Source organism: Pseudophryne corroboree, chromosome 12 (assembly GCF_028390025.1).
Source record: "Pseudophryne corroboree isolate aPseCor3 chromosome 12, aPseCor3.hap2, whole genome shotgun sequence".
NCBI classification, from domain to species: Eukaryota; Metazoa; Chordata; class Amphibia; order Anura; family Myobatrachidae; genus Pseudophryne; species Pseudophryne corroboree.
This window is the reverse complement of record NC_086455.1, coordinates 133,926,763-133,998,851: the sequence shown is the minus strand read 5'-3', so window position 1 is coordinate 133,998,851 and position 72,089 is coordinate 133,926,763. Positions and strand designations below refer to the sequence as shown.

General features: G+C 42.1%; 1 protein-coding gene and 1 long non-coding RNA gene across 2 annotated transcripts; both read right to left on the bottom strand.

The window, feature by feature from the left end:
* Positions 1-13,096: 13,096 nt before the first annotated feature.
* Positions 13,097-27,887, bottom strand: LOC134979946 (AT-rich interactive domain-containing protein 4A-like). Its single transcript, XM_063946553.1, has 7 exons — positions 27,835-27,887; positions 26,298-26,497; positions 17,182-18,207; positions 15,028-15,132; positions 14,677-14,886; positions 13,636-13,782; positions 13,097-13,341 (listed from the first exon to the last, which is right to left on the bottom strand). The coding sequence occupies exons 1-7, from the start codon at positions 27,885-27,887 to the stop codon at positions 13,253-13,255; spliced, it is 1,830 nt and encodes a 609-aa protein (XP_063802623.1). The 3' UTR covers positions 13,097-13,252.
* Positions 27,888-31,562: 3,675 nt separating this feature from the next.
* Positions 31,563-52,887, bottom strand: LOC134980471 (uncharacterized). The gene is made up of 3 exons (XR_010190404.1): positions 52,822-52,887; positions 36,751-36,879; positions 31,563-32,204 (listed from the first exon to the last, which is right to left on the bottom strand). It is a non-coding gene; the product is annotated as an uncharacterized LOC134980471 (long non-coding RNA).
* Positions 52,888-72,089: the final 19,202 nt, after the last annotated feature.

Here is a 72,089-nt window from a genome sequence, read left to right as displayed (position 1 = left end):
CAGCTCCAATATGTAAATTAACAGTTAGGATCTGATTGGCTGGTGCCTTTATCACCTTGCACATATCACTTGTTTATCACTTCCTTATGCCTTCTCCAGGTTAATACATCTGCTCCTATGTTTTTATCCTCACTAGATTATAGCAGATTATACCAGTCTATGGGGCAGATATATTAACCTGGAGAAGGCATAAGGAAGTGATAAACCAGTGATAAAGCAGTGTTAAGTGCAAGGTGATAATGCACCAGCCAATCAGCTCCTAACCGTTAATTTACATATTGGAGCTGATTGGCTGGTGTGTTTATCACCTTGCACATATCACTGGTTTATCACTTCCTTATGCCTTCTCCAGGTTAATACATCTGCCCCATTATGAGGCACGAAAATATGGATATGCAGAATCCTATGCAATTTGGGCACATGGGGGTAGATGTATTAACCTGGAGAAGGCATAAGGAAGTGATAAACCAGTGATAAAGCAGTGTTAAGTGCAAGGTGATAATGCACCAGCCAATCAGCTCCTAACTGTTCATTTACATATTGGAGCTGATTGGCTGGTGTGTTTATCACCTTGAACATATCACTGGTTTATCACTTCCTTATGCCTTCTCCAGGTTAATACATCTGCCCTATAGGGTGTATTTCGGATTCCAATGGATCTGAGGCACATAGCTCAAAGTACCAATGTACGGTACTTTGCACTTGTGTGGGGCCTGTACTGCTCATGTGCAATATGGGTCCTGTATCATTGGACCCACTACAGCTGCAGACGTCAAGAGATTGACAGTCAGCTGCCGTTTGGGGACAGGCTTGAGAAGGCGACAGGCTCTTCAGGAGTGCTGAGGTCAGGATCTCCATCGGAAGACAAAGATTCCTCATTCTCTTAGTCAAAGGTGCATCGGCTGGCTATAGTGACCCCATTGGATAATACCTGCATATGCTGCCTATGCAGAGGTGAATGAAACTCATGTTTTTTTTTTTTTTTTTTTTTTTAATAGTAATTTACTTTCATTTCACTTTCAACTCAGCCGCCGTCACCTTCTCACCAGTAGGTTAGAAGTGTGAGAGAGTTCTCTTTAATGTAAAAGAGTTCTTGTATAGAATTAGGGCAAAGGGAAAAAAAGTAAAAACTGCGTTAAGATCTGCATCACTCCACCCATACTGTACAGCGGAATTAATTGGCTATCATTCCTGGACCTCTATTCATCATTTCCAAGACTTGCAAATTTACAGCTACATGTATTAGATCAATATAAAGATGCATTTTGGTGAACTATTGGGGCACTGTGCATGCGTACAGGTTGTGTCCGTGTCTAGCGTTACAAATATCAGAGGATAAGAGGCACAAATGTGAATGTGCAGCACAACAAGGGCAGGCAGGTGCTAAACCAAGAATGGATCTGAAAATGAGATAAAGCATCGTCTTATACGGATAGAATGTCATCTTTCGCTGGTGCTCTGTCTATGTAAAATTACACTTTGTATCGGTACTCACATCAGAACTTGATGGGAAAAACCAAATCAAAACCAATCTGCTCATCTCTGCTTTTAATGAAATGGTTTCTTGAAATACGTACACTGAGTTTTGGAGTTACTGATAACTGTTGCATCTTTGTTCAAAATGCAGCTAGATTTAGTTTGAATGTACAGACTCATTGCTCATACACAAATGGGTCAGTTTTACATTCAGCTCTTATCCAGACCCAATGCCAAATGCCAAAGCAGAACTTCAGCACAGTATCACCTCTCCACTCTGCAGATTGGCTGTTGCGCATGAAACACAATTTGCGCAAAAGTGCACTACCGTCTAATCATGAATTCCCTTCTTCATTTGAGAACAGGAAATTAAAATTAGTCTTATTGAATTGTCCCCTATGCTCTCCTACCCTGACATAGGTCCTAAGCCTTGCCAAAGAGCAGCAGTTTCCCAACACATGTCCATCCCATGTTTGGCTGGATTCAAGATCTTGCACAGCTCATGTCTTTCACTGCCTGTCTCTTTTCCACACTGAAAGCCAGACAGGATGCTGCCAGGAGTAAGCCATCGGTGCTATAGGTGATTATTATAGTGATTGCAGTTATTAAAGTATGCGGCTGGTATCACATTACTGCTGGACTCCATGATAAGAGTCCTGCAGTACCGATACATCGCCGCCTCCACCATCTGGTCTGCACACACCGGGACATAGGCACGCCATGGAGTCTGTCACCTGTGCAGCTGTACGGTAAATCTGCTGTTGGTTTGCTGTCTTATATTCATGGAGGCTAGTTGTGTTGAGTTTCAGAATACTATAAACAATGTTGGTGGAGAGGTGGGGATTGGATGAATTCCCAGATTACTGCCAGGACAAACAAGGTCTCAAAGGCAGACAGATAGTAACCAGGCATTTCTTATTCTCAGAGTTACCCCCTCCCATAGATTGTGGTTACTGGATGTCAGCAACATCCCTGAGTACAGTCTGAACTTCTGCTGTCTCGCAGGAGGTATAATAATATTTGAAGTGGATTTGCAGCAACAATGAACATGTTCAAATTCAATTTTATATACTACACTACCTAAATGTCATACATATGCTCAATTAGATCTGTTCCTTTGCTCCTGTATTAGGGGCTTATTCAGACCTCATGACTGAAGTGCACTGTATGATTGCATGTAGTCCATTTTACCTGTATTTATCATTGCAAAAGCACACCTACTGTGCACTGTCCACATAATAGTAAGGGTACCATTAGGGGCTGTTTTTTTTTTTGGTGCCCAGAAGCCCCCTCCATCCTTTCTCTGGGTTGGTGAGCCAAAACGTGGAGGTGAACGCGTAAGAATTACCCGGTCCTAGGCCAGCTGATGAAGGGAACAAATGTCCCCCATTGCAACATGCATTGCCATGAACGGTGCAGTGTATACTTACCTACTTTGTAGGACTCCCCTCCAGAAGAAGCCCAGAGAGGAGATGCTGCAGACATTAGGTCCTGCCGTTTAGGAGGATGGGGCCTAATGACATGTTAGACCGCCCCTGAAGCACCAAAATTCCACGATTCACAGGTCAGCGAGGAAGGGGCAGGGCTAAATGATGGAATTTTGCTTCATTTGGCCCCACCCTCTTAAAATGGATTCCCATTTTTTCTCCCCATCCTGCCCGCTCCACTAGGAAGTACCACTCTTCCCGGGGTGTACACTGTGTGTGGCGGTTGCCGCTAACTTCACTGCAGGTAAAATGTTATTTTAGAAACATTTTAATTATATATACACACACATATATATATATATATATATATATATATATACACCATTAATCTCACTACAAAAGATTGAGTGTATAGACAATAATTTGAGAGTGAACTGCACATGTTATATATTGCTTTGTCACTGAATGGCTTGATCTAATATTCACCATTAACCAAGATATCTGACCTATAATTAACATTATTACTGCGATCAGTGCAACTCATACTACATCCAAAGTGCACCTAAGACTCTATACGTGAACAAGCTTATAAAGCGCATTTGTCTCTACATGTTGTAGGGTTGTTGACAGAAGGAAACATTTGTACTTTCTGTGCGCTTCTAAAAGCATGATCCTCCTTTGTTGATACATACATGAATCACTGGGATTAGATAGAAAGTAGAGATTTAGGGGTCTATTTATTAATATTATTTTTACTAAAATAATGTGAAAACTTTTCACATTATTTTAGTGTCACCTGAATGTATTAAAGGGTATTTGGAGCAGTTTTCATGAAAAACTGCTCCAAACCCTTTGATTCACTTTTTTTTAGTAAACCACATCGCATTCCACATACTTACATATAATGGGAAATGTGATGTGGCCAAATTTACTTTAAAAAAAATATATGAAAAAATACCGCAGTATGCCCTGTGATAATTTCGCCAGCTCAGACTGGCGAGATCATAAGGCAGCACTGCGATACGGAGGCATTTCACCAGCTTTCTCTGCCCCTGGCAGAGAAAGCTGAACGGTACCCGGCTCCAGTGATCAGATATGTGTGTCCGATGGACACACAAGCTGATCACGGTGTAAAAAAAAAAAAAAAAAAAGGAAAAAACAAACATACCTGTCCAGGTAGCCGGTGTCCACTGCTCCGGGCGCCGGGCTGCCGGGTTCCCCATGTGCTGCAATGTGACCCTGGTGCACTTTACAGCACCGGGGGTCACCGCAGCACACAGCTGACCGGGCGGTGTCGGTAGTGGCGATGCTGGTGGGGGCGGCGCATGCGCAGCAGGACATTGGGGTATTTTTTCAGAAAAATACCCAGATGATGCTGCGGAGTGTCATCGCAGGGACTGCAAGTTCTGTCTCTGTATGCGATAATTGATACATTCCTGCAATGTAATCAATTATCGCAGTGCGAGTTTCGGCGATTTTATCCCCTGTCATCCGCATCCTGGATAAATAGGCCCCTTAAAGTCAAGCAATTTTGGAACAAATTAACGGGGGAATTCAATTGTGCTGAAAAATTTTCGGATGTAAAAAACGGGCTTTACCTTGATTCTTTGCCAATGTTTTTTTCTGGGAGATTCAATTCAAGCCTATTTATTTCACTCGAAAAAAATCCAATAGGATCTGGGGTAAATTCCCAGACCTATGTGTTTTCACGATCGCAAAAAACTGCACTTATCTGGGATTCTGTTTCGGCACCTCAGTGAACCGTAAAACAAAATGCCCCATAAGTGCCGACATCGGGAATAATTGAATAGCCCCCTGGGGATCAATGAACTGCGGGAAATTACCGTAACTAATTCATTTCTCCCCCAAAAGTTTTATCTATAAATTATAGAATTAGTAATTGTTAGTTAATCAGGACAGGGTCAGTCTAAATGTATCTGTGGGAGTAAATGATTTATAACCTGAGATGACAGATGCAGCTAACTACATAACTGAAATGTCTTGCTCATTTTGATACCAACCCTGTCAGTTACCCTCTTCGTACTGTAAAAGTTATTAATATTTAAAAACCAGTGCAATCGTTAATGTAACCGGACACAACTCTGATGAGGAGAAGTGCGACACTATACCTTAAATGACCACATTCCAAGTGTACTGCGCTCCAACCCGCAAAACATTTTATAATGTGAAAAGGGGAAAACAGATACAGAATACAGTAACAATTGATCAAACCATAAACACCAATATGCAGAGAAATGCCAAGTATAGTATAATATATCAATAAGGGCTTACAGGTAACAGACCAAATACATATGCTGCACCACTGGATTCCAGGCCTCAGTCGTCTAGCAAGATGACCTCTGAGAAAAGGTGCCTGCTACCTGGGCCAGGTGCGTGTCCTTTTATGCAATGTTATAAAAACAGTACAATGCAAAATGTAAGATCTTCTTCCATTGGTCCAGGGGCAGGACATATTCAGTACACTGTGGGTCGTTGGTCAGTTTGAACACTGGGCGATGCCTAATCTTGGGATGTGATTACAGTTGTTTACCTCTGGGCTCCCACCCAAAGACCAGTTTTAACCGACCACAGTATCATACAGGAATATACATGAATCCGGTATCGCTAATAACTTGTTGTCGCGATATGTGATAATATCCTCACAACCACCAGATTACTACTTATGTGACCCAGAACAATTTGATTCCACACACAATGTCCTTATGCAGTCCCCTCCCAGTACTACACGTACAGTATGGCTGGATAGCTAATGAAACAATACATACACATATATATATATATATATATATATATATATTTATTTATACATATAAACAGTTGACCAGCAGTGTAAAGGCTATGTGTAACTCAATGTGTAGGGGACAGGTCAGTACTGTGTAAGCCATAAAGCCAGAATACATAATACATAAAACAAATCACTATTAATTTAAGTATCAATATCTGGTCTGTATTTTATTGACTATCACTTAAAATGCACACATAATTCTGGTATGTGCAGAGGTGTGTTTAAGAATGCAGAATTAGGGCACACAATCAGGAATCTGCATTTCATTGGCAATGGTATGGTATCTGACTTCTTGTTGTTATACTGTAGTTCAGAGACAATGACAGCCCAGGTTCAATGGGATCATCACCAAGCCTCAGTTGTTCATGCTAACAATTGAGGCAAACAACGGTATTTACACATTCAATCAGTCAAAGGTCTATCTTCCATGGACACAATGCCTGTTTGGACAAAACAATCTGATATGTTTAGAACACTGGGGGTCATTCCGACCCGATCGCTCGCTGCAGTTTGTCGCAGCGCAGTGATCGGGTCGGAACTGCGCGTACGCCGGCACATGGCAGCCGTTGTTACCTAGCGATTGCCTCTGAGACAGAGGCGGTCGCTAGGCGGGAGGTGGCTGAACGATGGCGTTAAGCCGCCGTTTAGTGGGAGCGGTCCTGCCAACGCAGGCATGGCTGGACCGTTCGGGGGGCGTCCCGCGGTGGCTGCTTGAGGTGTTGCGCAGCCGCTGCAGCCAGCGAGAGCGACAAGTAACTGGCCGGGAGTTACTCCTCAAATACAAAGGCATCGCCTCTGTGCGGTGCTTTTGCATTTGTGCGGGGGGGCCGGCACTGACATGCGGGGCGGACTAGCCCTGTGCTGGGCGTCCCCCCGCATGTCTGAGTTTACGATCGTAGCTGTGCTAAATTTAGCACAGCTACGATCAACTCGGAATGACCCCCACTATTTGATTTGTATTTCTGGATGTAACACATTTAAGTGTATTTAAGAAATATTTGCTAATTTGTTACAGTATGATATTTATTAACAAATGCATCTTCTACCGTAATGTGCACAGTAACTTGCCATTACGGTCATTCGCGCCCTACCGTATATAGCATGCGTATTTGACGCATGCATTGTAGATACATCCATTAGTAAATGCCATAGTGTATTCTAAATATCGAAATATGCAATTTGACAGTACCTACTTTAGTAAATACAGTTAGAAAAGCAGTACTATCACTGGATTGTCAAGATGCATCTATCAGTTGATATAAGAGGCTAATTTATTATTGAATGCGGACCGTCTGTGAAAATTAAGATTTCCTATCGCCACAAATCACCGCCATAAGGAATCCTTTTATTACTGGAATTTATTATGCTCCAGTCGCTGGGACACAAGCTCCTATAAGAGTCCATTTCAGCAATGTGTAATAAGTAAAGTGATCTCTCATGTGGGTTCAGACTACTGCGCAGTTACTTTGCATGTACAGACATCCATCCTCAAGTGTGCAAGCTGAGATTACCAGGAGGGGTGCTTCAGCGCCCTCTTCTGAAAATATTTGCATAAAAGACTACAACGGCTAGCCTCATCTAAAGATGGCGTTCGCTTTCAAGACTATGAAGTGTAGTACATTTAAAATTTTAGCAGCTCCATAGAAATATATTCTATGTGGGCTTCTTTATGTATAAAAATGGAAGATTTGCAGCTGATATCTCTTATGTCCTCATCATGGTCCTCTCTTCTTACATCACAGGGTTTTTTTTGCAAAGTATTGATACTTACCTACATTTTCAGTCTCCTGTCTAGTAGTAGCCTGGAGAGGAGACATTGTTGGGGTGTGGGGCTTGGCTCTGACTTCATTAGGCCCGGCCCCATCTTGGGAAATTGTTATTTGCAGGGCCTCAGGGAGGCACTAAAATGATGCAATTTGCATAATTAAGCCCCACCCTTACATACATCTCCACGATTCTTGTGGTTATCTCTCCATCCATCCAGCTTCACTATGATTATGGGAGAGCCACCTACTCTTGTGGGGTTGCAGGGGATCACCTGAAAAATCAGGAGTCTCCCGCAACTTCAGGGAGAGTAGGCAAGTATGAACTATGCACCTAAATCTCTCATATACTGAATATAAATATAAATGTAATCAGCTATTTTTAGCTTTCTACTGTATTGTGTCCATATACATTCCATAACACCTTTATGCTTGTAGCTAGCCTTTTCTAATTTACAAAGCATATTTTGTTGAGCACGATGACAAAAGCTTCACATTATTCACAGATAATTTATCAGGCATAGCATGCACTGATCAGACATTTGTCAGACTTGACAGATACACTCAACAAACTAGTTCCTAAAATACAGAGACCAATGAAACTCTATTGTCATAAATCATTTGATCTAGATCCAATGGAAATTAGGGAAACAAATAATTTCCTTCCTACGAAGGCCAGTACCATTGTGGAACATATATCCTATTTTTATTTATAAAGATCCAACAGAAGCCTAAGAGAAAACAATTACTTGTAGAAAGGGATCCTGAGAAAGTGAAAGGAAAACAAATTATTCATGTACATGGAATTAACGTAAACACCAGGATTTCCAAAGCTGTGTCTTTTGGCATTTAAACTGCTCTAATATTGCTGTAAGTGCAAAAGAAGCTGAGCTTTGCACTTTATATTGATGCCACTGTAATATTGGAGGTCAAACTCGCATAGAAGATGTGGCTACATGCCTACAAAAGCTGCCACTTAGTAAATATGCCCCTTTTGCTATATGGACTTTAAAGTAAACCTGTTGGGTTATTGTTGTTGGAACAGAAACAAGAGAGCAGGTGCACCATACAACCGTTGGAATTATAATAAACGGAACCAAACATCATATTCCAGGTTCTTTGCCTAAAATTGCCCTAAAATTGAGCCTGCCCACCCATCGTCAAGGTGACTTCATCAGGCAGGTCCCTAAAATAAAAGGGGTTCACCTCTGGGGCACAAGGCACCCCCAAACCCTCCAAGGGCACCACACAAATAAAGGATAGCAGTAAAAAAGCAGTGTTAGGTAAATGAAAGTAGCTGCTGAGTGTTATAAAGAGGACAGCAATAAAGTATCAGTGTTAAAAAGGTGAGATTAGCTGATCAATGGTAAAAGTGTTCAAAAAGTGAAAGATGTGTGAAAAATGTTCCATAAATAAAAAACAAACACAGAGTTATATAGTTGTTAAAAATAAATGTAAGATTGTGATGCGCCAAAGCGGCCCAGCCAGATTAATCCAGGAAGCCCCATGCCCCAAAAGTTCACCCTTCAACTGAACTGATGTTTTACTGCTGTCCTCTTTATAACACTCAGCAGCTACTTTCACTTAACTAACACTCTGAGTTTTTCACTGCTATCATTTATTTGTGTGGTGCCCGGTGGGAGGGGGTGGGGGGAGGAGATGTTGGCAGGGGTGGTTTGGGGGAGCCCTGTGCTCCAGAAGCAATCCCCTATAATGTTAGGGACCCATCTGATCAGGCCACCTTTATGATTGTTGGGCAGGCTCATAATATTGGCCAATTTTATGCCAAGAACCTCAGATATGAATTATGGTTCAGTTTTTTATAATTCCATTGGTTGTATGGTGCAGTCCCAGCTAGGCAGCACATCCCATTATAAGATGCCAGGGTGTGCAGTCCAGGCTCCTTCCCCCAATTTATTGTTGTTGGACCCTTTCTCGCTCTCCGTCTATTGATAGAACTCAGTTCATGTCTGCTTGTTATCAGTGCTCCAATGAAGGACATCCAGTGGTTGCATCACCTGGAGTACACCTCCATGGATGTTCTGGTCTCTGTCTCTACTAACCTCAGATTCAGGGCCGGTTCAAGGGCGCTCTGCGCCCCGGGCAGGAAAAGGGGTGTGGCCTAATACAGGGGGCGTGGTCAGTTACGCCCCCTGTACATTGCTAGCACCGCTTGAATGCTGAGCGGTGCGCGATGACGTCATCGCGCACCGCACAGCAAAAGGTCCTCTCCACAAAGGGAAACTAGACGCTATGCGTCTAGTTCCCTTCGTGGAGAGGACCTTTGCTGTGCGGTGCGCGATGACGTCATCGCGCACCGCTCAGCAAAGTTACTCTCCACGAAGGGAAACTAGACACATAGCGTCTAGTTCCCTTCACAGGAGGCGGACGGGGACGGCAGCGGGCAGCGGAGGCGGACGGGGGACACAGCGGGCAGCAGTGGCGGATCTTGCCACGGTGCGGCGCCCTCCGGATGGCGCCAGCGCCCTCCGGAAGGCGGCGCCCCGGGCAAAAGTCCTGCTTGCCCGTGGCAAGATCCGCTACTGCTCAGATTAGCTGTATTTCACTTGACACTCTGTGAGCAGGAACTTGTATGCACTAGTGAGTCAACTTTGTGATATTACTGGGATACATGAGATGATAAGCATGAAAACTAAAACTTTAAGTTACATTCATTACTGTTTGCTTTTATATTATGTGGATGTTTTCAGCTGCTCAGACAGGTTGAATATATTTTATTTTTCAAATTGCACTAGCTTACCATGCCTTATGCTTATTCTGTTACTGCTGTGGGTGTATAAATCCAAAAATACACAATTTATAAACAAATAATTGCATATTATAGTCTCCAAGACATAGCCCTTTTTGGTTCCTATCCTACCTATGTAATTGCTCCTTTAGTGTCCACTTCTCTGAATCCACCTCCTCTACACTACCTAACCTATCTATACCTAATCTCTTGGTAAACTAATCAACTCTTTTGGATTTCAATATCATCTGTACGCAGATGATTCCAAATCTACCTATCCTCCCCAGATTTGAATTGGTCTGTGTCACTGAATGCCTTTCTGCTGTTTCATTGTGGATGTCATCTCGTCACCTCAAACTTAATAGTTCCAAAACAGAATTTATTATATTTTCACCGGCCAATAGTAGTTACCAACCTGATACCTCTATCACCGTTGAGAACTCAACAATCAATCCTACCACACAAGCTCGCTGCCTAGGTTTCATCCTTGACACTGAACTTTGTTCCCCACATTCAATTTGTCTCAAAATCCTTTTACATGCATCTAAGAAACATATCCAAAATTCAACCATACCTTTCACAATGCTCTCATTATCTCCCGCATTGATTATTGCAATAGTCTTCTTACTGGTCTTACCAAAAAGATACTCTCACCACTACAATCCATTTTGAATGTAGTTGCAAGGCTAATCTTTCTTGCTAGATGTTCATCATCTGCAGATACACTCTGTCAGTCCCTCCATTGGTTACCTGTATTCTACCGTATTTAATATAAAATACATTTACTCACACACAAGGCCATTAACCATACTACACCTCTGTACATCTCTTCGCTTATCTCAAAATATCTCCCAACCCGACCTCTTTCGCTCTTCACAACATCTACGTCTCTCATCCACGCTCATTATTCGCTCCCATGCACAATAAGATTCTCCTTTAGGGGTATATTCAATAAGAGTCGGGTCCATTCTGACACGCAGTTGCCTGAATGGACCCGACAACCCCTATTCAAAGAGCGGTCAAATCTGACTGTCGGATTTGTCCTTTCCCGGTCTCCTGACCTCGGCTGCGGGTGCGCTGACAGTGGCATGGGGGGGAGCTGTTAGCTGCGCCGCTGGAGAAGAAAGATGCCAGCAGCGCCGGGGGGGGGGGGGGGGGAATGTCTGCTGCGCCGGGGGGGGGATGTCTGCAGTGGTGGGGGGAGCAGCGGGGAGATCAGAAGAGGAGACGGAGCGGACGGGGGGAGGAGAGGAGGAGACGGGGGGAGCAGCGGCTGCAGCAGCGTAACCGGAGGAGGCTCGCGGCAGCGTCCACCCAGCTCCAGCAAGCGGGACCTCGCTTGCTGGAGCCAGTGGATGCTGCTGCTGAAGCCGCCGATCAGCATGCATTCCGACAGCATTCCGGCAAGTCGGGTATCCCGACTTGACGGAAAAAATGGGGCCGTAATGAATAGGTCGGAACCCCTTTCACCCTAAAACTGACAGAAGCTGCCGTCTTTCCGACAGTTATTGAATTATTAAATAGACCCCTTAGTCTCCAAACCTTTAAGTGTTCTTTGAAAACTCACCTATTCAGGCTATCTTATTAAATTCTAGAACCACCTTTCATAACTATCATAAGCGTTACTATCCAATTATATCCCCACTGTACAGTCCACACATATCCTCACATATCTTTTCTTCCTTCACTTTCCCTTCCTCCTGACCCCGGTTCATTATTGCTATGTGGTCATATCATGCAGCCTTAGCAATCTGGTGAACAACTATGCAATAGGTAGCACCTATCCTCATGTATCAACGCATATATTACCTATAGATTGTAAGCTTACAAGCAGGACCTTCCTACCTCTATAACTGTTTGTTATTATTACCCAGTTTTATTTTATCATTGTTTCCCATTGTAAAGCACAATGGAATTTGTGGTGCTATATAAGAAATTATTAATAAATAAATAATAAATATTTCTATACTGTAAATCCCCCCAAAAAGTGTGTGACTTGCTTCCATGTCATTTTCAGTCCACTACTTCCCTTTCACACCTGCTTACAGCTATAAAACTGGCCACTGAACACATTGGACTTTGGCCCTCATTCCGAGTTGTTCGCTCGCTAGCCGCTTTTCGCAGCAGTACACACGCTAAGCCGCCGCCCTCTGGGAGTGTATCTTAGCTTAGCAGAATTGCGAACGAAGTATTCGCAATATTGCGAAAATATTTTTCTGTGCAGTTTCTGAGTAGCTCGAGACTTACTCTTCCAGTGCGATCAGTTCAGTGCTTGTCGTTCCTGGTTTGACGTCACAAACACACCCAGCGTTCGCCCAGACACTCCCCCGTTTCTTCAGCCACTCCCGCGTTTTTCCCAGAAACGGCAGCGTTTTTTCACACACTCCCATAAAACGGCCAGTTTCCGCCCAGAAACACCCACTTCCTGTCAATCACACTCCGATCACCAGAACGAAGAAAAAACCTCGTAATGCCGTGAGTAAAATACCAAACTTCTTAGCAAATTTACTTGGCGCAGTCGCAGTGCGAACATTGCGCATGCGCAATTAGCGGAAAATCGCTGCGATGCGAAGAAAATTACCGAGCGGACAACTCGGAATGAGGGCCTTTGTTCTGTATGTTGAAAGTGTGTTTCAGATATGCACATTAAACATCGGACGTTAAAGTGCTATTGTGTGGAAAAGTGCAGCTGCTTTGACATTATTTGGACTAGGGCACCTACCTTTGTTTTATACACGTGCTTTTCGTGTTGGGGCACAAGAGAGCATATTCCATGGGGGGAGCTCCTGAAAATATTATTCACACATCTCAAATTCCTAAAAGTGTCATTCCTGTGTTTGGACAAAACAAGAAGCCACTGCGGCAGACTCACTGCTAGTCTACTAACCCTAATTTTATTATTTAAGAAAAAAAAAAATGTCTTTTATCAAATTAGTTAAGTGCTTCATGTGGTAGGATTAAAGGGATGGAGGGTAAGTGTCCATGGCAGCCGGATGCTGGGAAGTAGGTGACGGCATGTTTTTCCTGCACTCTACAGACAGTGTGCTTTGTGAGAAGAGCATGAGGAACCCATTCCAGCCCATGAAGATGCAGAGGACATTGATGCTCTGGTATTGTACACTGTGGGTAGGATTGAAAAAAGTTAGTTCAACAGCAAAATATACAGAAATTAGCCACAACTATGTTATTATTATTACATAGGAGGGATGTTTGCATCTTGATAACAAATCTCTATGTTTGTGACCACACACATGCAGAGACATTTACTAGCAGTCACAGAAGATCTGTCTATCATGGATGACACACAAAGGAGATTGATCAAAGTGTCACCAGCATCTACATGTTCTTCCCTTATAGCCAGAAAACTCCCGTCCTGTGAGCACAAGAAGGAGAACACAGGACAGTGAGGATCACCTTTTCGGCCTTTGTTTTGTGACTCTATCCGCTTCCTGTCTATTGCAGCTACTTCAGCCTTTAAGGACATGTACTGCTTTCTGATCTCCTGCAGTGTATCCTCGAGGAACTCAATCTTCTCTGTGCCAGACATATTATCCAGTTCATCTAAGAGTTATTACAGAAATAAAGCGTTACATCACCAGGACAGCACCTGCCCTCCACAATAAATATTCCATTATTTAATATTTGCACACGGAGCTCTAATGAAAGTGATAATGATCATCAGAGGTAACGGAATCATCATCTTGTGGCAGGAATGCCACAGGAATGATACAGCTACAAAGTCACCTGCTAATGGCTAGGGCTCAACAGGCCAAGGACAGTGTGAGGCTGATCTCTATTTCCTCAGCTGCTACAGTTGCAATGGTTGCAGATACCAAAAATTAAACTTTTTTGATGTACAACACTAAGGTGGGGTCATTGGGGCTTGGGATGGTAATGTGTGTGACCTTTAGGCTTCTCCCACCCTCAGCCCCACTCCTCTGTCATAATACATCTCGACAGTGGCAAAGGCAACAGGAGGGCATATCAAGCAGTCTTGAGGAGGATATGAATCAGCTGGGCAGTGGTCTTCACACCTGAAACACCTCCCTGGTTTAAGGAAGTATGGGGTAGCCATAGTAGCTCATAGCTGATCACTAAAGAGCATGCATTCATCTCTCATTACAGCACACGCACTGATCTGTGGATGGCTACGTGGCTATAGTGTCCCTGATATCAGTAGATACAAGTCACAGCAATGGTGATCTTTCCACTCACCGGGACAGCAGAGAGTTGCTGGCATCTGTCTTTTCAGTCAGTGTAGCCAAGAAACAAACCCCTCCACAGCGACCTACACACCGGTATCAGCATCCTATGTCTCACACTGCTCTGAGGATTGCAGCACTTTGCTCTCACTAGGGCACTAGTTCTACTTGCTCAGTCTAATTTGCTCAGCCAAATACAGTCTTCCTGCTCCTCCAGCATTGACTAACCATGAATATGAAATGCATCACTTACTGAGCTGCAGTGTCCACGTGTACACCCTAGGTGTAGGGTGCTGGTGCTTCTCTCGATGCTTGACTTTTTTTGTTTGCTTTGTATGCGGAGATGTGACTGTGGTCGGCGATCTCATGATCTCTTGTGGCTTAGGAACACGTATGTGCTTATCAGGAGCACATATACTGGAGGTGTCCAGAGCAGAACGGTCTTCTCTGTCGTAGCTTTGACCTGAAAATATGATAAATCCACAAATAACCAGTTATTGAAGAAACACAATCATTAATAAGTTGTCAGTAAATAAAGATTCCCAATAGTGGCATTACATGTTGATGTCAATACATTAGACTGGCTGGAACGTGAGCGTCTCACCTGTTCCGTTCTTTTCACCCTTAGATGAAGCGCTCATTCGCTTTGGTGCGTGCTTCTGTTTCTTTGCCAGTGTTTCAAGGATGCTCTCACTGATCCGTTTATGGCCTAATAAGGGATGAAACAGAGAAAACCAAGTATTAGAATAAAATACTACCCCAGCTGAGAAAAGTCAAGAGATGGGGACAAAAATGACTCTTATTTCCATATAACAGCGTCATGTTGTACAGAAGAGACTTGTATAGAAATTTCATGCTGAGCATTCTTTGTTACTGAATTCAATATGGATTATACTATACTCTGATCTCATATGAGAGAGCATGTACCGCCTTATGTATGGAATCAGTACGTTTTGCCAGCAGACGGAATGCCAGCTGTCAGTATACCGACAGCGGCATACCGTCTGTGGGAATCCCGTCAGTGAGGAAACAAGTATCCTCGCTGTCTCACTTCACTCGCCACGCTTCAGGCCTGGTGGCTGACTTTACTCGCCACAAGTTATATTCCCACTCGGTTGGTGGCGTGGACCCACCAACCAAGTGGGAATACCCTTCCGAGGTCGGGATGCTGTCCGGCGGTATTTCACCGTCGGTCTCCTGAACGCCGGGATCCTGACAGCCTGTTTTTTAACTGGATCCCTTATGTACTACCTTAAAAGTAAAATTCCCACTCAAACTTTCCTAGGGCTACATGCACAATAAGGACTTAACAAATAATGGTGTCCGGAAACTAAGACAAGTGGGGCCAAGGGAGATGCCCGAATACCAGTATGTAAATGGCACACACTCTTTACTGCTATTGTCATCACCAAAAAGGTAGTCACCACCAGTGCTAGCATGTAGACATCAGACTGACGGCACTTCTATGCCACCCACTGGGCACATCTGCTAAGTGCTAGCTGAAGAACATCAGTACGTGAAAGGACAATGGGAGACACATCTGTATGTGGGGCAAAAATGAAACTATACCTGCCATGTGCGAGTGCTCACAAGTATGTGTGGGTCAAAGTCTGATTACACTGGGTAACTGTGGGAGAACAGAATAACCCTAATCTGTTTACAGAACTGATAACTTTAAAATGATTTCTTATTATGCACAGGCCTAGACAAATGTAAGTATTAGACAATTTAATCACACAGATGCCAATTTGTCCTAAAAGTACTTTAGGAATCTTTACCTGAGGAGCCATAAAAGACAAGAAGAGGTCAGTATCTCTAATAGGTAGTTTTACCATCTGAACAAATACCGGACTAATTGTATGAGATTTTTTTTAAAGATTTTTTTTTTGACTTGAGGAAACCACAAAAAAAAATATATATTCACAAAAAGGAATCTTGTCTGATGGACAAGGGACACAATAGTTGTATGGGAATACAATAATTTAATACAAGCCAATTAACAAAAAAAAAACACCCCAGAGGAAGTTGTTATCTATGAAATATATTGAGTGACATGATTTTGTTGTTCTAAATGAACTGGATCGATTAATACCGATCCCACCAACTTGTGGACACCAACATGAGTGACAATTCTGTTATAGAATGGTAATTTTATATGTACTAAATGAGGAAATGTTTTAAACTTTGTTTGAATTATAAATACATTGTTGCATTACATGTGTTCTCTTGTTGGATCTTGAGATTGTTCTTATTGGGTGTACTTTGGATAATTTGAATAAGAAATAACCATCATACTCACATCACTTAACAAATAGAATTAATAGAATTAATTGAGTTAATTTCCCAGAAGTATGCTTATAGGGTAATTTTATCTATAGTAGGAAAAAAACAATGTGATTCATATATATATATATATATATATATATATAATGTTGTCCGGACCGGCACTCCAATATTATGTATTACAAGTGCTCCGGTGCCCCCAGTGAGGACTGATGCCTTACCTTGAAAGAAAAGTCTTGCGGCACTCGGAGTCTTAAACCATGCAAAAAGTGTATTTAAAAGTGATACACCATACCAATGTTTTGGGGCTGGCACGCCACTTTGTCAAGGTGAGCAGACTTTTCTTTCAAGGTAATATATATATATATATATATATATATATATTTATTTGTTCTACCCATAGGGCAACAGTTAGCTTTAACATGTTTTATTGACCAATAAAAGTCAGTGAAAAGATTTAGAAACATTAACTTACATTTGTCAGGCATCTCTGCTTCCTGCACAGCTATGCCGCCGTTGCTAGAAGTGGTGCTGGCTTCAAAGCCATTAGCCGACTCACTCTCACTTAGGCCTTTTTGTGATTCTTCTACCACACTGTCCACTTCGATGGTTATGTCACTCTCACTCTTTATGCTGTGAGACTCATCGTGCCTGAGTGCAAGGGGAGAAGTCACAGAGTAACTCTGAGGCAGTGTGGGTACAAGTATGGTCTGTGTGTCCATGTCTGCCTTCTCTGTTACCATGTCCTCTATCTTGTCCTGTTCATCACCTTTATTCAAGTCAACTTTATGACAAACCAGAGTTTCCGGTCCAATCATGGGCATTATATGCTCCGTTTCTTCTTTACGGGGTACCCTAGTGATATAATTCAGTGGCAAGTCATATTCGTCAGCTCTAGTGTTCTGCATTTGTTCTAGCTCAGAGGTTAAGGAGGGCATGTCCTCATTTACATTATGCATCTGCTCTTCCTCAACTACGTTGAATGTCTCCGAAGCCTCACTAAACACAACAGGTTTCTCTTCTGCCGTAATGACCGGCAGTTCTAGCTCACACTCTGCACGCAACTCTTTCTTTGGAGAGGTCTCTTCTGCTGGTTTCCTCTTGCGTCCTTTCTTCTTCTTCATTGGTGGAACACTTAGAAGATCCACTTCCATAGGAGCAAAGAGTAACTCCTTAGTCTGTAAAGAAGCAAATGGTTCAAAGTCTAATGCCTCAGGTTCTACTTTAGGTTCCACCAAATTATCTTCCTGAAGTACTGGCAGAATTTTTGTGTTCTCAAGAGTAGATTCTTTTGCTTTTCTTCTCCTTCTCTTAGGCTTTGGCATATTATTGGCCTCTTTTATATCTAAAATTACTTCTGTTTGCATCCCATAAAATGGAACAATTTGTTCACTTTTTTCCACTTCTTGCTGTAAGGTCTGAGCTGGTTTTACCAGGCTGGATTCCTGATCTTTAGGAGCAGAAACAACTTTTGCTGTTTCTTGCTCAGATGTTGCAGAATCTGCAATCAGAAAATGGATCAAAATACAACTAGGACTACTACTGAGACCAGGTGAAACTCAGAAAACTAGAATATCGTGCAAAAGTTCATTTATTTCAGTAATTCAACTTAAAAGGTGAAACTAACATATCATATAGACTCATTTCATGCAAAGTGAGATATTTCAAGCCTTTATTTGTTATAATTTTGATGATTGTGGCTTACAGCTTAAGAAAACCCCAAATCCAAAATCTCAGAGAATTAGAATATCTCATAAAATCAATAAAAAAAGGATTTTAAATACAGAATTGTCGGCCCTCTGAAAAGTATAATCATGCATATGTACTCAGTATTTGGTTTGGGCCCCTTTTGCATGCCAAGAGAAATATGAGAGACATGAGACCAAACAATGCAGAAGAGCTGAAGGCCGCTATTGAAACATACTGGTCTTCCATAACACCTCAGCAGTGCCACAGGCTGATAGAATCCATGCCATGCCACATTGAGGCAGTAATTCATGCAAAAGGTGCCCAAACAAAGTGTTGAGTACATATGCATGATTATACTTTTCAGAGGGCCAACATTTCTGTATTTAAAATCCTTTTTTTTATTGATTTTATGTAATATTCTAATTTTCCGAGATTTTGGATTTGGGGTTTTCTTAAACTGTAAGCCACAATCATCAAAATTATAACAAATAAAGGCTTGAAATATCTCACTTTGCATGTATTGAGTCTATATAATATATTAGTTTCACCTTTTAAGTTGAATTACTGAAATAAATAAACTTTTGCACAATATTCTAATTTTCTGAGTTTTACCTGTATGGCTTTAATAAGATAAAAAGAAACATAAGGCTAAAGATGGAAGTTGTTAGTGCCACACAAAAGAAATAAAGATTTGAACATATATCACAGGATAGATTGGCAATTTCTCATTACCTATTATAAAATCCAGGCTTATTTAAACAGATCAGACCTAAAATGTCAATCCCCTGGGGGTGAGGGACTGAGCATGAAACTAAGCACAGCGGGAACCTGCCATGTTCAGCTGGTTATATAGCTTACAGGTATATTCTGTAAGTGATATCTCCATGGTAGGGGATCATCAAGGCTGTCCCTATATTTGTGTTAGGGTCTCCTGCCCTGTGCTGCCACGTCGTCATGGCAACCGGGAGACAAGTGCTAGCAGAGTAACCTGAGCGCAGCTGATACTCCGGTTCGGGTCTTTTGCTGTGCAGTGGTTACAGGCTCTGTGCACGGTAGGGGATCCGGTGCTGGTTTTTGTGCTCACAGTCTGTGAGGTCTGAGTGGGGCGTGGACAGCACCTGCTTTATAAGGCCTCTTCTTAGGGTAAGCAGATGCTGCTGAATCTTTGTTGGTTAGTCAGTTCCTGAAAGTTAGCCAGTACTGTGTAGCTTTGTATTTGTTTGTTGCTTACTGCAAATAGGCCTGGGGATTTGGTATTACACTCTGCCAATCCAGACCTAGCAGTAAGACTGGAGTCAGTCGTTTAGCTTGCTGGGGTTCTGTTACTACTCTGTGAACTTAGCAAGTTTGCGGCTGTATTCTAAGACTTGCCTGTCTAATCCTGTCTCACTGTGCTAGGTGTCAGGGGTCAGTTTAGTGGCAGTAAGCTGAACCTGTGCACTGCAAGTGAGAATTAGGATTGTGGAGACTCTCCTTGTGTCTATCATTCCATCTCTGACCAAGGAGTTTACTGCCACACCCGTTGGTAACCCTTTAGGGTTTTGCTGTTGCCCTTAGCAACAGCATTTCGGGTTCTCTACGTATTAAAACACAACATCATGCATTTCTCATCTGAGCATTACTAATACAAGGGAGATACCCAGTTCCTTAGCCTCTGGGCTTCTCTGTTCACTTTGTGTGTATTTTGTTACCCTATCACCTTCTGTGTACGTTATGTCATATTCCCCAGTCTGTCTGTGAGTCCATTTGTTTTGCATAACAGTTCAAACACCAGTACATTCCTGCAGGCACTGGTGTGCATAACATATTCAGCAGCCTAATACTCCTGTTGAAATTTTGTGGGAATATGGAGCATACCCCTCAAAATACGTTGCAACAGGTGGTCGATCAGGTGCAGGTCCTGACTCGACAATTTAATGATTTGTCCATTAAAATGCACACCTCCCAGGCTGCTGGCGGAGCTCCCGCAGCAGCAGCACCTGCAGGGGTTAAGGAGCCGAAAGTAAATCTCCCGGATCGTTTTTCTGGAGATCGCTCGCAGTTCTTTTGTTCAAGGAGAGCTGCAAGCTATACTTCCGGCTTAGGCCTCAGTCTTCTGGGTCGGAGATTCAGCGGGTGGGCATAGTGATTTCCTTGCTACAAGGAGACCCACAGGTCTGGGCATATGGGTTGCAGCCTGATTGTCCGTCGCTTAAAAGTGTTGATGCTTTTTTTACGGCACTGGGCATGTTGTATGATGACCCTGACAAGACGGCCTCAGCCGAGGCTCAGATTTCGATCCTTAAGCAAGGGCGAAGGCCAGTTGAGGTTTACTGTACTGAGTTTCGGAGGTTGGCCCATGATACCCAGTGGAATGACCCAGCCCTGAGACACCAGTACCGAAGAGGTCTTTCTAACCAGATAAAGGACCAACTGGTACAATATCCCTTGCCTGATAGCTTGGATCAGCTCATGCAGTTATCCATCCGGGTGGATAGACGGCTGAGAGAGCGTAGGCTTGAAAGGGAGACTGAGATTTCCTTCCTTCCCAAGGGAACCTCAGACTCTGAGGAATTTTCCGAGGAGCCTATGCAGATTGGGGCTACCCGCCTCTCCTCGCGTGAGAAGACGCGGAGGAGACAGCAGGGGTTGTGTTTGTACTGTGGGAATAAAGGTCATGTGGTAGCATCATGCCCAGAAAAGCCGGAAAACTTCAGGGCCTGAGGGTGATGGGAAATATCCTGTCAGGCCAGAAGTCAGAATTTCCCAAGAAGACTTTTATCATTCCGGTGACCTTGAAGATCCTCGGTCAAACTGTCAAGACTGAGGCCTTTGTGGACAGTGGGGCCGACGGGGTTTTTATGGACCGCCAATTCGCCCTGAAACACTCTGTTCCCTTAGTACCCTTGGCATCGGAAATTGAGATTTGTGGGTTAAACGGGGAACCATTATCCCAAGGTAAAATTACCTCTTGCACTAGCCAGATTTCTTTGTTTATTGGAGCCACACACTCTGAAAAATTGTCCTTTTATGTGACTGTCTGTACTTTTGCCCCATTGGTGTTGGGGTTACCCTGGTTAAGGGCCCACAATCCTCAATTTGACTGGGTCTCTGGGGAGATTCTTAGTTGGGGTACTGATTGTTTCAGGAGTTGCTTGAGCCTTCCAGTCAGGCTCTCGCAGCTAAGTTTGCCAGGATTGCCAGGGTGTTATGCAGATTTTGCGGACGTGTTCTCCAAAAAAGTTGCAGAGGTACTACCTCCCCATCGCCCCTATGACTGTGCCATTGATTTGTTGCCAAATGCTAAGCTTCCCAAGAGCAGGTTGTACTCCCTGTCACGTCCTGAGACTCAGGCTATGGCAGAGTACATTCAGGAGAACTTGGCTAAGGGATTTATCAGACCTTCACAGTCTCCAGTTGGGTCGGGGTTCTTCTTCGTGGGTAAAAAGTACGGTTCGTTGCGACCCTGCATCGACTTCAGGGAATTGAACCGTATCACGATTAAAAACTCATACCCACTGCCTCTCATTTCGGTCATGTTTGACCAGCTTCGTACTGCCACCATTTTTTCTAAGATTGACCTACGCGGTGCGTACAATCTAATCCGAATAAGAGAGGGGGATGAATGGAAGACTGCCTTTAATACCCACTCAGGGCATTATGAATATTTGGTGATGCCTTTTGGGCTCTGTAATGCCCCGGCAGTCTTCCAGGATTTCATGAATGATGTGCTCAGGGAATATTTGGATAGATTCTTAGTTGTATACTTAGATGACATCCTAATCTTCTCCCATTCCCTGGAGGAACATCGGAAGCATGTACGCTTAGTCCTCCAGAAACTCAGAGACCACCGGCTTGGGGCGAAGCTGGAGAAGTGCGAATTTGAAGTTCAGCAAATCGCATTTCTAGGATATATTATCTCCCCAGAAGGTTTCCAAATGGAGGGTTCCAAGGTACAGGCAGTCCTGGATTGGGTGCAGCCCACTAGTTTGAAGGCGCTTCAGCGTTTCCTGGGCTTTGCGAATTTTTATAGATGATTTATCGCTGGATTTTCGTCTATAGTGGCGCCCCTGGTGGCACTCACTAAGAAAGGGGCGGATGTTGCTCACTGGTCTTGTGAGGCTAAAGCGGCTTTTGCCCGTCTCAAAAGGGCATTTGTTTCGGCCAAGGTGCTGCGACACCCAGATCCAGAGCGTCCTTTTGTGGTGGAGGTGGATGCCTCTGAGATGGGTATTGGGGCAGTGCTTTCTCAGATGGGAGTGTCTGATAATCGCCTTCATCCCTGTGCTTACTTTTCCCGTAAATTTTCGCCTGCCGAGATGAATTATGACGTGGGTAACCGGGAATTGTTGGCTATTAAGGATGCACTCGAGGAGTGGAGACACTGGCTTGAGGGGGCTAAGTTTGTGGTCTCAATTCTCACTGACCATAAGAATCTGGCATATTTAGAGTCAGCGAAGCGTCTCAATGCCAGGCAGGCACGATGGGCTTTGTTTTTTGCTCGCTTTAATTTTTTGATAACATATCGCCCTGGGTCAAAAAACATCAAGGCTGATGCGCTCTCGCGGAGTTTTGCTCCAATCCAGGAGACCACCGAGGAGCCGTTGCCCATTGTTTCCCCATCATGTATTAAAGTGGGCATTACCCAGGACCTCTTATCATTAGTCCTTAGAGCACAGGAGCAGGCTCCTCCAGACCTTCCGGTAGGTCTTTTGTTTGTGCCTCCTAGGTTAAGACAGCGAGTGTTCCTGGAATTCCATGCCAAGAAGTCGGCAGGTCACCCGGGTATTGCCAGAACTCGGGAGTTGCTATCTAGGGCGGTGTGGTGGCCCTCGGTGGCTAAGGATGTGGATCAGTGGGTTCGGGCATGTGACATCTGAGCCCGAAATAAGACTCCTAGAGGGGTTCCTGTTGGCCCATTACATCCACTCTCTATCCCATCTAAACCATGGACCCACATTTCAATGGATTTTGTGGTGGACTTGCCCAAATCCTCGGGGATGACAGCCATCTGGGTTGTCGTTGACAGGTTTTCGAAGATGGCGCACTTCGTTCCACTGGTTGGGCTGCCATCGGCCAGACGCCTGTCTGAATTATTTATGCTGCATGTTGTGCGTCTCCACGGGTTGCCACTTGATGTGGTCTCTGACCGCGGATCCCAGTTTGTGGCCAAATTCTGGAGGGCATTTTGTTCCGATCTCCAGATTTCTGTCAGCTTGTCGTCAGGCTACCATCCGCAGTCTAATGGGCAGACTGAAAGGGTGAACCAGTCCTTGGAGCAGTTCCTCAGGTGTTATGTCTCCAAGTGTCAGACTGACTGGGTTGCTCATCTGTCCATGGCGGAGTTTGCCTATAACAACGCGGCTCACTCTGCTACAGGGATCTCTCCCTTCCTTTGTGTGTATGGGCATCACCCTAAGGCCAATTCTTTTGACCCCCTGGACTCCACGCCTGGTGGTTCCTCTGTGGTTTCGGTCCTTAGAGGTATTTGGCGGAAAGTGAAGAAAGCCCTTGTGTCTGTGTCATTAGTGACCAAAAGGGTTTTTGATAAGCGGAAAAGACCCTGCAGCTTCAAATTAGGAGACTTCGTCTGGTTGTCTACCAAGAATTTGAAGTTGAGACAGCCATCTCATAAGTTAGGCCCCCGGTTCATCGGCCCTTATAAGATCACCAGGGTTATCAATCCGGTGGCATTTCAGTTAGATCTGCCCCGTTCTTTGGGTATCAATAAAACATTTCATTGTTCCCTTTTAAAACTGGCGATTAGTAATCCTTCTTCCAGTGGAAGACCTTCCCCTCTTCTGATACGTGGCCAGAGGGAGTTTGTTGTTGAAAGGATTCTTGACTCCAAGGTGGTTCGGGGTCGGCTGTCATTTTTGGTGCACTGGAAGGGGTATGGCCCGGAGGAGCGGTCGTGGGTGCGCAGTTGTGATCTTCATGCCCCCAGACTGATACGCTCTTTCTTCTCGCAGTTCCCTGATAAACCCGGTGGTAGGGGTTCTTTGACCCCTCGTCAGAGGGGGGGTACTGTTAGGGTCTCCTGCCCTGTGCTGCCACGTCGTCATGGCAACCGGGAGACAAGTGCTAGCAGAGTAACCTGAGCGCAGCTGATACTCCGGTTCGGGTCTTTTGCTGTGCAGTTGTTACAGGCTCTGTGCACGGTAGGGGATCCGGTGCTGGTTTTTGTGCTCACAGTCTGTGAGGTCTGAGTGGGGCGTGGACAGCACCTGCTTTATAAGGCCTCTTCTTAGGGTAAGCAGATGCTGCTGAATCTTTGTTGGTTAGTCAGTTCCTGAAAGTTAGCCAGTACTGTGTAGCTTTGTATTTGTTTGTTGCTTACTGCAAATAGGCCTGGGGATTTGGTATTACACTCTGCCAATCCAGACCTAGCAGTAAGACTGGAGTCAGTCGTTTAGCTTGCTGGGGTTCTGTTACTACTCTGTGAACTTAGCAAGTTTGCGGCTGTATTCTAAGACTTGCCTGTCTAATCCTGTCTCACTGTGCTAGGTGTCAGGGGTCAGTTTAGTGGCAGTAAGCTGAACCTGTGCACTGCAAGTGAGAATTAGGATTGTGGAGGCTCTCCTTGTGTCTATCATTCCATCTCTGACCAAGGAGTTTACTGCCACACCCGTTGGTAACCCTTTAGGGTTTTGCTGTTGCCCTTAGCAACAGCATTTCGGGTTCTCTACGTATTAAAACACAACATCATGCATTTCTCATCTGAGCATTACTAATACAAGGGAGACACCCAGTTCCTTAGCCTCTGGGCTTCTCTGTTCACTTTGTGTGTATTTTGTTACCCTATCACCTTCTGTGTACGTAATGTCATATTCCCCAGTCTGTCTGTGAGTTCATTTGTTTTGCATAACAGTTCAAACACCAGTACATTCCTGCAGGCACTGGTGTGCATAACAATTTGGTGCCTCTCACATACTTCCTCTGAGTGAGGTACGGGGAGGTAACTGCAATCCCAACAATTTAGAATAACTGGGATAACTTTTCTAAATCCCGTGTGCTGCCTGTTGGCAGGTGACAGATCCCCTTTCTGATGGCACTTGTAATAACAGCTTAGTATGGTTTGGTATCATAATCTCATTTTATTCAAGTTACCATTAGAGCATCTATCAGAATCGTACATTGCTGCACTTCTCCTGGTTCGTCGCCGAAGTGCTCCTAATGGTTACAAAGTAGCATCAGCACAACGTTCCAAAATATTTTTATCGAAAGCCAACAGAAAAGTGTTACTACATACACACTCATGTCAGTAACCTGCATAAACTAGATTAGGAGTACCCAGGTTCATCACTGGTCTATTATGTCACCACATTTACTGTAAGGGACAAAGATCCCTTTACTATAAATAATGCTTATTATAAGGCACCTAAGATTTCAGTGATCTGTATAAAAGGAGTCTGCCTCCAGTCTTCTATGCTTTGATATGGCCATAAAACTCACCGGAGACTTCTAATATCAGTATAATTCAAAGTAGAAGAAAATACACTATTCCATATAAAAATAATGTGTGTACGTGTACGTGTGTGTGTACACATGTAAGTACATATACATGTTTGTGTCTAGTGTCAGAGAACGCACAGTCCAAACTCTAAACAGACTATACACACCTAAGGGGTTTTGTATCCATTTTCCCTTTATTCTCTATCATTGTCATTTATCCTTGGCATTGTTACACCCGGATGGTGTGGACAGGTGTGTACAGTCTGTATAGAGATAACATTCAACTGGTCATACAGGTCATATGGATGCTGCACAAGGGGTCTCCACCAGGACGTGTTTATACACACACATACAGTTATATATTTTACAAAAGGGAAATCAGAAACACCTAGCTAAGGTGCCATTACAGGAGATGCGCTCTCATCACACTGCTGGATGTACTCTTTAAGTATCATTACAATACAGTACCTTTGAATCCATTTGATAAAGCGGCATTATCAGGCATGCTGGATGTCATATGTTTACTAGAGGCCTTACCCTCACTGCTAGGAGTCTTGGATAAGAAACAAGCCTCGTCAGACTGGAGAGTGGACTTTACTTGAGGCCTCAATTTCTGCTTCTCTTTCATCTTCATTTCGCTATCCTTCTTTTTAATTTTTGTCTTTATTCTTAAGAGTACAAGAACTTACATATCAGCATTGAGAGACTGCAACATAAAACTCATTGCTAAGCTCTCTCATATATGTATGGTGCTCCTGCCAAGCAGCTACCAACTGTAATATGTCAAACACATGACAGTTTAGTGCTCCAGCCAATCGGCTCCTTACAGTCAAGGTTTGAAAAATGACAGTTGTGAGCTGATTGGCTGCAGCACCATTTATCATATGCAACAAGTTTTAAATAGCTAACACTCATTAATAAATGGTCCCCAAAATATATTAATTCACTGTGTGGAAAGAGAGGGCACTCATCTGACTTTATAAATCAACAGCAATTTGTTGTCACTACATGTTACAGATCAGTTGACCATTTTGTCTCAAATTAGGACCTATTTTCAAGACCAAATAGCCATATTATCTATCTATCTATCTATCTATCTATCTATCTATCTATCTATATATATAAAATAAAATCCAATGAGTGCCTGAGTGCCGCCTGGTTCCTACACATTGTGGGGGATCGCTTCTATTCTCACCCAGGGGACCCTATCGCCTATATCGTTATTAGGAAGGCACCGTGGTGATTGCTCATACAGGGAGTGCCTATTTATTGTATATATATATATATATATATATATATATATATCAGATAACAAAGTATCCATCAACGGGGAGTATCCAATTACCCACAATAAAACATTGGGTGCAAAAAACTTAAATTTTTAGCGATTTTCCCCAATATATTTTTTTTTTACGGTCCATCCAATTAGAACCCCTGTCTAAAAAAAAAAAAAAAGTCTCACGAACACACACAGGTTCAATGAAACCTGTGCGTTTTTGCCAAGCCGCAGCCTTGTTTTCAAGTGAAAACGGAGCTGCTTTCAGGGATTTGGTTTTACCTGGCTGAGGCAGATAAAACAAAATCCCTGATAATTAGATAGCCTCCTGCGAAGCAGTTACCTACAGGCAATAACCACGGGTAATTGGATGCCCCCCAAAGATTGAAGTTAAAATAAACCTACCAGGTTCTTCTATAAATACCAGCAGCACTCGGTAAGAGCAGTAGCACCTGTCACTGCGATAGACAGACTGTGGAACACACAGGTGACTATTAGGACATCACTTCTGCACATGTGATTTGATTAATTATGTTTTACCATTACACCTTACCTTATCACATGCCATCATACCATACGACATATACATAGACAGACACATAAATTAGAATTTTTTTTTTTAGAAAGGCACAAGAAATTAAAAATCTATAAAAAACAAATATATTTGATAAATATTAGAAATCTTTATATATTAAATATTCAAAATAAACTCAAATAAATTCTGCTTACCTGCCATCCTTAGGACTGACCATGAATATGGCTGTGTTTCTGTTCATCCGCATCACTTCTGGTGGGCAGCCACTTTCCATAGGGGAGAAGGTGTAGATGGGGGATAGGGGCAGAGGCACAGATGGGGAAGGGGTCAGTGGCAAGATAGCTGGTGAAAGGGGCCCAAAATACAGCCAGGGAAGTTCTAAAGAGCCGCGGTTATTTTGCACTGCAGCTGAGCCACTCACACCGGGCCTGGTTCAGAGCTGGATGACACTCGATTTTTCTACAGTTGAGAGATTACTGGTGGTCCACATATGTGCCACAATGGTCTGGGAGACCCAACTTGCCTGCCACTAAGAAATCATTTGGCACTCTGGGCACCAGACATCAGTACTCCCTTTACCCTTCTGATGTCAGCTCTGCTTATTAGTTACCTAAAGTAATTCAAATAAACACGGTAAATGTCATCTTTTGTACAGTATAGCTATTGTGCTAGGTTCCTGGCCTTGGACTGCCATGCTGGTCTATACGCATATACATAGTATATAATAAATTGTTTTTCCATTTCCAAGCAGTCACCAACAAGCACAACGACATCAGACTTTACAATAAATCAGTTTTATCTTGTCAGACTGACATACAGATGTATTTGGTTTTGGTAGATGCCAATAGAATACTTTCTGCAGCCCAGGGCAGTTTGGGATAGTTTGGCCTATACTCCAGTGTCCACTAGCAGATGAAGGAGAAAATAGGATTTTGGTATTTACCAATAAATCCCTTTCTCCGATTCCATAGGGGACACTGGATGCCCTCCCAGCGCTGTTCATGCTGCAGTGTTTTTTGGAGAGCTGTATATAGGTTGTCTACATCATGCCGGTTTCTTGTAGCTTTTGTTGGCTGTTGTCGGTCCTCAGACCTTTTCTTTGTTTGTTCCTCTCCTTCCTCTGTTGTCTCTGCTCTCCGTCTCTGCTTGGGCTTGGTTAATTTTAATTGAATCTGGTGGGGTATAGAGGGGGAGAAGCCAACTTCAATTCTAATCAATTCTTAAAGTGCCAGGCTCCACTCCTCACCCGTCTATACCCCAGTGTATACTCCAGTGTCCCGTAGTGGATGAAGGAGAAAAAAAATATATTGAATCATGTACGGGGTGATGGGAGTTTTTTGTTGTAGCTTTTGTTACGTTGTGCTCTGGTAGATATAGTGTGAAATGTCATAGTATTCATACAGTTTATATCTGATTTACTATTGCACAGTTTTGGCCTCGTGTTGGATGCTTGGCTTGTCATTGAGTCACTTGCAGGGAGGGGATGGCTGGTAGTTTATATGTAATTCTTTGTCCATTGGTATTGGCTTGTCCATTTTGGGCATAATTGATACCTCAGTGAGCTGCTTTTGTAAAACATTTGTGCCTTTATCAGTGAAGTAATATGTACTCTTATATTACATCACATTTACCCTAGACCAGTGGTTTTCAAATTTGGTCCTCGAGGCAATCTTCCAGAGGGGCCACAATAAGGTTATGCTGCTGTAAATAGTACCTTTGAAAGATAAGAGAAATAACTGCTGAAGACCATCAGATGAGAGACATGAAATTCCCAAAAGTATTGGGGGTAAATTCAACTAGGGCTATTATACTTTTTTCTCCAAAGACTATCTCCTTGATGTTTCTGGAGACATGCAGTATAAATAAATGTGTTATATAAAGATTCACTTCAGTACTTGACGGATTTAGATAACCCCTTGTTTATGAACAATTATTGTTCAATCTTCAATTCAAGGTTTGATTAAGAGTTAGGAAGAAAAAAAACCCAAACCATCCTCTAGTGTAGTGCAATTGTATTAGGCATATTAGCTATAGCTGCATCTACATTAGGAACCATATTCCGTTTTTGTACACCCTCATCATAAAACTACTATTTATGATCTTATCTTTTAGCATGACATTAACATTACACTGGCTGTGTCCACACATAAAACTAAATCTAACCATCATATATGTGGGGAAAACCCTAATTTTTTAACATTGTTTTACAAACAGTAATCTAAGATCATTCTTTGTGGTTAATCCAATTATCCTCAAAGTTGCCATTGCAGCGCCATGTAAATGCCTTCTCGCGGCCCAATGTCACAGCCTCGTCCCTATGGGAAACAAATATCTGCGAGTCAACCATACAGCCGCACTTACTCGTTCTGCGATAAAATCGTGGGTGATTGGATTGACCATGTGAATTTAACAACAACAGCCATATCTGAACAGCGTATCCATAAAGGGTCCACACTATCAAAGTCAAACTTGCTATGTTTTTCTTTTGTTTCCCCAGATTCCAAACTAGAGGCATTTCCATCAATAGCTGAAGAATATTCTGAGTAAGAATCTGTATCTATGGCCAGGTTGGTATTTAAGTACCAGCGCTCGGGATCCCAATGTTCACAATGCCAACAGATGCCAGTGAGTACTTTAACCCTAACCCTACATTACCCTTCCCAAAGACTAACCCTAACTGTACCATCCCGCAACCTTACCTTAACCCTCCTCTAGTGCCAAACCCCAACACTAACACTCACCTTTGGCATCCGTCAGCATTGTAAGCGTCAGAATTATGATCATCAGGAACCTGACTACATTCCCTTTGACCAGAGCCGGCCCTAGGCATAGGCAAATAAGGCAAATGCCTAGGGCATTTGAAATGCCAAGGGGCACAAGCAGCTTCTCCTGATTAAAATGATATTCAGCATGCCTATATTCTGTGTGTGACTGCGGCTCTCTCGGCATATGAAATGCATTACTAATGTGCGGCATTATGTGTATAAGGTGTACTACAGTACTTTGTGGCGTAACATATAGAAAGGGCACTACTGTGTGGTCTAATGTGAATAAAGAGCAACATGGTGTGGTGTAATGTGAATAAGGGGCACTACTGTGTGATGTAACGTGGTACTACTGTGTGATGTAACGTGAATAAGAGACACTATTGCATGATATAATGTGAATAAAGTTGCAGTACTGCGTGGCGTAATTTCTACTGGGGGTATTATTGTATGGCCATGCCCCTTCCCAGTACCGCTTTGGGGTGCGCACCGAATGAGCACACTGTTCCTATTTAAAATATAGTGGGTAGGAGCACCAAAATGAGTACTGCTATGGGTGAGGGGTGATGGTGCTGGGAAAGGGGTACAGGGTCAGAGGCAGAAAAAGCGTCTGTGCAAGGGGGCATCAGCCAAAATCTTGCCTATGGCATCATATTGGATAGGGCCAGCTCTGCCTATGACCTCTGAATGTCTTAAATTTCATTTGACCCCTTGATTGGATCTCTGTTTCTAACAAAGGCTAGCTTCATTCAAGTACAACAGTTAGTAGCTCTAGCAGACGTAAACTGGAGCACCATGGTAGCCAGACTGGCAAGCAGTTCAGCAGAATTGGAATAAGGCATTCTTGGGAACTACACACTTTCGACCGAAAATAAAGCACTGCTTGGCACTGGGGAAGAGGATAAACTTCCTTATACACCAAAGTAGATGTCTTGATGGGAAGTTAACTGGCCATGGAGTTTTAAAGAGGAAAATCAATCTTTGAGCATGCATTAGTCTATAACAGTTGTCCAATAGGAAGGGAGAACAATGTCGAATTTTCTTTCAAATAATTTTATTTGTGATTCTGTAGCATATCACAAAGATACTTCCAATGACTTTTGTTACATTAATAATAGTGATGTGTGGAGAAATACAATACAATGCATATGGAATACAAAAAGAATCAACATGCACAATATAGAATATTTAGGTCAGAACAAAAAAATCGATTTTTAACAAATGTTTCTACATATTAATCTTTTCAGATTAAAGTATGTACAATAAGGTAGCATAATTTACTTATACTGTCAATTCAGAAACAGGGAGGAGGGGAAAATAAAAGTCACCAAACCTCAATGATTATCTACCAAATATTTTTTTATGTTATTAAGTTCACCTACAGTTTTATATTTGCAGGATAGTTAATCCAGAATATTTTTTTTTAATCAAATTAAAAACAGGAAATTGGTATTGAGTATCATTGCATAATTCGGCTATTCCTTACTGGTACAAGTGACCAGTTGCACGGTCCATACTTTGTGTTTGCATTTCAGCTGAAACAAAAAACAAAACAAAAACTTCCAACATACGATATTTCCAATATTGATCTAGAACAGTGCCGCTATGGTATGAACAAAACACAAAACCACTATATTACTAAAAAAAAAAAACCTTCCTCTACTGCTTGCTGTACATATGTGCATCACCCACGGCGTTATTTTCCAACTTGCTGAGCCTGCCGACGGAGAAGAACATAAATCTTCTCTTTCATCCAATCTTTGCTGTAGGGCGGATATGTCTGGGTGTCTGCACAATACCTAAAGATAGAAGGGATTTTATTTGTATACAAAATAATTTGACTCGCGGTAAAAAAATACAATTTGGTAATTTGCTAAACTAGCATGAGAATAAAGTATAGTGGTAAGTCTCAGGTGGCAATTAACCAAAGGATGGGCAAGCAAACAGAGTCACTGCAGGGGAGGAGACAAGGGAGCAGAGCACTGGTGACATAGAGTCTGCTAGAGTAGAACATGAGGGATGAGGGCCCTGCCGGTGCGAACTTACATACTAGGGAGAAGATATGAACAGGTAAACTGGAAAGAATACATGATCAAGGGGTGGTACAGAACAGTATCAAGTTAGGAGGAGGACTGGTACACTGTAATAAAAAGGTATGTTTTCAAGCTAGGGAAACAGTGTCTGATTGGGCGAGGGTGTGATTTCAAGAGGATATAGCAAATGATTGAAATCTTAAGAGCATGCTTGAGAGGAAGTTCCTAGAGTGGAGGAGAGGTGTTGGTTGAGAGAATAGGTAGGAAACAACTTCATATCCCACCAAGAGTGCAGATCTTCCATACCCTGTGTCAAAGTTGACTGGTTTAAACCACCTTAGTTTAAACCATAGTTTAAACGATTCTCTAAACCAAATGTTATTTTTAAGACAACCTTTTTATTATGCTGTGACTACAGGCACGGTGCTGTGCCTTCTTAATAAAAGCCTATTATACTAAAAATAATAGTGTTTTTTTACTCAAAATATTTAACATGTGTGCAGTATATTATTCAGTATAACATGTATAAGCCTAGGTAAGTGGTACAGAATTACAGTTACAACAGAAACAGATACAGCCAGTATACATCACCCTATCCCATAGAACCTTCTTCCATGTCTTCCTCACAGCAAGCAACTCCCTCTCTAAGTCCTCCAATGGGTGTGGATTATAAGATCTACACTAAAAAGGCCTACAGTCAATAGGTCGACCACTAATGGTTGACATGCATTAGGTCGACAGGGTCAAAAGGTCCACAGGGTCAAAGGTCAACATGGAATAGGTAGACAATAGAAAAGGTCAACAGGGTCAAAAGGTCGAAGTGTTCAAAAGGTAAACAAAAACAGTCAACACAATTTATTTTTAAAAAAAATTTTGGGGGGCATTTTGTCAATTTTCTGCCACAAAAAAAAGCTTCATTAGTGTACCACATGGCGAGCAAGCTTTGGGCAAGGTTACTATTCCCACGTGGATGGTAACATATAAAAAAGTTGGGGGGGGGGAGTTGAGTTGACCATAGTGTATTGTCCATTGTTATGTCGACTATTTAACATGTCGACATTTTGACCCCGTTGACCTTTTGACCCTGTCAACCTATTGCATGTCAACAATTGTTAGTGACCTTTTTAGTAGAGATCTATAGACCAGATACCGCTCCAATGATGGTTATTAATTTAAAACTGCTCTTTCTTTGTGCACTTTATATTTGTTTGTCCATTAATGCTTATTTTAATTTTGTATTGATGCATGTGTATTACAATTAGCATTAATAAACGTCTTTGTGGATAGCAAGTGGCTTAACTTTATTAGTATATCTAAAATATTCTATATCAAACTGTTAATGTCCACAGAGCCTTTTCGCTTTCTTTCTTATTGATTTCTCAACTGCCTCCCTTCCCTTTGTCTTGCCACCACTTGTTCCACAAGACAGTGAGTAGCACACCCTTGGACCTTGTCATTGTCCTATTAAATCTGTCATTTAATTGTTTGTTGTTCATAGATATGTTAACTTACACACACCACTGCTGCAGCCGGTTGCAGAAGACACCGCTTCGGAAAGGTGTTTAATTACTGACTATTTAATCTAATTGGAAACTTCCAATTGCTTAATTAGTCCTTGATGGGTGGGGGAGGGGTTGCCACAAGGGTGCCAGAGTCCTGCTGATTTGCTCTGGAGGTGCGTGAAAAAAGACTCAATGTCACATCTCATTTTGTCTCCTTTAATTGAATACGAAAACCCAGCGGCTGCAGGAAAAACCGTGCACCGTGGGGTTTTTCAGATTTCTTGCTCTCAGTAGAATCCCCCATAAATTTCACAGACTTGTATCATACATGGGGGGAATGTACATCTTTCTGGAATCTGATTCACAAAATAGATGTTCCCATTTAAATGGTGTGGTTTGCTGTTTATTTATTTGCCAACAGATGTAGGTGACAGCACGGATCATGTAATGGTTAGCCGTACTGCCTCACAGCACTGAGGTCATGGGTTTTATTCCCATCATGGTTTTAACTGTGTGGAGTTTGTATATTCTCCCTGTGCTTGCGCGGCTTTCCTGCAGGTGCTCCGGTTCCTCACATAATCCAAAAATATACTGGTACATTACTTACCTCTCACCAAAATTAACCTTACCATAAACGTGTGTGCATCTACATGTAGTAGGGACTAAAGATCTCTGTAAAGCACTGCAGAATATGTGTGTGCTATATAAATAACTGGTAATAAATGATCAATAATTCTTAGTGTCATTAGGAGCCTTAGTTGGGCCAATAAATTGATTTGAGCAACCTACATTCTGTGTATCATCATATGGGATCAGTAGCTGGAGATATGCTGTTCCTTGTAGTGCCATATTGGAGGATCTTTGGGTGCCTCCAAGTGAATTAGCTCTCAATTGAGAAATACAAAACCCAAAGTGATGATATACAAACATAACCCAAAGTCATGGTATTTTCATGTAGTAGCTGGCACCTTACCATATATTTTCAAATGTATGTAACTGAGATCTCTGCATTACAATTTACATGTAAAATATATATATCTTTGTTGGCTTATTGCAGTGTGCTGTGGGAATTTGTTTTTTCTTGCTCGGAGCCAGTATTGCAAAGTTAGATCTGATTTTTACAACAAATAAAAGGACATTTTATGAAGTTCAGTAAAAACTCACATTTAGGAGCAGATTTATCAATACTTTCTTTACTAAAATAATGTAAAATGGGTGGTTTTTCACACTGTTTTCACATTATTTTAGTATCACCTAAATGTATCAAAGGGCTTTTGGATGAGTTTTCATAAAAACCTCACCCAATATCTTCAAATTTCATTTGTTTAGTAAGCAGATTGTATTTCCTATATTTGTGATGGGAAATGTGATCTATTCAAATTTATTCAAGTTAAATTGTACAAAATACCGGAGGGAGCCTTGCAATTATAACACCATCTTCAGATGGCATTATACAGGCTTCTCCCGATTTCCCCTACCCCTGCTTTACCCTTCCTGCATGCTGACAAGCAGAGCCCGGAGTCAGCTTCTGTGAGCAACCTGTGTGTCTAAACAGACCACAGGCTGATCACAAAGAAAGAATATATGTGTAGAATAGAAAATATATAGAAATAATAAGCTCACCTGCACCCAGAGACTGGTGATCGGTGAGCTCCTTCTGTGTACTTTATGTGTCCTACAAGTCGCATAATTACACTGTAACTCTCACTTGCTATTATGCTGCATAAAAGAGCATAATAAACATTTTCTTCCATGGCACCAGATGTGATTGATCAGAGTCGGGGCTCAGAGGTCAAAGTGTGCTCTGAGTGGGTCTAAAAAATAATTTGCTCTTCTGAAGCTTCACTGGTCAGTGACTATGAAAGTGGGATAGATGTAAAACTGACTGTGCCATCATATTACACTGTGAAGTGAACATTCACATTAAAGAATGCTCATATGTCATTCTGCCAAGGTTTTCTACAAGACATTTTATAACTGCATAGCCCTGTATAATTATTTACTTCTCTAAAGTTTATATGCTGAACTAATGTTAGAGAAATTGCAGTATTATTCAATGGCTTTATTACTCTTGCTGTGGAACAAAACTGTCTTCTTATTTGACTCTAGCATATACCATTATCAATGATGTAATGAACAATAATGAATTTCCCGTGGACTTTTATTTACCTTTTTTTCCTTTCATAAGACAGAATGGCCTTGGGGTGTCTCCCATTGGGGGTTCATTTTCCTCCTCTACAGTAAGCATGTAAAGGGTTTAAATTAATGAATCCCAATTAAATTAATGTGAGGCCGTCTGATCTTCAGACAGAAGAGAAGGAATCATGGCTTGTGTCCTTAGATGTACACTTCTTTACAGGAGACAAACCAGTTACATTATATCCAGCAGTGCGTAGTGTATGTATTTTCTAGCTTGTTTCACCGCAAATTACATTATGTGCTGACACTATTAGCTATTCAGATAACTACTATAGATAGCATTTATGCAGTTTACTGAAGATGGCTTGGCTGCTCCAAAAGAACAAATTGTTTCCAAAACTATACTAAATAGCCTATAGCAAAAAGGATCAACCTACTGTATGGAGGAATTGCCATTTAGAGTAGATCTCTATTAAAGGGTACTACTATCAAATCGTTAGCATTTGCTGTAGTTATTAGCATATAAATAACTTTGTGTGAAACAGCTGGAGAACAAGACCAGGTATTCCACTGAAGGGTTGTGATATACAAAGATGTTGGACAGATTGTCCAAAAAACTGAAAATTCATTGGGTTTTAAAATGCTATGCTGTAATAGTTAATGGTCTTTACCTGGTGTCTGGAATTTGTTCTTATTTGGTTGGTCCTTAATGTTTATAACAGATTTCAAGAAGGCTGCAGATATATTGATGCCACTAGTGCATTTGTCCATTGCCAAAATTATAAACGCTCCCATCATCCCTGGAGAATACAACAAGAAAACAGATATAAAAATATGGTAATACATAAAACTTATGTAATGCAAATTTTCTTTATCCTATACGATAAAAGGCTAACGCTACTCCTGACCTCTATGGGGGGAATTCAAGTGTTTGGCACGCTGTCAGCCACTAGATGGGGCCCAATGGAACAATTCAAGTGTTGTTTCATTCAGGCGCACACAGCTGTCGGCGCTGACAATGTGCTGGTAACTAATTGAGTATAAAGAGCAGATGACTAAGTGCAAAAGAACAATGTGAACAGTAATCATGGCTAAGTTAAGCCAAACATGTGGCAGATGTGAACAAATGCTCAACATACATTAACACAGTAACAACACGGCTGGCTGCACAACAGTAAAGGTGGGCAGGCCATTATGTGATCCACACAACTCCGAGCAGTGCATGAAAGAAGAGCAGAAGGAAAATAATATACCCATAACTGGAGGAGGGGAGGGAGGAGGTGTAGTAAACAAAAGAAGAGGGTGGAGGAAGCAGGTAAGTTGTCTACAGATATGATCCACCAATGGCTAACAACACAGATCACAGGATACGGTAGGATCCTTGGATCCTAGAAGGTGAGCTGTGAAGAACGACATAGTAATAGGAGCCAAGTGACATATACACCATTAATGTACCTGACTTTCAATGACCCAAGAGACACATCTCAACAAGAGAATGAAAACAAAACAAGAAAAGATAATAGGAAAGGAGAGGGAGAAGATGATAGGTTAGGAGGTTAGATTTGAAAGAGGCAAATCTCATAAAGATGAGTCATTGAATTGAGTTCTCAGAATGTCTCATAAGTATTTTGCATAGATGAAATCATGTCCTCCTTATCCATAGAAAGCCAAATTTAGCAACCCAATCTGATATGGCTGGAGGAGACGGAGAGAGATTGCCAGAGGGCCTGCATGACTGCCTGAGCAGCAAGTTCAAATGGTTCAGGGGAGATCCTTGTACCTCAAGCTGTGAGTTGCTGATAAAAGAAGTCAGAACACATTGTGGATGGGACGTTCACCCCAAGTTGAACAGTTTATATTGGGTTACAACTATGCAGGAACTAGGTAAGCTGCCATTGGTCATCTAAAATATCTTCAGTCATTTGCCCTCCCCCAGCTCCTGGCCTTTATCCCATCCCCAAGCAGCAGTAAAGTGTTGGAACTCAAGTCAAGAATCTACCAAAATCATTTTGTATAGCTGTGCAATAGTATATATCATGGTGTGGGAGCTTAATCTCAGTGTCTGGAAGGAAGTTTATTCCTGCCTGAGGGTACTCAAGGCACCTATTGCAAGTAAAAAGTGGCCTACCTACACATACTTCCATTACTGCACAGGGGGGAGTCTTCACCTGTCACTAAAGGATCTATTTTTCCCAACATCCAGTCAGACACCATTACCATACCATGCCCAAGGCATCACACTTATGAATCCACCAACCCTAACTGGCATATTGGCAGGGTACGCAACATTATTGGACCAAAAACAATACTAACAAGAACACTTTTTCACATCTACCTGTTGCGAGAAACCTATACCTACTGTATTAGCTATCTATAGGGAGAGACAGAGTGGAGCCAGTGTAATATCTGACATGGATTCCCACTTCCAACCCTTTTCGGTATTCTTGCTCTTTATCTGTAGTAGACGCACTAGTTATTTTGTATATATAATTCATAGTGCCACCGCTTCTAGGAATATTGAACTTTTTAAGCCAACATTTTAAAATACAGGACCTCCAATGTATGGGCATTAACTGTTTTAAAAGGATCCAGAACAAGAGAGAGTTGGTTCTTGTGAATCTTCCATGTTGTCTTGTCTAGATAATATATGCCACATGGGCGACATAACGCATTAACCACAAAATAGTACATTTGTAGTGTTCTCTAGGTTTTGCAGAATAGCCATATTCAGATGCATAGGAGTAGCAACTTGCCTTTTATTTCATTGTCACATTAGACACACTCCAAAATAATGAAGGTAACATATGGTGACTAGGTTAGCTCTAGCTATCTTGTCACTAGTATTAAGAGCTTGTTTGTATGGAACAAGCATTATGAGTCTGGCAATATCGCTACACAATGCTTTGTACAGTGTTGGAAAATGTGTGTAAATTTGTTGTTTGATTTTTGTCATTTACAAAAGCCCAGTTATGGTTTGTGAGAGCTACAGGGAATGTGACTTGTGGGGGACCTTGTCACAGGTTACACAGACTGATAGAAGGCCACAACTATCTCTGCTTCAGGCTTACTAAGGATCTGCACACTCACCAACCCCACACCTTAAGTCTAACAAAAGATGCTGTTCTGCGTCAGTTATTACAGATAGTTTTTGGTGGCCACTGTTGTACAAGGAACCCTGGAGCAAGCAAGTATCACCCATTGGTCGACCAAGACCTCCTACCATTGTCCAGAGGCAATGGTCATTTAACAGTTGGTAGCTCCTAAAACCACATAAGAATACATTACTCATGAATTGACAAATTTTCTTTTTCCTTAATGAAGGCACCAAAGAATTCTAAAAACTTGCATTATGATTATATTTATTAAACAAAAGAACAATACGGAAGAACGCCATGTTAGGCTTTTGCCTTGTGTGTGCAAGCTGGACAGCATGTCTAATACAGTACAGATGAGTCACTGTTCATCTTTGCCGCTAGTCGTAGCAAACACAACTCGTTTCCCTCGGCTAGCGTGCCTGCGGATGTGCGCGGGAACTGCGTATGTACCCATAATCCATAGGATAGCATGTCATGTGTAACATGGCAATGATTTTTTTTTAACCCTTTCCAGTGTGTATGTCAGCAAAGTGTTAAATGAATGCACTGTACACTGTTAATAGAGAACGAAGACTCTCCAGCTCATATGAAAGAGAATGTCTTCTTATCTCCCTCTTTATACCTCCACTCCCCACCCTTTCATCCCACATTTTAGTGTGCATAAAAGTAGCTGTGATCCTGGAGCCGCTGCTCGGAATGACTGGATGGCTGTCAGCCTTGTGTTCTCCACACGCCGCAAAACTGACAGAAAAATACCGACCGTGACAAGGGAAAAAAAGAACATTATGTCCTTTCACCCGTCACTTCTCCAAATTGCTCAATCTCGGCTGACATATTATTATACATTGTTTCTCCGCGAACGGGAAAAAAGCCAATTTCTTTCCTTTTTACCTTTTTTTATTTTAAACTACAGAACTTTTAAGAACTACAGAGGCGATGGCAGGGAAAAATGAGCTAGTATTTTTTCCCCCCCAGAAACTGGTTATAATTAACCTGTAAACTACCAGACAATGTTCTTCCCAAATGGTGCTTCACTGACTCTAAATGGGTCCAGCATCCAAATAGAGAATGTTGAGTGACTCCATTGCTGGATGTTATCGGCTAGCCAGTAGCTTTATAAAAAATAAGGAGCAGGTGACAATAGTAAGTGTATGGAAGCACCATTGTGTCTAACGAACTTCACAGCCGAAGCATTTCAAATGAAGATTAGTTACAAATAACTTGTTCAATCATGTCCCTACACATCATGTAATACACATTGAACATCATCATGCGGTCAGCAGTAAAACCATGCCATGAATTAATTTTATGCAGAGCTCTAACAAGGTGTGACGTATTTTGCAGTTTAACATATTACTTTTGATCATTTTATCACTTTCAACGTTATGGGACTTTACAGTCCTTTAGGGTGAGGGAAGAGTTAAATTCAATACTGGACAAAAAGAAATAATATGTTTATAAGATGGAGACTATTTGTTGCAGTGGGATAAGCAGTCTGCATATCAGGAGTATTTTTTTAAAAACATATTGTTTGCTAAGGGCATTGTAATGTTTATATGCCCCAGTAGTTGTCTGGAACAAGATAAATAAATTATTTTAATATACCTTTCCCCTGTTCCTTCCTCACTCTTATGCTTCTGTGTGATTTTCATCAGCGGCGAGCATACTATTTTTACAGCACCGTACATGACATTACTTTGAGAAATCTTTACATATGGACTTGAAATGCATTATGCAAAACTTTGAGATTTTTGACACTGCAGAAACTCTAAAGGGAGGCAGTCTGTGCTAACATTTTAAATCCCCATCGCAGCTGCTTAGTTAATAGAATATGTTGAAAAATATTGATGTGTTTTGTGTCTTCTCTGTCAGATTCCATGTCTTTAAAAATCATAGCAAATGGCCAGAATATTCCATATCTTTCCTAGTTTGACTTAAAATTATGCTGCACTGATGGGGGAGAAATCCTCTCTAAAAATGTCTTTTTTGTGCTAGACTCATTTGCATTTATCTTGAAAGCTTTTAGTGTATTGAACACTTCCATTATCAACCTTTAGTTGTGCATTAATATCGCAGCTAAACAAAAAAAAAATTATACCTTCAACCATATAAAAGAATCCTTGAAATTATTTCACTATACACAAACATGCAAAGAGAATATTAAATATAGATACAAATTATTAAAAAAAAATTACAACAATCTAAGCATCGCTAAAAGAAGATAAGGGGAAAAATCGGAAAATAAAAAATATCTTTGATTGTAGAGAAAATCTGTCTCTTGTTCTCCACCCTCCAGCTTGTGAATAAAATACATTTCTTTTCCTTAGCAATCACAGTTATAATCAAATTGTCATTTTTCCCCTCTGAAATGCTTGGATCCATTGTGACTTGTACTTTTTCTAGGTCTATAAATGTGGTTTATGTTTGAAATGTATCAACTGGAAAGTACTTATTACTAGTAAATGCTGTGCTATTTCACGTTCTGCAAAGTGAGCTGTTAACGGATATAATTTGAGCAGAATAGCCAGAGGAAACCTTTTGATATGCAGAAGAGCTGACCCGCGTACTGTGCCTTTAATTAGGTTTTTAATTTTCCAGGCCATCTGACAATATTAAATAGGGTCCCAGACCTTCAAATGTTGATTGGGGGTTAGACAAGATGTTCTGCAACATGGCATTATAGAGAGAAGGTGAGGGCACTACCACAGACGCAGCAAGAGTAAAGAGGACCCTGTCCTTTTAATCTACAGTGGGAATTTACACAGCAGCTATAGATTAGCAATACTGTCTATTGTTTCGTTTTTTCATCATAATGTACTTTCTTTTTACGTTCTTACTTTACCACTATGTTATTCTTTTAAGTTATAAAGTTGACAACATGTGCAATAATAATTAAGAGACTTAATAATTTACTATTTGTTCACTCACAAATATGCTGGCAGAAAACAAATCGCCCTGAATGATTTGGTGACCCTAGTTTTGGTCCCTGTCACATGGTCTCCGTGCCTGTCTGTTTGTCTCTCTGATAGATAAATGCTCTACAATGCTGACATGCAGAGTATTCTTCCACCTCCAAAATTAATATATCGTCTTTTAAAAGCTTAGATCTGTATTTTTAGCACTATACATTTTTTTTAAATGTTAATTGTCCTTCAGGATAAATACCAAACATGATCAAGGCCAGTCATTGTCCCGTCACTATGAACTGTTTAGGTATTGAACGAGTTATGAGATTGATGGATCAAGCTTTGGAGAGAGATAAAATAGAGACGTTTCCAAAAGAGACCTATCAGATTCTAACTCTCATTTATCTAATGCAATCTTTGAAATGGTAAAAGCGGATTGCAACTACTCCACTTTATCTCTCTCCAAGGCTTGATATATCTCCCCTTCTGCATGATAATATCTACATAACATTTAATAATTTGGCTACAAAAATTCCAACAATTGGATAGATCTGATAACAAAAAGAGCTATACAGTTATTCCTATTATTTCCTCAGATTTATTGTAATAGTTCCAGTATTAAAGCTTGTACAATTATCCTTGGACCATTGCATAGTGTATGAGAGAAAATGTATAACTGTATTACTATCACACAACCTCAACATTGTATCCAGCCTTAAAAAACATAAACACAGAAAATACTGAAATAATAGCAATGTCCAGCACTATGTATGCTTTTTAAAGCATACACAAATCTAATTTGAAAAATGATTAAAAATAGAAGTAGTAAAATACAGAATAAAGCAACCATGTATCCAAAATCCAAATCTGCATCTTCCAGGTGGTTGTGCGAGGGGCGGACGGGCGGACGGGCGGACGGGGGGCAGCTCACTTCAGAGAGCGGTGAAGTGAGCGACCCGCTAGATTGAGCCTGGATGCAGGCTCAATCTAGCACCGGCGATAGCGATGCGCGGGGCAACGCATCGCTAGCGCTGGGGGGCATACACACGGCAGATCTGTGCTTAAATCTAAGCAATCTAGTCAGATTGCATAGATTTTAAACACGGATCTCTCCGTGTGTACCCCCCTTTAGGCAGTGGTTCTCAAATTGTGTGCCATGGCACCCTGGGGTGCCTCTGGGAACTTAAAGGGGTACCCTGGATTGGTGGTCCAGGACCAATTCAAATTAATTGTGTCCAATGTAATAAGCAAAACCAGTGCTGGTGGCTGACAATCATAAAATATGTAGACAAAGAGAAGCAAATCTTGTCCTTTACCACACAATTGAACCTAAGGATGACATATAAACACAATTTACTTAATTTAATATTTCTTTCTAAATTTCTCAATAAGAAACGTTTAGCCCAGGGGTGCCGTGAAAGAAATTGTGATACTCTAGGGCGCCATGACTGAATTTGTTTTGGGAACCACTGAATTAAGGGGAACATTTATCAAAGCTTGGAGAGAGATAGAGGAGAAATGTACTAAGCCTTGTATAGTGATAAAGTGGAGAGAGATAAGTCACCAGCCCCTAACAGACATGTTACAAGCTGTGTTTGAAATATCAGTTAGGAGCTGGTTGGTAGGTACTTTATCTCTCCCCAAGTACATCTTCCATACAGTGGAGAGAGGTAAAGTACAGCCAATCAGCTCTTAACTGTCATTTTTCAAACTCAGTTCTCAACATTGCATCGGTGTCTTGTATAAGGGTATAAATTGCATATTTACTGTCAATTTTAAAACCGATTCTAGAAACCGATGTCGATGTTGGTCAATTTTTATTAGTCAGTTTTTCTGTAGCTTTTGGCAGTTTCATTCAAAATCGACTGCAAATACACCTATTAAAAGTAATCAAAAATCAACAAACAAATTTACTAAAAATCTACAAAAAACTGGCAAGCACTTCCTACACATGTTCTATAGGACAAAACATGCAAAAACAGCTGTGGTTCCTCTACTTCTGCCTCCTGGGTCTTTTCAGTCAGGTAGTGATTTGCATACTGCAGGAAAGTGCCCAGCATTGTATATCCCTGAACTACCATAGAGTATCATTCAGAGACATTCGCAAACCCGATATGACAGGCTGCTGATTTTTGGTGGCGGAGAGTGGGCAGAGCTGGGAAGTGTTCCTGAAAACTGGGGCACATTGGCCCCATTTTCTGCAAGTGGCAACTCAGGATCTGTGTCTTCTGACACAAACTTCCTGGACTTGGCTACTGAGCTGTGAAGGCCAATTTCAGTAACTTCAGCATTGCTCAGACTGCCTATGGTCTCGTAGATTGTCCAGTGCTGCACATTAGGACCCAGCATTTGGATCTGCGGTGTCAGCAGGAGAAGTCTTTTTCCCTCAGACATCTCCTGCTGCTTTAGCATATTTTCACATTGTTGCTGTGTCCAAAGATATGCACTGCCAGGGTCGGACTGACCCACAGGGGAAACCACCGGTGGGCCCCACTGCCTGGGGGCCCACTCCTTCCTCTAGGGATCAGGTTCCAGACTGTGCACTTGTATTATACATGGTATGATACGTTGCATACAAGTCTATTGTGTATTTCAAGCCTCTGTGGGGGTTGGTCACACACCTTTTGTAGGTTGACCACACCCCTTAGATGGGCCCCTATCACTGCATTCCCCGGTGGGCCCTTCATGCCCTAGTCCGACACTGTGCACTGCAGCCATCTCTGATTGAGGTCCATAATTTCTAGAGTCGAGGGTGCATCATATGGTTGGCTCCTATTTTATTAGAGATGTGCGTAGACCATCAAGTGTTTTGGTTTGGGATCTGGATTTCTTTAACCACTTAACTGGCATGGGGGGGTCATTCCGAGTTGATCGTAGCTGTGCTAAATTTAGCACAGCTACGATCGTTAACTCAGACATGCGGGGGGACGCCCAGCACAGGGCTAGTCCGCCCCGCATGTCAGTGCCGGCCCCCTCGCACAAATACAAAAGCATTGCACAGAGGCGATGCCTTTGTATTTGAGGAGTAACTCCCGGCCAGCGCAGCTCTTGCGGCTGGCCAGGAGTTGCTCGTCGCTCCCACTGGCTGCAGCGGCTGCGTGATATGTCACGCAGCCGCCGCGGCCCTTCCCCCCAACGGTCCGGCCACGCCTGCGTTGGCCGGACCGCTCCCCCTAAATGGCAGCTTAACGCCGCCGTTCTGCCCCCTCCCGCCCAGCGACCGCCTCTGTCTCAGAGGCGATCGCTAGGTAACGAAAGCTGCAATGCGCCAGCACAGTTCCGACCTGATCACTGCGCTGCGACAATCTGCAGTGAGCGATCGGGACGGAATGACCCCCATCGTCAGATCACATGCGACTGCGCCGCCCCACTGTGTCCCACAGATTTTGACTAGGAGATCCGTTCTGCAGATGTGCATAATACAATATTTAAACATTTAAAAAATATACTTTCTAAACTATATTAAATAAAAATAATTAAAAAAAATGTTGTGAATGGTTTTGAAGGGAAAATAGTCAGTTAAGTGGTTAAAAATTGATAAAATCATCTAAAATCATGTAATGTGGACCTGTTTTTGTTCCTACAGTATTATAACACCAGTAACATGTGTGAAATGGCAGCTGCAATCACAAGGGAGGGTGTTACATGCAATCCAAAACACGCAAGATTTAATTTTAAAACCAAATTTGGCTGGATGGCCCGAGCCGTGACTTGGTTTAAATTGGAACACAAAGTTCTGGTGTGGTTGGTTTTCAGCAAAACCGACCGCTCATCTCTACTTTTTATATTCATAATAATGAAGATTTAACCAAAAGAATGTCTTTCAGAAATGAAATATGCCTGTCACTCATTAGTCTATTATTTTGGTCAATTTTGTTGTTGATTTTCAAACCGGCCCTTTATAAATTTCTGATTTTTAGCATTTTGACCGAAAAGAACAGTGTTATTTTCCCAATGTTAGCTTTTGGGTGGGAATCAATTTTGAGACAGATTTTTTTGGTAGATTTTGCCTTTAGTAAATGTCTGAGTTGTAAAATTGATAGAAAAATCTGGACAAAAACACAAAATTGGGCAAAATCAATTTTTAGTACATCCTAGGGAATCCTACACAATGATCCAAACAGTGCAAACAAGACTCACAGAGGTTTACGCCTTAACAACCAAAATTTGAAGGACTTTATTTCATCCTCCTTCTAGGGACTGGCACTTTATAATCGTAGGTGCTTGCCTAGGGCACCAATAGTTAAGAGGCACCTGAGCTACTGAACTAATATCATGATATCACTCTTCCAGTGTGTTAGAGGCCTTGGGCACAATAACAAGGGGGGTAAATCTGAGTTGATCACAGCAGCAAGTTTGTTAGCAATTGGGCAAAACAATGTGCACTGCAGGGGGGCAGGTATAACATTTGCAGAGAGAGTTAGATTTGGGTGGGTTATTTAGTTTCTGTGCAGGGTAAATACTGGCTGCTTTATTTTTACACTGCAATTTAGATTTCAGTTTGAATACACCCCACCCAAATCTAACTCTCTCCGCACATGTTATATCTGCCCCCCCTGCAGTGCACATGGTTTTGCCCAACTGCTAACAAATTTGCTGCTGCGATCAACTCAGAATTATGCCCATGGTGCGCTGGCCACTGACAATGAGGATTACCTGTGAATCTACCAGCTACTGTTCCTCCATGCCTGTGATGTGCTCAGAGTATGGTGCTGGACTATAATTTCACAGCCAAGTGCCACACTTTCCCTCTTAGGAACAGAAGGTACCGCCCAAGAGTTGGCTAGATTTTTGTTCTATGCTCACACACTGACAAAATCCGAGTTACTGGCAAAATAGATTTATTTATTTATTTTCTATAGGTGTGACTTTATGAGGCTAGAACCATTGAGCAGTACTATAGTACGGTGTACAAGGACAATGGCCTAGAGCTACAGAAATCCAGTATTAATCAAGTGCAACCTGTGCACACTTAATTGCACATCATTAAACATTTACTTTCAGTCTGTTATGAGCGCTGTCCATCCAAAGTAGTAGTGTTAAATATCTTGGGGAGTTGGATGCACCCAGGTACCAGACGATGGTATAAATGTTTTACCATTCATTTGACTGTTAGTTGCATATTAAAGGACATGGAGTTGTCATTGGGGAAAGAGGATGTATTTCATTTATGTATATCAATATTAAATGTTTGTTAGTGTGCACATGTCAGTAACCTTCACATTTCCATGCATTGCTGAACTAATAAACCTCTCTGTAATAGCTTACTGACACCTGTGAATGAGACAAAGTATTACCATGTTTGCCGTCGTGAGGAGCTCTGTGACCATTCATACATGAAAGTAACTCCTCCCAGCCTAGGTAGCTCCAATTCAGCTTTCCCTTTACTTCATTGAACTCTCCCATCTGCCATATTGGTTTAGAAGTTTGTGGTTTTCCAGCTGCACAGCTAGTAATTGCCCCAGTATGCCAATGGTAAGGCCAGTCTCTGTGCCTGAAGGGGCACTTCCTTGGTTACAAACCAGTCACAATGATGAAAACTTCTGGTAATCTCGGTGTTAGCATTATCTGTAGAACTTTACCCCTACACATACTATATTGTTAATTTATATATTTGTACGCATTCAATATCATTGAAGGAATTTACATAGAACAAGGTGGTCCTATAACAGGGCCATGCATGGTGGTAAAGTGGTTAGCATTGCTGCTTCACAGGACCTTATCGGTTGGATGTAATGGTGTCTGAGATCCCAGGAGGTGCGGGATGCCTTGTAAGTGATTGCCCCTATAAAAAAAAGTCTGAGATCATTAGGTATTCCTCACCTCCAGGGATCGCTGACGCCATTACATCCTGCCCTTCCTGTGTAGTGTTTGTATGTTCTTCTGTGTTTTCTTGGATTTCCTACAGGCACTCCGGTTTCCTCCCATAATCCAAAGACATACTGGTAGGTTAGTTTTCTACTTACAAAATTAATCATTGCTTGTGCGTGTTAGGCAGAGAAAACAGTAAGTTCCACTGCAGCAGTGGATAGATATATATGTATATATATATAGAAATAGCAGAAATGGCGGCACTCCACAGACTTCAAGTAGATTAAAACAGCTTTTACTTTATTGCGTCCTACGCCGTTTCGGGTAACAACCCGTCTTCAGGGACAATCATATACAAATGACAGACATTTACAAACAATATATACCCCCCAAAAGACAATCAATCCATCATTTCACATCACCTGTCCACCAGTGCCGCTGACGCCCAACCCTCGTCTCCACACTATAGACGCAGGATAAAGACGTCAGGCTTAGGAGCCGAGGACAGGTGAATCAATTAAGGAGATGCTTCAATCAAGGAAAACATGAAAAACATACATATGTGTCAAACAAAAAACCTCCTACCATGTATAAAAATAAAAAATAAAAAACATATATACCTGGATTATTACAGATACCTGTATAACATTATATATCAACAATCATATTAATGAGCAGCACGGAAAAGCCCCAAAGCAATATCAAATATCTAAAAACATTCATGTAAGTTATAAGAAACACTGGAGCCCCAGTGTTTCATTAAGTCCCTTGGGTGCTAAGGTGTTTAAGATGAAAATCCATCTACTCTCTCGCTGCAATAGAATTTTGTTGCGGTCTCCCCCCCTATGGGACTGTGGGACATGATCAATGATTATGGCACGTAAACTGGAAACATTATGTTTCGCCGCTAAACAATGCCGTGCTAGTGATTGGTCACTGGTTTTTTTCTCATACGCTTGCTTAATGGCACTACGGTGTAGTGCCATTCTTTCACGAAATTGTCTCTGGGTCTTGCCTACATAGGCAAGACCACAGGGACACTTTAACATGTAAACCACATGTGTAGTGGTGCATGTTACACGATGCCTGATGGTGTAAGATTTGCCGGTGTGTGGATGTGAAAACACCGGACCAGTTAGCAGTGTGTTACACGTTGAACACCCAAGGCAGCGGTAACAGCCCAATCTGGGTCTTAGAAAATGTGTTTGTTGTTTTTTGGTTAAAGGATATACATCAAGTTTAACGATCCTGTCAGAAATGCTTTTCCCTCTCGTATAACAAGGGAGCAGTCGAGTATCCTTTAAATTAGGCAAATCACTGTCAGTATTTACTATGGGCCACAGACTTTTAGCTCGTTTTGTGATGGAGTCTGATGTAGTTGTATAGCGATTAACCCATGGAATGCAAGGGGCTGAGTTTTTAACATTACTGACTGTGGAGACTGATGGTGTCAATAAGGAGTCCCTTGACTTCTGTAATACCTTTTGTTTACTCATCATTAGTTCTTTCTTGGGATATCCCCTTTGTATAAACTTATCTATCATACAATCAAGTGCTGGTTCCACCTCCTCCTCATTGGACGTGATCCTTTTGACCCGCAAAAACTGCGAGTACGGAAGACCCCTCCTCAGAGGCAGAGGGTGGAAACTGTCATGACACAGTACTGAATTTCTGTCTGTCGGTTTGACAAAAAGTGTGGTTTTTAAATTACCATCAGAAATTGATATATCCACATCCAAAAAGTGAACCGACAATTCATCCATCACATAAGTGAATTTAATTACACTATTGGTGTCATTATGTGTGTCAATCAATTGTTGTAATGATTGGGGAGAGCCTTGCCAAAAGATCAAGAGATCGTCAATGTACCTTTTGTAAAAAAACAAAGAGGTACCTTTATGACAATCAAACAAATCACCTTCAGTTAAGGACATAAATGCATTAGCGTACGATGGGGCCACCGGGGACCCCATCGCACAGCCAGCTAGCTGTAAATACAGAGAACCATTAAAGGAAAAATAATTGCGTGTGAGAACAAGCCTTAGCAACTGTACAAAAAAGTCTATCGCCGGACCATGGTAGAGCGGATTATTAGTTATTAGTTCTCTAACAGCCTCTACACCTGCATCATGTGGGATACAGGTGTAGAGGCTGGTTACATCAGCACTGCACATCACTAGCCCAGTAGGAATATTTGTCAATTGACCCAAATCATTAAGTAATGCTGTAGTATCCCGTAAATGTGAAGACAAACCCTGAATGCAGGGATTTAAATAAATGTCAAGGAAGACAGATACGGGGTAGTACAGTGAATTTCTGGCTGACACAATTGGTCGGCCAGGCGGCTGTGACAGGGACTTGTGCACCTTCGGAAGTGTATAAAATAAAGGGACCGTGGGACAGTCCACAGTCATAGCCTTCAATTGTGCTTCAGAGATAATACCACTGTTCATAGCTGACAATAATAAACCGTCTAGTTCTAACTTAAATTTAGCAGTTGGATCATACGTTAATGATACATAAGTACTTGCGTCACTGAGTTGTCTTCTGCATTCATTCATTCGGCTAAAGAGGTATGTATCGCTGTATCATACCAATATAATCTTGGAACCATACGGTAATATCATATATGAATAGTATGATGTCCGCTATAACCATCTAGCTTATAAATGATAAATATGATTAGTCCCTATAAGGATATATTATTTTTCTATAGAATCATTAAATGTAATAGCACCATATATCAAATAGGTTGATCTAAACCCTTTAATGTCAAATTATATTTCTCTTAATTTAATGGATTCCTCAACTCCTCCTCTTCGATTGTATTTTCCTCCTTTCGCATGTTACTGTACAAGTATAACTTATGTCATAATTTTACAGATGTTTCATGTGGTGTAATCGAGTTCGATATCACTTTTTAAGTGTTTTTACCTGCCTATTGAAGACACATTAAGTTACTTGTCCATACTGTGATTTTTTGGTATGTATACATTTTAATTAGAATTGATATGAACATATTACTGATCATTGAGAAGATCTATTGATGTAATGTTTGTATATATCTTCTGTTTAGATTGTAAATAAAATACCCCTGATGAAGTCTGTAGGACGAAACGCGTTGGTTTAAGACAGCGATTTTGTCATTTCTTCAAGGAAGATCAATTGTATACTGACATATGATTGAATTGAATTGTTACCAACATCATTATATGTATGGAACATTGATTGTCTTTTTGGATTTAATGTGATACAGCTCATTTCTTACTGAGTTTTATTTAAAAATAAATAAGTCTATTTCTTATGACTATTTTATTATAAGTGATAAATTTGTTGACATACCTAGTAGAATCACTAGCTCCCTGGGGAAACACTCTTTTTTTCTGTTCATAACTATTATACCCCATCTAACAGGGGGTATTTTCCCTAAGGTGTAGCTCCACATAGTGTCAGCGCGAGACAGCTCTTATATATATTTTTCACACATATATATATATATATATATATATTCTTTGTAAAGTGGAGAGTAATATCAATGTGCTATATAACAAGAACAGTTTGGATGGAGCCCACTAATATACCTCTGCTCCGCTTGCATTAGGATCTACAGAGTGACTGCAGTGACACTTACATCTTTGCATGCGACTGAACATACAAAGTTTGTTCCATGCATGCAATTGGCACCCCCTATGTATTTGTAACATATGTATGACTCAAACCATGAAAAATGTATGGATGGATTTGTGCCTGAATCTTCAATACTAGCTTACTCAATACTCAAGCAACAGCCAGCACAAGCATGTATGTGCATTAGATAATCATTATCATCATCATCATCATCATCATCATCATCATCATCCTAAAATCGGCATCAAACCTGATGGCTCTGTGGAAGTACTGTATTATGTCAGTTGCATAAAATGTTTTAGACATCATGAACTAGCTGTATACAGCATGTAATGCCCATTGTAAAACAATAAAGAAGTTGATTATTTTATGAATTCTTGCACGTTTTTCCCTAGGCTGCCATACAAAACCCAATATCATATGTTCCTCAGGATGGTCAGGTGAAGACACCCATTGATAGTCCACTGTACTGCAAGAGACAGCAGTAATGTGCTCACTAACATGCTTCTTCAGCTGCCAGCGTGGGGATTAATTCTGTTGACGTCCTTCCACAACGCAGTATAATTGAATAATCCCTTTTGTTTCATAGAAGGAAGCGTAATGTGACAGATAATCAAAGAATGAGTGTTCTTGTTTGCTTTGTTAGAAATTGATGTTTAGGGGCTAAAGGAATAGGTCCTAAAAATGAAATGAAAGTGGCTGAATGAGGAAAACCTTCTTAATAAAGGCCCGGGGAATTTTTGTTGAAGAAAAACGAGGTAAAAAAAAAAAAGCCTCCTGACAGTTCCATCTCCTAAACGAGAGATGACAGCACCCTCATTAAAAGAATTAATAGCAAGCTCAGAAATGTTAACCTCTTCAGTGCTTGGGGCTGGCAATATGCATTTGGAATATTCGCTGATGCCACTATTTCCAGAAAGATATTCAGAATCAGCTAATAGTAAGAAATACGGCTACATAGATTTTCTGTACAATTGTGGCATCAACTGGAGGTTGCAAAATGGACCCAAAAGCCTAGCAGCCTTCCACTTGCTATAGTGCGGCACAGAGCCTCTGACTATTGATCATCACACATGTTCTTCAGCAAAAAAGACATTGACTGTTCATGGACATTTGAAAACAGCTGTGACAATGTGTCAGGTAAGCAGCTGTATAGCCTGGCAATCATGTGTCGGAGTGTGCATCGTTCATGATTCATACCCTCGGTGTGATTCCTTAGGCATACACTGCTGAGGGAAAAGCTAGACTACACACTAAATGATTGGCCAGGATATATCACATATAAATTGGGGAATATAAATACCTGTTAGTTCTGCCAGGATGCATTCGTCAAGTAGCTCCCCCTCTTATATTCACTTGTCATTTTTCTTTCTACTTAGAAACACTACAGTAAAATTGGACAAACAACCCCTTTCTCTCTAGCCCCCCCTCAATGAAGTGTTTTAGATACTTAGGCTTATGCTAAATCATAAAATCATATAACACCCTCCTTCATATTCATTTTTATCACTTCAAGAAAGCAGACAACGTACTGTACAATGTATTTGTGTCCAGGAGTTATAGTAATGAGGGCTTGTGTCTGAATTACAGGGAAGCCCTGAATACAATGTTTACTTAGCAGGAATTTAATTTCCTCCGTTGTTATAAAACATTGTGCTTCAGGCTAAACTTCACAAGGACGTAATTCAATTGCAAAGATACAGAAAACAGCTTCAGAAATGTCAAAGGCAAAAACAGTAGACACCAAGGAAAGCAGGTTCTGTAACGGAATAGGTTCTAGAAATAATATCACCACTACTACTACTACTACTACTACTACTACTACTGCTGCTACTACTACTACTACTACTACTACTACTACTACTGCTGCTACTACTACTAATAATAATATAGATGCACACACACATTCCTAACTAGATTAAAAAGTGATATAATATCTAGTATAATAAATCCATACTTACCGACATTCTGGCTGCTCTCTGCGGGAGAGAGCAGCCAGGTCGTCTCAACAGGCGGGCCGGGAGCACTTTGACGAATGGAGGGGGTGGGCCGGAGGCAGTACGGGGGCGGAGCAAGGGCGGGACGGGGGCGTGGTTACAGTGATGCTTTCTTTAAGCTACGCCCCCCGCTCTGTAATGCCGCGATCACCGGCATTACAATGCAGGGGGCGTGGCTACGATGACGCGATTCAGCAAGAATCGCGTCATCGTCTGCCCGGACCGCCCACTTTACACACAAAGTGGGCGGACGGGCAGGGGGGATCCCGTCAAATCGGGAGACTTGCCTGCTCTTCCGGGGGGCCGGGAGGGTCACCCGATTTTCGGGAGCCTCCCGGCCATTCCGGGAGAGTAGGCAAGTATGAATAAATCTCAAACAATTTGTTACAGGGACTTAGGGTGGTATTAAATGGAAACAGGAGAGATGGACAACCTAGAGATAGAAGCCTTATTATACTCTTCCAGCCACAAAGTCCAGGTTCCTAAATCTGGGATAAATAAAGTATAGGCATTAAAAAACAAAACAAAAAAACAGTCAAATTGTGAATGAAAATTAAAGATGCATCAAATACATATAATAATATTCTGCCTAAAAAAAAAAAGTTTTAAAGTCTATGTAAAGCTAATGAAGGATAAGGTATTAGACTATAGAAATTGTACATGTGTATATAATAAATTAATTTGACATCGGATAGGGTATGTTTTGTTCTAAGTCATGTCTATAGGCAGCCTGATTACATCTTACTGACTGCATGTATACAACACATGTATAGAGCTGCGTGACTTCAACATGATTGACCAGTATGGTTTGTGCACGTCCTTATTCATTATGCAACATGTCTTTAAGCTGCTTGTCATGTGACTGGCCAGATGGCATCACCATAGTGAGTAATGATACCACAATAATGATACCAAAGGAGTATATTTATCATTGGTGACAGTAGGTACAATTTCTGGCTGAGGAAATTATTTTTCAGTGCTGATTAAGCAAAAAACCCTTGCGGGACAGCAACTCCAAAAGGATTCAGCCCCAGTGAAGAGGTAAAGTGATTACGATCCCCGCACATGCGCTGTATCATTTTGCAACAGCAGGATTGGTTGTTGGAGCATCAAGCCTGCTGAGGCACAGATTGGAGGCATCAAAAGGTCACAGCAGCTAATGCTATCTGAAGATGGCATTATTATCTGGACCAAGCTCTGAAATTAGCCAGACCGCAATGACTTATTGAGAATAGTGGGCACTTGAGTCTGCAACGTTAGTTTGCCTAATGCAGCAGATACCCCTGATATCTTCTGCATTAAGGCCCTCATTCCGAGTTGTTCGCTCGCTAACTGCTTTTAGCAGCAGTGCAGACGCTAAGCCGCCGCCCTCTGGGAGTATATCTTAGCTTAGCAGAAGTGCGAACGAAATGATCGCAGCGCTGCTACAAAAAAAGATTGTGCAGTTTCTGAGTAGCTCGAGACCTACTCCTACCTTGCAATCACTTCAGACTATTTAGTTCCTGTTTTGACGTCACAAACACGCCCTGCGTTCGACCAGCCATGCCTACGTTTCCCCAGCCACTCCTGTGTTTTTGTCTGGCACGCCTGCGTTGTTTCACACACTCCCTGAAAACGGTCAGTTACCTCCCAGAAGCACCCACTTCCTGTCAATCACTCAGTGACTGAAAAGCGTTGCTCGACCTTGTGTGAAACTGCAATGTCTTTTGTGAAAGTACGACGCGCGTGTGCGCACTGCGCCCCATACGCATGCGCAGAATTGCCATTTTTTTACCTAATCGCTGCGCTGCGAACAAAAGCAACTAGCGATCAACTCGGAATGAGGGCCTAAGTTCATCTTAAATACGCAGGATACTTACATCATGTGGAAGCTGACATTTCCACATTATTTCTGAGAGAAATTCCTTTAATGAAAAATGCTCCAAAGTACAGTCTTCGTATTAGATAATTACTGCAATGTTTCAGTCTTCTGCTGAGCATACATTGGCATGGGGATCTTTTTTGAATGCGATATATCCTACCACTTATCCAGTACATACCAGCGTTAATAATGGCAGTATGCACCTTGAATTGCGATTAGAATCACAAAGGACAGCTCTTCCAATAAGAGTTGTCCTTTGCGATACAAGGACTTATGAATTTATGACCTGGTAGTCCTTTCGTGCATGTGCCGAATGGAACGCTCACCTTGGGGGATGCTGAGGGGGATCCCTCACAGGAATATGAAAAGAAGCCCATAGACTTTTATTGGTCAACGCCATTGCCACCACAGGATCCAAGCTCCAGAAAGTATCACATTTCAGAGCTTGGTACATTTAGGGAAAGCGTCCAAGCCTCATTTTCCTTTTACTACATCTCGCCCATTGTCAGATAAAATATCTGACAGACATTGTCTCTGACATGATCCTGACACCATCAGATATGATGTCCATACACTCTGAGATATGTCACAGTGATGGCCACATGATATCTGGGTTACTCCACTGGGGAGGGAAAATTTCCCCGTTTCTCCCTTGTGAAGAAACAAGGGAAATGCTGGACAGTCAGCTGCGCCAGCGCATACTGTACCCAGGGTCGGACTGGCCCACAGGGGTACCAAGGAAACCACCGGTAGGCCCCACTGCCTGAGGGCCCACTCCTTCCTCTAGGGATCAGGTTCCAGACTGTGCACTTGTATTATACATAGTAGATATGTTGCATTACACTGCACTAGACTATTGTGCATTTCAAGCCTCTGTGGAGGCTGGCCACACCCCCTTTGTAGGCTAGTCACACCCCTAAGTATGGGCCCCTATCACTGCATTCCCCCGGTGGGCCCTTCATACCCCAATCCGACACTGACTGTACCTGATGCGGGCGACAAATGCTTAAATCAGTCGGCCATGTTGGAAGATTTCTCATGCCCAGTGGTGCAAGTATGTGGGTACGCACGGGTACGGAGTACCCATAAGAATTTGGTAGCAGGTACTCAGTACCACTTGCCACACACTTTGCCATTACCACAATTATAATGTACCACAAAGCAACAAGACCATGATGGCTCCTCCCACTTTGTCAGGGTTACTGGGAGTGTCACAGTGGCTGTATTTTCCTGTTATAGTGGAGGCATTACTATATATTGTTATTAAATTGGAGGTATTACTATATATTTCTATTATACTGGAGGTATTACTATATATTTTTAGCCTTGCCTCCAGAATACAAAAAAAAAGGGGCTATGTCATATGGCCACGCCGCTAGTGTCATGTAGCCACTCACACTAGCAGCATGTCGCTACGCTCCATCACAAGACGTGACCACGCCCATTTTTCGGCACTCAGTACCCATAAGAAAATATTTCTACTTGCACCACTGCTCATGCCCGACCATCCATCATCATTAATCGGTGGTTGCTATACACTATAATCTGTGGGTCAGAATGATAAATGCATAATGTATCCAAAAAGAACAAGGCTTGTGTGCCACATCTATATATGTAGAGTATTTGCATACACATTGACAACCACATTGCATCACTGTGTTATCATTGTGGGTGACTTTGTTGCATTTCTTGAAAGATACCTTTTGTTACTGAGTCGACAGTTGTACAACTGCTATGTTATATGATACACCATATTCTATAGATACAACTGAATAAGCAACACAAAAACACACGGATGCACCCTTTAGTAAGTAATCACACAAAAGTGAAACAAAAGAATAAACAAAAGAATTTAAAGCATTTCCTAAAATATTTGCTAAGCTGTCACCAAGGTCTCTACAGTACACAAAGAAATGCAATTAGACTTTTATAACAATAAGGCCATAGCCAAATAAAATTAACATATATTATAATTATGGCAGTACTTCCCTTGCAAGGCAAATGTTGATGAGGTCAATCTATCATTATGACATAGTGGGAAATGGAGAAAGCTAGATCATTATATTTGCATCATTTATATCAAAGCCCTTTAACTCTTTGTTTATGGGGTTTGGGATAAAATTGTGTTAGCCTGGATGCAATAGCAAATGCTGAAACACCACTGTTTGATTTAAACAGAGATGACCGGATTGGTTTTATTGAAAACCGAACTTTAGGATTTCGAGTCAAACCGATTCCAGGATTGGGTCACTTTGGTCGGATCTTGGATCTAAAAGATGAATTTTGAGTGTGTTTGATGGCATGTAAGTCCCTCCCTTTTAATTTCAGGTGCCATTCATACAGTTACTGACTGGAAATGAATTTTATTAATGTTATTAGTATTCTAGGAACAACAACAGGTCCAAAAATTATATCGTTTTAGCCAGAAGCATATCAAGAGAAGAGCGGGCCTGTGTGCAGTCTCTGTCCTGCCCCCTTACTCCCTAGCAGACAGCCGCAATGACTCTGAGCACTAGGTGTTGCACAGGTATCCGGAAAAATGGCACCGCAGCCATTTTCCTGATTTTCCTTACTGTGCATGTTAAAAACACTGGGAGAATGTCCGCCACACCAGTTTACCAGAGACCTGTGCACCACCTAGTGCTCAGGGTCACTGCTGTTGCCGCTGGACTCCGGAGAGTTAAGTATTGACAAGATTGGGTGCAGGGTCTGTACCCATTATATATATGCCACTGGTGCACCCATTATATATACGCCACTGGTGCACCCATTATATATACGGCACTGCGGTGAACCCATTATAGATATGTCACTGGTTATAGCTGTTCTTATCAGTTTTAAAGAAATCCAACACCAAAACCAAACTGAATCCAAATCAAAACACTTGAGGGTGGTTTTGTCAAAACCAAAACTAAAACATGGGAGTCAGCAAACATCTTTAGTTTTGAAGGCCGCAGTGTTCAGAAAGTGCCATCTAAACGTCAGATGGTTTTAAACATTCAGAAACCCCTTTTAAACAAATGGATCAGAGTTTCTGAAACATACAACCTTTTGTGTAAACTTTTTGTTTAAACAAAATCGCTTTGTGCAAACAGAGGAGTGACAGCTGTAAATCAATCATAAAAAAATGCAATAAAGTATGACCAACAGCCTCTACAGGTCTGCAATGTGTATAAACGTATTGCACGGAGAGGCAGAAAGGCCATTGTCATTTCTAATACATGACATGTTTGTTAAAGGCTGTGCGTGGAAGGGGGAAATCACAGGGTCTCCTTTTGGCTGAGTAATTTCTCCCTTCTGAAACTGAGCAAAGCAGACAGGGGGTGAAGGGAGGAGATGGAATCTACATAAGGCTCCACAACAAGAACTCATTAAGGGGATATGTGCCAATCTGCCCAGCAAAATATCCGGACAATCAGTGAGGCTAGGAAGGTGGTTGGTTAGTGGGCAGTGGACACGTTAATGCCAGCTCTGTTTGAGCCTGCACACACACTCCTAATTAGATACCTGTTGTCCAACAGCAGAGCAGGCCTGCCGTTTGCATTTTCTACACATCCCATTAGCTGTCTCGTGTCATGTCGAGTTATAGGACATGTGGTGAGCCCCGCTGCTTCTTGTTGAGACATAGGATGAGCAACATCCCAACTGATTTAATCAGAGCAGATGGGTAAAAACAGGAGGGTAAGCTCATTTTTTGACCACAGTGATTTCCATGAGACCCTAGCACTCTGCCAAGCTAATTATGTGAAAAAGAACGAATGGCAGGTGATGGAACAAAACAGGTCATTGGAAAGGAATCTCCGAAGCTGAAGGGGTTCAGACAATGTAAGGAATTTAGACCAGACCAGAATAAGAATGCATAGCAGTCATATATTGCTTAAAATATGGAGGCCACAATGGCAATGATGAGTCACAAAAATAAACATAATCAGCACGGAAAACACTGCCATTACCGCAGTAGCACATATAAGCACAGCAGCTTTGTCAGCTAAACATACAGCCTATGCTTATGGAAGAATCTGCAGGGCTTGAAAGCTCAAAAATATTCTTGAAAAACAAAAAGTTGCCTCGGATTTGGCCTGGAAAGAGGGTCTGATTCAGAGGTGGCTGATGTTTGCGCAGTTGGACGATATTTTTGTCTACTGCAAGTTGCACAGCACATGTGCCGCAAAGGTCTTGTGACGACGGTTGCAGAGGGATTGACAGGCTGTGACCATTTGTGTGAGGTGACTGAGGGTGTGGCTACATACCCAGGTACAGGGGCGGATTGGGAACAAAAAGCGGCCCTGGAAAATTTTGTACTAGTGGCCCCGCATGGGCAGCACCAGAGGTGTAAGGTCTAGCCATGGGCCATGGCAGCAGCACCCTCCCCCCAAGACTTTCCAGATAGTGGGCATGTCCAGCATCAAGGGGAAGATAAAAGGAAATAAAATTAAATTTTATGAGCACATTATATGATACACCTTCAGAATTTAGGAAACTATATAATTCTTTAGAAAGATATATTTTCTTGCTTATTACACCAACCACGTATTCCAATCACTATTCACTCAATCTTATATGTCAGCCAAGCAGGCAGACAGAGCATACACTAGATCATCTGCAATCACAGGCTAAGTGGCAAAGTAATTTTTATATATGCAAATTATTTTGCATCTTATTCATTATGTCTATAAAAAGGACCACATGTCCTCAAACAAAACAGGCCCCACAGGTGCGTCGGCCCACCGGGAATCTTCCCTGTGAACCCTATGGCCAATCCGCCTCTGCCCAGGTTTGTCACGACTGGTTTGTGAGAGTGATGCACCTAGCAGCAGCATTTTCGGACGCAGTATCCGATGGTGCAACCAATGTTCGCTCGATGCTGCTTTTTTGTACGCAAGCAGCAGATTGGAGAGGCCGGCAGTGGGCATCTCTATAGAAAAGACAGCGGCTGCGATATTTACATATCTTCTCAGATTGCTGCATACAAAGATGCAACAGCAATGGTATATACGTCCACCCGTGAATCAGGCACAGAGTCCCTATTTTTCAAAACTGACCAACTTTCTAATACAAATTCTTTTGTTGTCTATGGGCCTACTTCAGCATGGGTTGTAGTTGTGCGACAACATTGCACAACTACAACCCTTTCACGCTAGCGTGCACGGGGATGACCAGCACTGGGCAAGTCCGCCCCGCATACCAGGCCCTCCCCCCTGCTATCACGCGAACGCTTCACTATACAGCGATGTGCTTGCATGATTAGGATTGCCCTCTGCCTACGCAGCCTAGCTGCGAAGGCAGTTGGCGGGCATCCATCTTTTGAGTTGCAGCGGCTGCGTGCGATATCACGCAGCTGCGGTGGCTCGCCCCGCGAACAGTCCGAACATGCCTGCGTTGTTCGGACTGCGCACCTCCAATTGGTGTGTCGACAAAAAAGCGGCGTCGACGCACCATCACCACCAATCCCTCCCCCCCACCAGGTCTTAGACTGCGTTCTAAAGAGAAAGCAGTTTAAGACCTTGCACATGCACGCACCGACATGCGTGCATGTGCACAGGTGCTGAAAATTCTAAATAGTGATTTCAGCACCCTTGCGATTCATGCTAAATCGCCCCCAATGTAAGATGCAGTAATCACTGTTGTTGTTGTTATTCTGTGATTAATATTTATTTAAAAAAAAAGAGGATCTGGAATGTAATATCACTTTGTTTAGTCCACCAAGAACCACTTGGACTATGTTGGGTCTAACACTACTTTTAGCGCCTCCCCTATAGGAGATGTGACTCACATCATCATGTGCGTACCACTCTGACCAATGCATTGATTCATAACACTGTGCAACGGGCAGGGGGCCATAATGATGTTATTCCCACTGAATCAAGTCATTGCGACCCTTGCCTGCAAGTTTCGCTGGCAAAATGCACAGGTTTTTGTTAATGGCCGCAGCACGGCTCGTGGAGACGCAGGGTTGTGTCTATGTTCCATTTGTGATCAGGACCTGGAAGTGACATAACGAGAGAGCAGGAGAGAACTTCCGCCCTTACAGCACCTAAATGTTTTCTCCGTTCTCCGTTCGGTTGATTTTAAATTTTTTCTATGCACCATTGGACCCTCGCGGGCTCGCTTCACTCACCACGTTTCGGGCTCGGTGTCTCGCTCCGCTTCGCTCGCCACAGGTTACTATTCCAAATAGTTTGTGACATGGACCCAGGGGCTTATGGGAAAGGTCCTCTCCATGAAGAGAAACTAGACGCTACCGGAGACGCAGGTCTTGGTCATTGCCAGGCGACCAGGACGCTGCGTCTCTACCGAACGCCGGAGCTTCCGGATCCTTCCCTGCGCCTAGCAACACTGCCGCTATGGTGCCTGGGAGCCGCCGGGTACTTGTCAACGTGGACGCCGGAGGTAGACAACATTCCCCGTTGCTGGGTAATCAGTAGCGCTGTCGTGTAGACTTGCAGCAGGGAAGGTGCACGGTTTTAATTTATCAAGACTCAGTTTGATTGGTACTTCTTGAAAATGCAGGTCCTGTGTACTTCTGTGCTATGAATCTTTGCTAGACCCAGCCCTGTCCAGAACTCTGTCCACCTCAGCATCAGGTTAAGTGTGAGTATTCTTTATTTATCTTGTTTATTACTCCTTGTCTTTCTAACTGTTACCCTACAACAATATTAATCTTTAATCATTAATATTGTTGTTGCACCATTAGTCTGTCCCCTGACCGATTACAGGACTTTAATCTTTCTCTTTCTGTCCTTGTCTTTTTTATTGACGCGTAGCTTTGGTCATCTCGGAGGTAAGCTCGTACTGTCGCCAGTGGCCTAAGTCCTAGTGGCATTCTAGTACCGGTAGGTGTGTCTGGCCTTATGGGAAGGACAGCTGTTATAGGCTATAACACCTGCTGGTATATCTACGAGTTTTACTGCCAGGTGTCCAGGGTTACAGTCCAGAAGACTGTCATCCTTCCAACTCGTTATCCTCAGTCTACCCAGAACTCTCCACGTGAGTCGGCCCAGGTATTTTTCCTTGGACTGTGACAATTTTTCTATCACACAGGTAAACCAGTAAGAATAAAATAAAGCATAATACTATTACAGTTTATTTATTTTATTCTCACTGATGTACCTGTGTCATAGAAAAATGTGTATTTTAATACAATAGTAAGAGAGGGTTTCTGCTGTGTCTAAACAAAATGCATTTTAACGTATGCGTGTATTATTTACTAATTTCTTCAGGGATGGCTTAGGAGAGGGGCTTATGTGTAGTCTACATACCTTCGCTGGTGCAGTTACAATGTAGACTCTGGAAACTCTGTGCCAGAGCCTGCTGTGAACATACAGGTCTCCGGGTACATGGCACCATGCTCCTGATGATTTCTACAGTGCTGGCATTGCACTATGCTCTGGGTGCAGAATGTGGGTCCACTGCACCCTTTATAGATATGCTCATGAATTTCTTACGTATTAGTATGATGAGCATCAGTCCTAGTGATTCCATTCCTGTTATACTGAGACCACTGAGATTGCAACGTCGGGTTCCAAAATAGTATCTCATTACCCCGGTATCCACAGACCAGTAATGTCAGGAAGTCATTGGAAGGTAGCCTTGCTATTTTCATTACGGACCACCATACCCCATAGATGTTCCTGCCCCACTCTCTCCATGGTGGTGCCGCTACAGATTATGTCAGGGAAACCCCAAGCTGCAAGCTTTCGCTGCTATATTTGATTAGCCTGGGCTGAATTATGTTGCTGCTAGTCATAGACTTCTAAAAGAAATTGCACATTTATTTTAACAATAAAATATATAGCAGCCATCATCAACACCTTCCTTCCCACACCATTATAAACAGCTCAGCCAGGGAAAGAAGTTGATGACCCCAGATCCACATAACGGTTTGACTTGATTTTGCAGGCCACCGAGAATCTGGCTGGACCAATTTGCAATATGTAGCTTTCTCCCTATGTATCAAATTTCTATTCCCCTAGAGTTGTTCTCAATTGTAAAGTGCAACCGAATATACTTGTGTTTTATAAATAATATAGTATAATGGACCCAGATCACTTCAGTTTCTACCCAAGTTCCTCTTCATCACTGCTCTGTCTCCATAGCTGTATCCCAAACTCTCCTTTCACTTCAACCCCCTCCACTCCCATACTTTCTCCTTCGACTATTCCTTCTCTCCTAAGCCTGTCCCATCTCCATCAACATGGGAGCTGTTGGGGTGTGCGCCCAGGCTTCCACTGCATGTGCATTGAGTAGATTGGACAGACATTTTGAAATGATTATATAGATGTTAATATATGATGATGATGATGACTGCAACACCTTTGATCTGAACACAACAGAACACTACATTTACAGTGATGATTGGCATGCCTTTGCTCCAAATTAATCCACATTAGGTTGCATGTATCTAAAGATATATTTGACTCTAAATACAGAAAATGCAACATCATTACTTCCACAAAAAAAAAAGTTTAAAAAATGACCAGGATCACCTGAGATACAATATTTCCATGACACTCTAGCAACAAATGTGGTTTCTAAATCCATCATTTATCCGGCCACCACTCTTTTCCCTTTCCCATATTTACATCCACTTAGCCGCTAATGACACACAATACATGAGGCTTGTCTATACTATTACCAGGAGGGTAAGGGCAGCTCTGGTGCCTGGAGGGAGGGATCACTCAGCATCTCATGAACTGTCCGGGTCCCCAGCACAGTAGTTGCCGGGGACTCCTTAAGCCTCCATTTTAGTGACCACTATTCCCAGATGAGAGACTGCGTGAGTTCATATTCCAGTTCTACAATGATATGCACATATGATGTATAGATGAATGCTCTTATAATGTGGTGGAGGGAGGGCTAATGGTTCGGAGGTAAATCTACCACCAGTGGTTGTGAAAAGTTCAGTGGGGACTGTACTGTCAGGGTCTACTGTCCAACATTCTTTAATATAGCTTTAAACACCTTCTTAAGACACTTATTTTGTCCTATAAGACAAAGGTATAATGAGCTCTGCATTGCAGTAGAACAACATTATGACACTTCCAGTCCTGAAAATTGATGTCCTCTGCACCTACATATCCCATTTTCTGAATGGTAGCTTGCAACTGAGCGCACCATGTAGGTCAGTGATGAATTGGTGCAGAAGAGACAAGGGGAAACCCTTTCTCCCTTAACTTTCCTTCCTTTATTTCCCTCCCTCCCTGAGCTTACAATCTACACAGACTACCTCTCACAACAGAGTTATTATTATTATTATTATTATTATATTTTATTTATAAGGCGCCACATGTTTTTCGCAGCGCCGTACAAAGGACAGTACAGGGAGACAAAACATAGCATTACAGTAAATAAATAACAGAAATAGAGTACAGGTAACAGAGCACCACACGTTCTCAAGACATAATACAGCTAAGATGTAAGTATTGATGGAGTGATCATCGTACTACTAGAGGCTGGTGGTGTCAAAGTCGAAAAATATTGTAATGCATATGCCTTGTACTAACACCATGCACATGCCCGCTGCTCGTGCACTCAGTCTGCCGTGCGTGCACATATCCGAAATTTGCGTAGGATCACTCCGGCGATCATGCGCGTGATATGGGTATTTACGGCGGAGTTTGTGAGTGCATAGAGGGTTATCAGAACATTACATATTTAACCCAAATAGTGCACATTGTACACATAGCCCCCTGCACCACATTAGAAAGAAATAGCTGTTTAAAATGGTAACAGAACAAAGGGATTCACCTTTACAGGATAGGAGGGGACAGAACAAGGTTACAAGGTGGTGTTTGGTATCCAGCTGTAGGGTATTTTAAGGGAAACATTCTGGTGTTGGTTTGAGGAAGATCGCATGTTCCTGTGGATAGTTAGATGCAGAAGCAGAATATAGGTTTAAACTGTATTTACTGTATATTATGTATGTGGGGGGAATCCAGAGGAGACCACCCACAAGAGCAGTTGAGAAAGACATAGCCCACCTTTTCAAATCCACCTATGACCTCTTCTGTAATGTAAAGAAAGACACATCCCTGTGTCCAATGGACAATGAGATTACAGTGACCATTGTATTGTGTATGCATGTTGTGTATAAAAAGCCTATTGTTGCCTAGCCGGTCAGAAGACTCTCAACGCTATCTGTATGACCAGCGGAGGACCGGCCGGGTTGCGCTTGCGAACATTCTCACGTATGTACATTTTCTGTAGCCATTATTCTGTTTAGATTTACTTGTTAGCCTGTAGTGTATGATTTGTACTGTTTTACCTTTTGGAATTAATCCACTGTGGCCTTAGAACCCTGTGGTTGCAACTACAAATCAGTGTTACGTCTTCACTTTCCTGCAAGGGCTTTAGAGTGTATTTATCAGTATAAGGTGTATAAGTATTGATAAGGTGTATGCACTGCGGGTACTTTATACCGTCAGCGCTACTTAAGGTTTAAGGTATAACATCGTTGCAGTACTTTGCTGTTAAGGGTTTAAAGTGTAATCATATAATCACATTGTATCATTAACAAGGTTTAAAGGTTATCAATTGTGTGTGCGCACGCTGTGTGTACTCTGTACACTCAGCGTGGCGTGTGTACGCCAAGTACGTACCACGCGCGGGACTCTGTACGCAAATAGCGTACAAAGTGCGTAGCACGTGTATTCAGTTTAGCGGCCATAGCGGCTCCACGGTAATAGTGTATCTAGAGGTATAGCTTTTCGGTCTAAGGTAATATCAACATTATCAGTGGCCATAGATGGAGATGAGCCTTTACTAGCAGGATAAAGATGGTCGTTGAGTAGGGGAGAGCTGCGAGTGAAATGTGTCGAGATGATGGCTTAGATAACAAGAGGAAAGAGGGCCCTGCTCTGAAGAGCTAACAATCTAGTGGGGAGGGGCGACAGACAGATGACAAGAGGTGCAGGCAAGTGGGAGGTAGCCTGATGGCAGTATGCAAGCAAAGCTGAGATGTTCACGGCATGAGGCAGGGGGGTGGAGGCGCTGCTTCAGCACTGGGTTATGCATCGGGAGGGTATGCTTTGATGAACAGGTGGGTGTTTAGTGCCCGTTTGAAGCTTTGCAAGGTCGGGGAGAGTCTAATGGAGCGGGGGAGTGCGTTCCACTGAAGGGGTGCAGCAGGGGCAAAATCCTGAACTCGTGCATGGGAAGCAGTGACCAGGGCGGTGGAGAGGCGACGGTCATTAGTCGACCGTAGGGGGCGGGAGGGAGTATGAAGGGAAAGGAGGTTGGAGATGTAGGGAGCAGTGGAATTAGAGATGGCCCTGTATGTGAGGGTGAGGAGTTTGAGGAGGATTCTGTAGGGGAATGGGAGCCAGTGTAGATTTTGTCGAAGGGGAGTGGCAGATGAGGTGCGGCGGGAGAGGAAGATAAGCCTAGCTGCGGAGTTCAGGACAGATTGGAGGGGAGCAAGATGGGAGCAAGCGAGGCCAGTGAGGAGGACATTGCATTAGTCAAGTCGTGAGATGACCAGTGAGTGGATGATGAGTTTAGTTGCACTCTGGGAGAGATATGGCCTGATACGAGCAATGTTGCGTAGCTGGAAACGACAGGATTGTGCCAGAGCTTGGATGTGGGGTGCAAAGGAGAGGGAGGAGTCAAGAGTGACGCCCAAGCAGCGGAGTTGGGGAACGGGGGAGATGGTGGTGTTGTCAACAATGATGGAGATATTGGTCGGGGGTGTTGCTCTGGATGGGGGGAAGATGATGAGTTCAGTTTTGTCCATGTTGAGCTTTAGAGAGCGTTCAGACATCCAGGAGGAGATTGCGGAGAGGCAGCTGGAAACCTGAGAGAGGACAGAGGGGGACAGATCAGGAGATGAGAGGTAGAGTTGTGTGTCATCAGCATAGAGGTGGTATTGAAGGCCAAATGAGTTAATGAGCGCACCCAGGGAAGAGGTATACAGGGAGAACAGAAGGGGTCCAAGGACAGAACCCTGAGGGACACCAACAGGAAGGATGGAAGGGTGTGAGGTGGTGCTGGAGGCAGACACAGAGAAGGAGCGGTTAGTGAGGTAAGAAGAAAACCAGTCAAGGACAGTGCTAGAGAGGCCAGCGTTTTGGAGTGTGCGAGGAGGAGAGGATGATCTACGGTATCAAAGGCAGCAGAGAGGTCCAGAAGGATGAGCAGATAGAAGTGGCCCCTGGATTTGGCCGAAAGCAGGTCATTGGTGACTTTCACCAGGGCAGTCCCAGTTGAGTGGAGTGGGCGAAAGCCAGATTGTAGTGGATCGAGGATGGCGTTAATATTAAATCAGAAACCTGGGGTGATTTAAACTAATGACCTCAACACTGCGAGGCAGCAAATGCTAAACACAATTTTTCTGTACCATGAACTCTATTTTCTTATGGTCTATATTAAATTTAGAAGTGAAGCTAAGTGCATATTGGGAATGTATCTTTTTGTCCATTTGGTTTTAATAAAGACCCTCTATCCACTTTGTCATTTCATAATTTTTTTTTAAACAATAAAAAAATAATAATAATAATAATATTCCTCCCAGTAATCTCTGGGCACAGTTATTTTTCTCCCGCAGAAGTTGACATTTTAGAATAGATTTAAACCAAGGACTTTTAACTTCACTTGAGCATATAAATACTGTATGTAAGATTTCATTTCTACGTGAAATTAAAAAAATGTATACGTATATTGGAATCTTGTCAAATTCTCCTTTGGAAGATTCAAATGTTCAAACCTTAAAAATGAACAAATATAGTTTATTGTGGGAAGTATAGAAATAACTTTATCTCACACTTATTTTGGTGTGAAGGGGAATACTGCAAGCAAATAAGAGGTATTGCAATGGGTACACATTTTGCACCCAGGTATGCAAACCTATTTTGTATCCAAATGGGAGAATGTTAAAACATGCCATTGAATATAAAGATCACTTTATTACAAAGATGATGGCTTCTCTATATGGAAAGGTACACAATAAGCTATACAAGAATTCCTTGTGTATTTAAATCATGATGAAATCAATTTTATATTTACTAATAATACTAGCCAAAATATGGTTCTGTTTTTAAATTGAAATATTTGATTTCATAATAGTGAAATTCAAACTAAAATTCATTAAAAAGTTGGCAGAAATCATTTACTACTGGCTAACAGTAACCACCAAATTTGGAAAGAAAACATCCTTATGAGACAATTCAAATATTTGCAATGCAATTGTTCTTGTCCTTCACCATTAAAAGAAAAACTAAAAAATCTTTGCAAAATAAAAATAAAAATAAATGTTTTGACCATAAATATAATAAACAGAAAGTGATCAGCTGATATGAAAATGTGGAGCGATTGTAGAACAAATTATATTTTTTGGTGTCATGCCTCTATTTTGCATAAAAGCACCTACTGCAAGTGCATGAATAGACACATTTGCCCTAAATTAAATGCATTGCAGGGGCTTATTAATTCTGGTGCATACATGAGCTCATTGAGTTCAGGCAGTATATATGTGTCATCCTGAAAATAGAGTCAAGTGGGAAGTATAGTAAGAAACCTGGTTCTATGGTATATGTCTATGCTGGACAGACACTTATTTTACAACTTGAAATCTGTTTTTATTACTGAACATCTCCTGTACTTTAATGTACTCTGTTTCCATAAAGTTCTCATTGGTGCACGCTTATAACAGTCCCTGCTTTTATTTGTTTCCTATCAAGGAATCTACTCCGATTAAATAAAAGGGAAAATGAAGCAGGACAATACTATTTAGTAGTGTATCAATACAGTTAAAACTGATGATCAGATCCTAAATCCTTGTGGTGACCTAGCTGTACACAGAGGGACTCATTTAGCCACAAAAATGTTCCAGGATATAGTTCTATGTCCATGATAAATATGTAAATACACATGATACATTTATCATCAACACAATGGAAAATGTTGTCATTCTTATGCAAAGACACTCATAATCACAATCAGATGCATCTCTAAGGGCCCTACACATTGACCGATCCGCCGCTGAGCTGCCCGATGGCAGATACGGCCGACGGGCGACCCGGCGGTGGGGGGGCAGTGACAGGGGGAGTGAAGTTTCTTCACTCCCCCCCCCCGTCACCCGGCTCCATAGAAGTGCAGGCAAATATGGACGAGATCGTCCATATTGGCCTGCATGCACAGCTGACGGGGCACCAGCGATGAACAAGCGCTGGACCGCGTATCGTTCATCGCTTGTGCCTCCACACTCAGAGATATGAACGGTATCTCATTCATTAATGAACGAGATCGTTCATATCTTTCAGTAATATCGCCCAGTGTGTAGGGCCTATAAGGAATATACTGCAGTTACCTTGAATCCACGCTGCTATTGTGCTAACATTACATGTGAATACTCCCTGACACACACAGGGCCACCAGTCTATATGATCACCTATAAATACAGCTACATTTTGATATGAATTGCAGATTTTGTGACACCAAAATACACTCATGGAAACTTTGAATGAAGTCCAGAATTTACATTGTATTTAGCAAATGCATAGGGAGCATATATGTTGCACTACTATTGCAACTACACAAATCTGACGGGGAAGCAGAGTCATTTCAGCACTATAAGGAATGTAACAAAATTTGCAAAAAGGAAATAAGAGCGGCTAAAGTAGAAACTGAAAAACTAGTAGCAAAGGAAAGCAAAGCGAATCCCAAAAAATTCTTTAAATACATTAATAGCAAGAGATTAAAGAAGGAGAGTATAGGCCCTTTAAAAGACAAGTTGGGAGTCTTAAGCAAAAATGATAATGACATAGCGGACACACTAAATGAGTTTTTTTCAACAGTATTCACTAGAGAGGACCCATTTCAGGGACTGACACACAATCTCAATAATGAGAATATCCCACTGATACGTACTTATTTAAGCGAGGAAGTAGTCTGTGACCAATTAAAACATTTAAAGATTAATAAATCACCAGGGCCCGATGGTATTCACCCAAGGGTTCTAATGGAGCTTCACTCTGAACTGGCAAAACCGCTATCTTTGATCTTTAAGGATTCAGTTATATCAGGTATGATTCCCAAAGACTGGCGTATAGCGGAAGTAGTGCCTATATTCAAAAAGGGAAGTAAAGCTGACCAGGTAATTATAGACCAGTTAGTCTTACATCTTTAGTGGGGAAAGTATTGGAAGGTATTCTAAGAGATAGTATTCAGAAGTTCCTTGAAGTCAATAAGGTCATTAAAAGGAATCAACATGGGTTTATGAAGGACAGATCCTGTCAAACCAACTTACTTGGCTGTTATGAAACAGTAAGCGCAAACCTAGATCAGGGTAAAGACGTGGATGTAATCTTTTTAGACTTTGCCAAAGCGTTCGATACTGTACCACACATGAGACTTATCTACAAGCTACAAGAATCAGGGCTAGGAAGCACAATATGCACTTGGGTCAAAAACTGGTTAGATAACAGGGAGCAGCGCGTTGTGGTTAATGGATCTTTTTCAACTTGGACTGAAGTGCTAAGTGGTGTGCCGCAAGGCTCAGTATTAGGACCGCTATTGTTCAATATTTTCATTAACGACCTAACAGAAGGTCTAGAGAGCATGGTGTCAATTTTTGCAGATGATACCAAATTGTGTAAGGCTATAAATACAGAGGAGGATGCCGAGTCTCTTCAGAATGACTTAGTTAAATTAGAAGCATGGGCAGCCAAATGGAGAATGCGCTTCAACACAGACAAGTGTAAGGTAATGCACTGTGGTAACAAGAACAAAAATTACATCTACCTACTAAATGGGGTAAAATTAGGGGATTCTGTACTGGAAAAGGACTTAGGTGTCCTCATAGATAGCAAGCTAAGCAGTAGTACCCAAAGTAGGACTGCAGCAAAGAAGGCTAATAAGATATTAGCATGCATAAAACGGGGTATTGATGCTAGGGACGAGAGTATTATACTCCTGTTATATAAATCACTAGTGAGGCCACACCTTGAAGACTGTGTACAATTCTGGGCACCGTACTACAAAAAGGATATCCTGGAGCTTGAAAAGGTACAGAGGAGGGCGACCAAACTAATTAAGGGCATGGAGACGATGGAATACAAGGAAAGGCTTGAAAGACTAGGCATGTTTACATTGGAAAAGCGGAGACTAAGAGGAGATGTGATCAACATCTACAAATATATAAGGGGACAATACACAGAGCTTGCGCGGGACCTGTTTTTGGTTAGATCAACACAGAGCACTCGTGGACACTCGCTCACGTTAGAGGAGAGGAGATTCCGCACAATACGGCGTAAAGGCTTTTTCACGGTAAGGACAATACGTGCTTGGAATTCCCTGCCCGAGGGAGTTGTAATGGCGGAATCTGTCAACACCTTTAAGAATGGGTTAGATAAATTCCTAATGGATAAGATATCCAGGGGTATGGTGCATAGTCATGCATTATAGTTACTATAAATAGGGATAAAATGCAACGGCTGACAGCAGCATCAGTCAGAAATTTTAGTCAAATCATCATGCATAGGAGACCACAAATAGGTTGAACTCGATGGACAATTGTCTTTTTTCAACCTCAGATACTATGTTACTATGTTACTATGTTAGTGACCCTGTAACACAACAACACAAAAATCCTAAAATCACAACTTTAGCTTCATATTTTATATATCCCCCCATATCTGAACAATATGCCTGTGTTTCATATATTTAGGCATGTTACTGTCTTGTCAGCTTCCCACAGCCCAATTTTATTTAATCTCTCAA

Coding starts and splice junctions, on each gene's coding strand:
- LOC134979946 (XM_063946553.1), bottom strand. CDS start 27,887: ATGCGGATGAACAGAAACACAGCCATATTCATGGTCAGTCCTAAGGAT. Junction 26,498..27,834: donor GTCAGTCCTAAGGATGGCAG/GTAAGCAGAATT, acceptor TGTACTCTTAAG/AATAAAGACAAAAATTAAAA. Junction 15,133..17,181: donor AGCAGAGATGCCTGACAAAT/GTAAGTTAATGT, acceptor ATCCCTTATTAG/GCCATAAACGGATCAGTGAG.